The sequence below is a fragment of the Eschscholzia californica genome, unplaced genomic scaffold, assembly GCF_041429995.1.
Source record: "Eschscholzia californica isolate CP2 unplaced genomic scaffold, dmEscCali1.0.p SCAF_1, whole genome shotgun sequence".
NCBI classification, from domain to species: Eukaryota; Viridiplantae; Streptophyta; class Magnoliopsida; order Ranunculales; family Papaveraceae; genus Eschscholzia; species Eschscholzia californica.
Window position 1 is genome coordinate 23,562,344 of NW_028238198.1, and position 71,371 is coordinate 23,633,714.

At 35.8% G+C, this 71,371-nt stretch overlaps 5 protein-coding genes, 1 long non-coding RNA gene and 1 other non-coding gene across 9 annotated transcripts in view; 3 read left to right on the forward strand and 4 right to left on the reverse strand.

The window, feature by feature from the left end:
* The first annotated feature begins 12,585 nt into the window (after positions 1-12,585).
* On the forward strand, positions 12,586-12,658 carry TRNAK-UUU (transfer RNA lysine (anticodon UUU)). Its single transcript has one exon. It is a non-coding gene; the product is annotated as a tRNA-Lys (tRNA).
* A 4,153-nt stretch (positions 12,659-16,811) lies between these two features.
* Positions 16,812-23,409, reverse strand: LOC147565264 (UDP-N-acetylmuramoyl-L-alanyl-D-glutamate-2, 6-diaminopimelate ligase). Its single transcript, XM_086651742.1, has 5 exons — positions 23,034-23,409; positions 22,872-22,924; positions 17,542-17,709; positions 17,362-17,439; positions 16,812-17,251 (listed from the first exon to the last, which is right to left on the reverse strand). The coding sequence occupies exons 1-5, from the start codon at positions 23,085-23,087 to the stop codon at positions 17,083-17,085; spliced, it is 522 nt and encodes a 173-aa protein (XP_086507868.1). The 5' UTR covers positions 23,088-23,409; the 3' UTR covers positions 16,812-17,082.
* A 4,008-nt stretch (positions 23,410-27,417) lies between these two features.
* Positions 27,418-30,305, reverse strand: HCF164 (Thioredoxin superfamily protein). The gene is made up of 5 exons (XM_086651743.1): positions 30,010-30,305; positions 28,820-29,029; positions 28,302-28,405; positions 27,790-28,138; positions 27,418-27,629 (listed from the first exon to the last, which is right to left on the reverse strand). The coding sequence occupies exons 1-4, from the start codon at positions 30,193-30,195 to the stop codon at positions 27,856-27,858; spliced, it is 783 nt and encodes a 260-aa protein (XP_086507869.1). The 5' UTR covers positions 30,196-30,305; the 3' UTR covers positions 27,418-27,629; positions 27,790-27,855.
* Positions 30,306-35,870: 5,565 nt separating this feature from the next.
* LOC147565266 ((S)-coclaurine N-methyltransferase-like) lies at positions 35,871-39,075 on the reverse strand. The gene is made up of 8 exons (XM_086651744.1): positions 38,691-39,075; positions 38,352-38,460; positions 37,404-37,628; positions 36,968-37,067; positions 36,767-36,877; positions 36,569-36,658; positions 36,361-36,419; positions 35,871-36,239 (listed from the first exon to the last, which is right to left on the reverse strand). Exons 1-8 carry the CDS (start codon positions 38,860-38,862, stop codon positions 36,044-36,046), a joined length of 1,062 nt encoding a protein of 353 aa, XP_086507870.1. The 5' UTR covers positions 38,863-39,075; the 3' UTR covers positions 35,871-36,043.
* Positions 39,076-41,488: 2,413 nt separating this feature from the next.
* Positions 41,489-44,523, reverse strand: LOC147565267 ((S)-coclaurine N-methyltransferase-like). 3 transcript variants are annotated; one of them, XR_015230144.1, is made up of 9 exons: positions 44,045-44,359; positions 43,706-43,814; positions 43,104-43,328; positions 42,792-42,891; positions 42,592-42,702; positions 42,396-42,485; positions 42,162-42,220; positions 41,601-41,873; positions 41,489-41,548 (listed from the first exon to the last, which is right to left on the reverse strand). XR_015230144.1 is itself a non-coding variant. In XM_086651746.1 (8 exons), exons 1-8 carry the CDS (start codon positions 44,214-44,216, stop codon positions 41,678-41,680), a joined length of 1,062 nt encoding a protein of 353 aa, XP_086507872.1. In that variant the 5' UTR covers positions 44,217-44,523; the 3' UTR covers positions 41,489-41,677. The 3 variants fall into 3 exon arrangements, 1 of the variants encoding a protein (XP_086507872.1); XR_015230145.1 differs by having other exon boundaries at positions 41,489-41,537; positions 41,594-41,873; XM_086651746.1 differs by having other exon boundaries at positions 41,489-41,873; positions 44,045-44,523.
* A 20,625-nt stretch (positions 44,524-65,148) lies between these two features.
* On the forward strand, positions 65,149-66,346 carry LOC147565268 (oxygen-evolving enhancer protein 1, chloroplastic). The gene is made up of 2 exons (XM_086651747.1): positions 65,149-65,427; positions 65,516-66,346. The coding sequence occupies exons 1-2, from the start codon at positions 65,197-65,199 to the stop codon at positions 66,272-66,274; spliced, it is 990 nt and encodes a 329-aa protein (XP_086507873.1). The 5' UTR covers positions 65,149-65,196; the 3' UTR covers positions 66,275-66,346.
* A 4,017-nt stretch (positions 66,347-70,363) lies between these two features.
* The window catches only part of LOC147565269 (uncharacterized), a 2,558-nt gene continuing 1,550 nt past the window's right edge, over positions 70,364-71,371 (forward strand). The window contains exon 1 of the long non-coding RNA XR_015230134.1: positions 70,364-70,790. This is a non-coding gene — a long non-coding RNA (uncharacterized LOC147565269). The remainder of the gene's footprint in view (positions 70,791-71,371) is intronic.

A 71,371-nucleotide genomic window follows, 5' to 3' on the forward strand; every position in this document is an offset into this window, starting at 1 on the left:
GAGTCCTTTTCTAATTTAACGATCCAGATTCGTCCAACTCTAATTATAGCTTTTGGATTTTATCTCTCATACATTAAGTTTGTTAATTGCCACATAATTTCGATTATTTCCACATTGATTGATTTTCCATACTTGAAGAGAGAAATTATTAGGGTTTGTAAATAGCAACATTCCTTTTTTATTTTGAAAAAATTGTTCACTATAAATCTCTATGGATTCCGCCCAGCATAATGGAGTAAAAATTAAGGATCAATACTCTAAATTAATTAATGAGGTATGAGTCTTTAATTTGAGCTCCAGCTCATACGGTAAATCGGGAGCTCGAGCACAACAATAATGGATTTTCATAGATTAAGTCCCACGGTTGCACTTTTCGTTAATGCAAGGAAGTGTAGAATTCATATTCTTTTACAGACATAAAATACCTTTGATATTAAGACATATATAAGTTATCACTTCCACGTTTTTTTTCTCTCTCTAAAATTCTTATATCTAAAACTCAAAAGAATTTCAACACTTTTAGTACAACTGTGGACCTCCGAATACAAAATGCAGAAATTTTACAATGGCGAATTCTTTTGCATATTTCAAACAAATATTAATTAATTTAGAACAAGAAAAAAATCCTTATTAGTATGAGGCATAAAAAGATTCATTTTGGTTGGATGTGAGCGAAAAAATTCAATACTTTTCATTCATGAATTTTTGCATCGGTCAACCTTTCGATTTGTCTTCTAATACAAGAGATTAAATTCAAATGTAACAACAAATTCCATTGATAAGTTAAAGTGGTACTGTAGTCTAATTTAAATATGGGAATAACTCGGAGAATTGCAGGTTATTTCATATCCCGGGTTGGATTTGACCTTTCAATAGAAGTCGAGCGTCAAAAAAAGTGAATGAGAGAAAAAAGTTGGTGAAGGAAAAAAATTCAATTTGTAAGAGAAGGTAAAAGACGGTGATTATGTTGAAGGCAAAGAAAGAAGAACAAGGGGAATGAATTGAACGGTTTGGCTAAAGAAGACGTGATGAAAGAGAAAACCTATGAGATTTAACTTTGTATGGTGTATTTGTAATTATTGATATTGCATCGATAAACCTTTCGATTTGTCTTCTAATAGAAGAGATTAAATTCAAATGTGACAACAAATTCCATTGATAAGTTAAAGTGGTACCATAGTCTGATTTAAATATGAGAAATCATTTAACTCAGAGAATTGCAGATTATTTCATATCCCGTATTAGATTTGACCTTTCAATATAAGTCGAGCGTCAAAAGAAGTGAATGAGAGAAAAATATTGGTGAAGGAAAAAAAACCCCAATTTGTAATAGTAGGTACAAGACTGTGATTATGTTGAAGACAAAGAAAGAAGAAGGTGGGTAGTTGATTGAACGATTTGGCTGAACAAGACGTGATGAAAGAGAAAACATAGGAGATTTAACTTTGTATGGTGTATTTGTAATTATTAATATTGCATCGATCAACCTTTCGATTTGTCTTCTAATAGAAGAGATTAAATTCAAATGTGACAACAAATTTCATTGATAAGTCAAAGTGGTACCACAGTCTGATTTAAATATGGTGTATTTGTAATTATTAATATAAGATGGGATTAATTAGTTATTGGTGTTAACCACTCCTTACTTCAAGGAAAATACAACTGTATTCTTGAGAGGGACAAACTAATTATGGAGATCAACTGACTCAGGGAATCATGCCTCTTAATTAATTTATATGATTCATCTTTTCACCTTTTAATTACGTTTAACAACATTCCTAATTGCTATGAAAATATTTCCTCTTCTCATGAGTAACATTTTTCTACCATCTACATAGATATCTCCACTTTTCTATTCCTCATCAAATCTCCTAATTTATCCCTCCGACCTAAACAACTACAAATAATTTCATCTTCTTATAGTTTTCTTTTCTAACGATCACCTTATCTCTGTAAACTATACCCTACTAGAAAGTTTTATCTTCTGTTTCATATTTTTCTCTTTCCAACAATCTTTTTTATCTCTTTAGTTTTTACACTATCGCTACTGAAACATAGGTTCATCTTCCTTCTTTAAAGATGCCATATTGATAATTTGGTGGAATAATTGACGAAGTGGTTGTTAATTTGTTGTTATATTGTTGATTTGAAGAAGAAAGCAGAACTATTATTTTACACACTTTGTGTTTTGCAAATTTTTTATTCGTAATTGTTATGATTTTCATTAATTTTCCTTTCTTTTTATATGTTTAGTTACTTGAGCAGTGGAAGCAAGTTGTGAATATGGGAGTGAATTTAGAAAATTTGTTGAGTTTCACGTGTGGAATTTTTTCTTTTAAGTTTTCCCTCTTCTCCTTGTAAATTTTTCTAATTTACCGTACACCTCAATTCCGTTCAATACTTTCTTAGCCTTTTGGATACTACTTTTTAGGGTTCATACGAGTAAAACATTTCAAGACATAACATTATACAACTTTCGTCGTGCCAGGAGGCACGGGGTATACCCTAGTATAAGAGAAAATGCCATTTGAAAAACAGAAAAATAAAAATATCATTGTTGGCAATATTGTTTTTGCAATGAAGTCTTCATAACACATGTTGTTGAGATAAGTGTGTAACACGTGATATACGCGACAGATCCAGATGAAGAGATCCGACAATCAAGATGAGTCTAAAATATTAGAAGATATAAAAGATATGGAAGATATACGTTCTTATATTTAGGATATCTCTTCTTACTATAGACAAAGATTAAAAAAAATTATCTAATAGACAACTAAGGGTAACATATCATTATGATTTATGACAACATGATAGCGACAACAATCACTTTCAGAGTACAATCTTTGCAAAACTTTATCCATCTCTCGGTCTCGATATTTGTAACTCCTATTAATAATGTCATTTTTACAACGAAGACACAAATTTACGTGAATGATGATGACCATCATCACAAATGGAACACGTAATCATAGTTGTGATGTCCGCATACTGCAGCGTGGAACTAAAACGAGATGCAAAAGATTTGCAATATCAACTATACAACTCCATTGTACATCAAAATTGAAGCAAACAATAGAAAAATAGTAATCAAAAAAGTAAAATGGAAAAGAAATAACCCTTATGTAAGACCAAACTTCTAACTACACAATCAGCTAGTAGTTTTTTTTTTTACTAAGTTGATTTAATTTATCTATTTTTGTTAAGAATAGATATATTAAACAACTAAGAATTCAGGGTAGCATTACAATACATAGACAAAAGAAAATACGGAATACAAGTCCATTCTTTAGATCTTTCCTTTCTGCGTGCCCATTTTGCTAATTTATCCGCTTGAGAATTCGTTGTTCTTTTGATATGACTGAATTTCACTTGCTGAAGCTCATTCTTTAAGTTTCTTATTCCACGAATATGCATCAAAGATTGCCATTGCACTTGATGACAGGGGTTATTCAGGTGTTTTATCAGGTTGATATTGTCGCTTTCAATAATGACCTGCATGTGATTATTATCTTTCGCCCAAATAAGACTGTTGAGAATGGCTAAAAGCCTCACTTTCCTCACTGTTTCTTGCTCTAGCAATTTTCACATTAGCAAAGACAAATTTCGCTTGAGAATCATGAACAATAAAACTGGTACCTATAATCTTTTTCACATTTACAAAAGATGCATCAACATTAATTTTCATGAAAGGATGGAGAGGAGGTTGCCACTTGGCTATAGTCGCAATGGAGGGTTTTACCTGGGCATTACTTACCTTTGGAAATGTTTTAATGAGATCTAAAATGGTATTAACATTGTATAGGGTTTGTTGAAAGCAGTGATCACACCTGGTTTTCCATATATGCCATAAAATTGTGCCGAAATGAATATTATCTACGGTACAACTAATTTGATCTGAGTTTTGCCAAGACAGAATCCATTCAGAAAGAGAAGGAATATTTTTCGAGATGATGTTAAAGTGAAACCATATGTTTTTCGCTAGGGGGCAATACAAAAGAGCAGTTGATTTAATTGAAAGAGCAAAGAGATTACAAAGGAGAATCCCGAAGAGGACACAAGAAAAAAAACAAAAGGCGGAAATACAAAGAAGAATACGCTCAAGAGACCCAAACATACCAATCCCTAACTATTACATCATAGCGATGAAAGAGTCCCAGGATAAAGAAACCTAGGATCGACCTCAAACAAAAGAATTATTTTCTTTTTGAATTGTAGTTTTTTATTACTTTAGTTGAGACTTCTAACAGTACCACCATAATTACTAAACCGCTTCTATCATTGTACCTCCACTACCACTACCACCACCATTAAATTGATTTTGAAATTATTTTAGTTGACACTTCTACCACCACCACCACCACGATTATTAAACCTCTACCATTGTACTTCCATTACCACCATCATTACTTAAGTTCAACACCACAAGCACCATCAATACTAAACCTCCACCACCAAAAATAAGGTTGAAATTTGTTTGGGCTATTTTCTCAGATGATCATTTTCTAATACTTTCTTTTTTATTTGAAAAAAGAAAACTGAACAAGCTACTGACTCGTCGAGTTCCTCGCTAAACCACTTGATCGGGAGATAGACAAAGGACTCTGTCGAGGGCTCTCCCGAACCCAAACCGATTTCCGATTAACTCAATCAGATCGTTTGATTCAGATTACAAGTTACGAACAGAAGTTTCATTTTTAAACCTCACATTATGGGCAAAGAAAATGAGGAAAGTTTTCGATACACAATTTTTTTTCTTGTGAAACGCGCGTAGGCCACATTCTTGAAACTCAATTCGGGCCTCCAGTATCCCAGGACCAGTCATGTACTCTCTCGACGATAGATACTAAGAGAGAGTATGGGAGAGGATAATATAGGAGAAAAATGGTACTGGTGGTGGCGGTCGGAGGTGGGAGTCGGAAGTGGTGGCCGGAGTTGAAGAAGAAGAAAAAGAAATATTTTATTTCCCTTTAAAATTTGTTTCTCCGAAAAATCTTCAAAATTTCACATTTTTCCTTTTAAAAATTTTCACCCCGGATAATATTTTTATTTCCCCAATCAGCAGCAAATAAAAAAGCATTAATTTTAAAATAGATGTAGTAACCAGACTTCTCAAACCACCTTGTGAATGGACTGATATCCATTAGGCCAGGATAATATCACCTAGATATATCTTCATAGGATTGATTCTCTTTACCAAAATCAGAAATCATAATTACACAATATATGACATTAACAAAAAAGATAATCTCTTTTCATAAGATGAACAACAAATACAGAAAGATCTGGTGATGACATGATATTGTTTCAAAATTCTGATTTCATTCTCTCCTATATTGGGAAAAGTAAATAACAAATAATGATGAGATAATATATTCACGATTCCAGAACGTAAGGTTGAAATTTCCATGCGATTGAATCGTGGGTGTCCCTGACATTTTGTCTATTAAGTGCCCTACCATCAGCGCAAGTAAGAGGGCACTAACTTCACTCTCCAAAGCTGAATCTGCTTCTGTTCGCTCGACGTTCTTTGTGATCTTCTCTCCATTGCTATTCTTTGCGATGACCGCAATGGATGCTCCATATGTGCTGAACACGCGGCAAAAGTTTATCTTGATTTGATGTTTTGATGGTGGGATCCAGTCGAGAGAGGGTCGTTCCTGATCTGGTACGTCCGATCTATTTAGAATCTTGTTGCTTCTAACCTTGCTTGCGTTGTATTGGCTCTCATATTTGGTTGCAGATTGAATAACCACAGTACATACGAGGTAAAGACCAAACCTTTTTTTTTCATTTATATCATTCAGTAGATATCTAACCAGATTTGTTGGCTCTTGGAACGGAGGTATCATCTCAATGTTGGACGCTATGATAAGAAGGTCGTGGAATCTTAGACAAACACGGAAAAGATGAGAAGTTGTCAGGGAGTTGAAGACATAGCCTGCACGTTGGATCGAGGTCCTTATCTCCTCTTCTGCTATTTCCTATAATAGGTAAACCATCATTAATGAACTTCCAAATGAATAGATGTATCTTGGGTTTCAGGATCTTGATTTTCACCGGGCCTGATTATTTGGGAGTCCTAAGCGAACGTATCGACGGATCCCTTACACTTTAAGTTGATAAATTGATTCATCAACCAACACTTCACTTGGGTCATTAGTCTTTGCTTGTTTTTTCTTAACGTATATATTCATAGCTCGCGATTGTGATTTAACCAAGTTTTAATCTGATTTTTCTTTTTTCTTTCTTCGCAGCAGCATAAATACTTTTTGGAGTCATAACAATCTAATTAGATAATAAAAAAATATATATATATACTAATCAACATAAATATTTTAACTTACTAGAAGTAGCAATAAGAATCTAAACTTAAACAAAAAATATAAAGCAAAGAAAAATTAAAGGAATAAGAAGCTTACCTCTATGTAATTGTGTAATAAATCTTTGTAAAGAATGAAATAGATGGAAGAGAAATATGTATTTTAGTTTGATTTTTGTTCTTTCATTTCGGTGTCTTTTAGGCTTTCATGAGTAATTAACTAAGTTAAAATGTTATAATTTTGTCTTTGTTTTTTAAACTTCTTATTAAGTAGGGTGTGTTTAACCCTTTAACTTTAATTTGTTTCACTAAACCACATATGAGTATGTTTACATTTGTTACTTTAGTGTCCCTTTTAAAAGAAAAAGATATTTGAAAACAGTTGTAACTCACAAGAATTGAACTCTTAACTTTAGTTCTCTAATCAACTGCTCTACCAACTCTATTGTCCAGACAAATTTGGTACGTGTTTGCATTAAAAAATACATATAATAATACCTTCTATATATACAAATGTTACATAAATAGGAGGCCCCCTAAATTTGGGGGTCCTTGGTGGCCGCCTGGGTCGCCTAGGCCCCGGGCCGGGCCGGGCCGGACTCCCTGTAATAAGATTTAGATGAAACTGTCCCTTTTGCGTGAGGAGTCCAAATCATAGAGTCTTGTTGTGGTGTGTCGGCCAAATGTATCTCGAGTATAACCTTGGCTGATCATCCTCAAAAAGTCTTTGGTTAAACCCTCACTCCATCTATTAATTACAGGTTATTCTATGGAACAAAAATTAATGCACAGGACTCTTAAAAATTTATTCTCTGAAATAATCATGCTGACTTCATTTGATTCGTGCATAGATATGGAGATATAACATTCATGATTTGAGCGCACAAAATCCAAAGAAACCCAAGAAATCATTGTAAAACAACAAGAACACTTCTCACTCATTGAACAATATTCACTATTCTTTCCTTCATCATGTTTCAAATGGTTGATACAAATTCACACGGTCATTTAAATTACACAAGATGCATAAACAGTTGTCCAACTTCCTGGTCGTAGACATGAAAAAGCCAGTTAAAATTGTTCGTCGAGTGATAGCAATTTAGATCGTAATTTAACGACGTGGGTCGAACAGTTTACTCGATATATATTTTCGTAGAAAGAAATCATTGAACTAATTTATGATGAACCATTTACGTGTTTGGATGGTATTGAATCTAATTGTGTCCAACCTACAAAATTCAACTATACACCTTACTTATGTCTAGTGTTGGGTGACCCTTCGATAAATCGAAGATTTTTCTAGCTCAAACAAGAATACATGCATAAGACCATCGAAGAAGGTATGGTAACTATTTGCAACTTTATTTCCAATGAAACTGCATATAGTAACCATAACTTCTTCGATGGCACTACGCATGTAATCTTGATTGTGGTAGAAAAATCTTCCATTTATCGGCGCATCACCCAACACTAAACATAAGCAGGATATATCATTATATTCCTCAGGTTGGATACTGTTAGATTTTAGACAGTCCAGACACAAAACTGATTCGTTAGAAATTGGTTCAATAATGTCTTTCTCCGAAAATATATTTTCGAGTAGACCATTCAACCCATATCGCTCAATTACCATCCACAGTGCTACCAATCAGTGAATGATTTCAACGGGTTTTTTCATGTGTAGGACCAAGAAATTAAACAATTGTATATGCATCTTGTGTAGTTGATGGAGATTGTATGAACATGTATTAGTCATTTGAAATATGATTAAGGAAAGAATAAAGAAGACTGATTTCAATGACCTTTACTCTGTATAAGAAATTGTGAGAAGTTTTCTTGTTATTTTATAGTGATTTTTCGTGTGTCTTTAGATTTTTTGCGCTCATTCATTGATGTTACATTCTCATCAAATGATCCATGACTCCAAATGAAATCAGCGTAATTATTTATGATGATTTCAGAGAATAAAACTATTTGAGTCCTCTACAGCAGTATCATTAATTGTTGTACCATGGACATAACAATACGAAATTGCTAAGATACTGTTTTGATTTGCGTAGAATCATGTCGTGTCATTACTAATTAATGGAGTATTTAGTTTTGGTCTAAGTGTGTTGAGATAATACATCTCATAAAATTTGAAACAAAATCGTTGTTCCATCTTTGGGAAAAAGATTGTCATTTTTAACGTCATATATTGCAAAATTATGTCTTTCCATTTCGGCGAAGATGATCAATGGTATTAAGATATACATAAGTTATTACTGTAAACAAGTTAGGTGTAAAAGTCTAGTTACTTCTAATGCCAAAAAAGAAATTAGTATAAATATTCTCTTAATGATATCAGGCTTCGTCAAAAAATCTTACTCTGAATTGCAAAACTTTATGATTACCGCACTGACGACATTTGTCTCGTATTTACTACCCAAAGATATGTGTTGCCAGCCAGTAACTTATCGCACATACATGGAAACATCCTAGCCGTCCTTAAAGATACTTTAGTGCGTATTTGTTAATCAATCTGCATGATTGCTTGTTATGTCGACACATCACATAAACGGATCAACCAGATGATCCTCATTATTATGAAAAAAGGGATTTGTTATGACCGAAATCAAATAATCCAAGGAAAGTAATAGGAAATAAAGAACAATCATGCGAGAGATTTACGTGATTCGGTTGGTGAGACCTACTCCACGACGACAACGGCACGATGATTTCCACTATGATAAGCAAACAAGTTACACAAGAGATCATGAGAATTCGACACAGATAACTCCTAGGATTTTAGTTTATATAGCCACTAAAACCCTAATCCCACCGACACACCGCCTCACTGACTCTCTCTTTCTAGATCCGAATTACACATGAATAGCTAACATTAATAACCGGCATAAGCTCAGCTCCGCATTCCAACTCTGTCTCAGAGTCCAGCTCTGTCTCGGATACCAGCCCTGTCTCAGTAATCAGCTTTGTTAACGAGTCCAAAATTCCTGTCGAGACCTTGTAACCAGGTTGGCGGGTGGTGAACCGGTTTAGATATCAAAATCATATTCAAGACACTTTCAACACTTATCCCACGAATACCTCTTACTAACTACCGTTACGGAGTAAATTCCCCCTCAACTAGTTGGTCGCCATCAATCCTCTAACACTATAAATAAGGGGAATGTCTACAAAACAGACCATCCAACATTCGACAACAACACTCTAGCATTCTAGCCTACTTCATCTTCTATCTTGTTACTTATTTTTTGATAACCATCTCGCAAGAGCTTCTCACTCTCCCAGAGTCTCTGACCTATCGTTTCAGAAGTTGGGAGACAAAAGCTTGACAATCTGATATCTAGCAGTAAAGAGCTAAGCGCACCAACACCATCTATTTACGATCACCATCTTATCACATCATAATTCTACGCCCAGAAACTTACTGCTTCGTCTGTTTACGACCACACGTCCACACCTTATTGCAAGACTCACTTACGACTAGGAGGTTATCGCCACGATACTATTAGACCCACTTTACCCTTATTACTCTCGAATATACAGTAATTACATCATTTATGTAGGGACCTGTTCTGACAACTCTATGAGTCGAAGCACCTAAGTACTCTGACGACGGTTATCTCTTTATTGCTTATCTTTACTTTCTTTATCTTATTTGACCGAGTGTTTGACTTGACAGTCGGAGTGGCACCATACCGGTGTCCCAGAGGCTTCACGATCTTTTTGTCTCTTTTTGTTTGCAGGTTCTTTCGACACGTAGTCGATGCCCGCAGCATTCGACTTAACCCGACAAGACTTCTGACCGTCCACCCGTCGACTGTTGGACTTTTCGAACGGTAGACATTTTACCATTTACACACGTCAATTCAAAAAATAAAATTAACTTCTTGTAACAATACATATTATTGTTCTTGTGATGACGATGGATCTGAACAAACCTCTCTTGTTCTTCTTATCTCTCTTTTAATTTGAAACCCTAATATTGATGATGATAATGATGTTGATGATGATGATGATGGTGATGATGATGATGATGAATCTGGTGTTGATGTAGACGAATTGCTCGAAGCGATCAAACTCAAAGTCAAACAACAAAATTAGATGTATCTTTGAAAAATTAGTAGTTTCCTTAAATTTTTAGAAAGTTTCTAATTTTTTTTAGGTAGCTTATATTTTCAGGTGGCTTTTATATGTTTGGTAGTTTCTATATTTTTGGTAGAATCTATTTTCTTATAAAGTTATCATTAATTCTAGTTTGATTAGGTTTTGGGAACTCTACTACTATATAAAGGGGACTCAGTAGTTTTTTTAAGACATCAAGTTTTAATGAAATTCAGTATTTTAGTTTAATCTTCTTAGCTTTGATTATATAGTCTAAGACAAAATTTTAAAAGCATTTTCATAGTTTTCCGTTGCATCAGATGTTGACGATGAATTTGATGTTGATGATGATGTGCTCTCTTAAATCTAAAACACTAATTTAAGATGATAATGAAATTTTTCAGATTGGAAGAAAAATTTTGATTTTTTTGTTATCAATTTGCAAATTGAGTTTGCAAAATGTGAACCCAACATTACATTTTGTAAAGCGTGGAAATCTAGTTTACAATTTACATTTCGTACATTACAATAAGTAATAATTTCAAACCCTGTTTGCCGAAAAACATAAAACGACGCTATTCTGAGTTTTTTGTTTTTGAAAATATAGTATTAAAATTTTTGAAAGCTAATGAAAATTTTTTCGAAGGTCTCGTTTGGCAACACTAAAATAAGTTACTTTGTTGCTTATATAAGTAGATAAGCAACTTAAGTTATGATTTGACTTTCTTTTAAAGTTCATATTTTTAGCTTTTGATTTTAAAGTTAAGCAACTTTTCTTTAGCATATGCACGAATCTTACTTTTATCAAAAAAAATTCTTTGTTTATTTTCGCTCCACCACCACACATCAAACCTCTGCCACCATTGTATCTCAACCACCACCACACCTCAACCGCCACCACTACCACCACTATATCTTAAGCACCACCACCACTATCTCTCAACCACCACCACCACCATTTGTATCTCAACCACCATTACCACCGCCGTACCTCCACTACCGCCACCGTTATACATTCACCACTATTATCCCATACCTCCATCGCACATCCACCACCATCTCATACCTCCACCACCACCATATCCATACCACCGTACCTCTACCATCACCACCATTATACCTCCACCACCACCGTACCTCCACCATCACCACCATTATACCTCCACCACCACCACCATTATACCTCCACCACCACCATATCCATACCACCGTATTTCCACCATCACCACCACACCTCAATCACATCATAACCATCACCACTTCCATCACCATATCTCAAAGGTTCCACCACCACCACTAGCACCAATATCACCACCACCTCTTCAAATAGAATAATCATGAAAATCATAAATAAATTTAATCGCAATCAGGTATCTTTATGGCAAAAAGAAAATAGAAAAGTAAATCACATTACCAAACTAAATTTTGAGTTTTTTACTTATAAGTAATATTTTCGCCAAACATACTTCAGGTAATTTTTATTTTTTTGAAGCAAAAAAACTTCAACTATAAGCAAAAGAGCTTCTACTTTTGGTTGCCAAATGACATCTAAATATATAAATTTCATAAAGACCCGACATTTCAAGAAAAAGTTATATAGATTAAAGTTTAAAAAAAATAAAAGAATTAATTACACAAAATGATACTTTAGTCTTTGCATGATTTTTTCACTTGAATATTAATTATGAAATGTTTTGTGTTTTTCTACTCGTTTTCCGTAATATTTTGATCTTTTTAATTATTCTCATTAACTTAGCATTATCCATGGTGTGGGGGGGGGGGGGGGGTGTTCCCAATTGGACATTAACCTTTTTAGCAACTATTTTTGAGGTTTTAACATTATTGATAAACATGTAACACTTGGTTGTCCCAGTGGTTCAAAGTGTTAGACACTCAAAGTGGTTCAAAGAGGTTTCAGACCTCTTTCTTTTATTATAAGTTTAACTTAAGCGGTTATCGTGTTTATCACATCTTCACGATGTATCTATGCCTTTTAATGATTAACGTAGGTCGTAGTCGATTTTTAAAAGAAAAACATTATTGATAAACTTTAGTCCCCATTTTCGGAAAAAACAAAAAAACAGTTGAATTTTAGAATATTGGTTATGCCTTTAATAAACCATCTAAATTTAATCTCTGGTGTCAATATTCATCCAGCCGTCTTAGCTCAGCTGGTAGAGCGCACGGCTTTTAACCGTGTGGTCGTGGGTTCGATTCCCACAGACGGCGAGCTTGGACTTTTTTTCTTATTGAGTTTCTTTTCTTTGATAAAACACCTCCTTCCCCATCTTTACCAACCATTTCAACGAAGCAAATGTTTTTTCAACCGCTCCTGAACTGTTTTTATGAGCAAAAACAATTCTGACTTGAGCTACCTATGCCACATTTGCAATTTATAAAATTACACTTTGTGAGGGGTTCTCATTTGTCGCTTTCTTTCCTTTTTTTATTTTTTCTGAAAATTGACTACGATCTACGATAGTCAGTACATTGGTATTGATACATCAAAGCTGTGAATCTGTGATAAGCACGGAACTGCCGAATTCAAATTCTTACAAAGAACGAGCCTATAACTCAACTAAACTATGGCCTATAAATCCAACAACATTATTTATACTTTAACAACCCAAATTCAATAAGCCAATGAAACCACCTCTTCTGGGAATCGAACCTAGGAGCTCTAGGATTTTGGAGTTTATGTCAACACATTGGACCACTTAGGCAACCAATTGTTGACCATTCGTCGCTTCTTGAGAATAGGTTTGTTCTGGGTTTGCACATTTTCTAATTTCCGATTTGGATTCGAACTATGCAAGTTGAAAAGTGAATGGTGGTTGTTGTTTTATCTTTTGGGGAGTCCTAAGGATCCCTTGTAAGTGTTAATGGTGCCTCCCTCGAAACAAATTTGGAAGGAAAGTTACCCTTCAAGAAAGTTACCCTTCAACATAAAGATTTTGAGTAATATTATGGAAGAAATTAAGAAAAGAAAAAAACGCCCAAATTTTAGAATAAGTTGATGAAACTTTTTATGATGGTACGTATTAAGAGTTCAATGTCTTAAGGAAGTTTACCGATACGATAAGCTAGTTATTAACTACATAAACCCTTGTATTATTATAATACAAGTATTATTATCACTTTCAACTTACTTTAGAAACAAAAACAAGTAAAAAGCACCAAAGTGAAAGAATCTTTGTTATTGAGAATCTGATTTTGGGACAAATTAATATATTTAATTATGTTCCTCGATGACAACTCATTGGTAAGGAGGAAAGAGAATAGAGAAGATAGGGATGCTGTAACACTGTCACTGAGGACGACTACTTGACCTAGCTAGCTTAGATTGATCTTATCACCTGATCACATATAATTATTTAGTTGTATAACACATGGAAAGTTAGCATGCGAAAAATAACATTATTAACCTGATCCATGTGCACATAGATTTGGGACGGGCAAAAATTTGATTTGAGAATTTTTACAAACAGTTAATATTTGTACCTGTCAGACTCGTAGCACAATGGATTCAGTTTTTTTCATTTCATTTGATGATGTTATTGGCTAATACATAACTCTTGCATATCACAAGTCATTCAAGAAGACGATCTCGTCAGAGTGACGGAAAGATAATGGAAGTCGTCACCAAAGTTGTAGTTGTCAAACTGAGACGAACTAGATTTCCAAGACAAGATATTGATTTTAAATTTTCAATAAATTATTGTTTATACACTGGTAACAGTGGTAAATGTTCAAGTTTGACTTTTTTTAATGTAAATGCCATAACTACCCTTCTTATAAATATATTTTCAAAATAAAATTAATTAGAAAAATATCTCTCTCCACCTCACCTTTCTCTCCACCTCACATCTCTCTTCTCCGATGAAGGTCGTCGGTCAGAAAAATTTTCGATCCACGACCTTCAAACATTAAAACATATATATATTCTCTGTTTCGTCTTTCCCTCTCTCGCATTTCTTCTCTCCTACTATCTCTCTCTCTCTAAAGCTCCGGCGAAGGGGAGGAGCCCCTTCGCCGGATCCCCTGGTTTCAACCAAATCTGGTTTCGTCTGGAAACCAGATCTGGTCCAGACGATATCTTGTCTTGTCTGATTTCCAGACGAAACCAGACCTGGTTTCGTCGGAAAACCAGGGGCTCCTCCCCTTCGCTTAAGTGTTTAGAGAGAAAGATGAGAAGACTTTTTTATGTTTGAAGGTCCGATCCGAAAAATTTTCCGACCGGCGACCTTCGTCGGAGAAGAGAAAGGTGAAGTGGAGGGAGATGTGAGATGGAGAGAGATGTGAGATGGAGAGAGATGTGAGATGGAGAGAGATGTGAGGTAGAAAGAGATGTTTTGTAATTCATTTTATTTTGAAAATATATTTATAGGAAGGGTAATTATGACATTTACATTAAAAAAAAGGGTCAAATTTGAATTTATAAAAATTAGAGAGCTAAAATGGAAGTTGGTCACTAAGTAGGGGGCCAGAAAAGAAATAACTCAAGAGGTATTATCAATATATATTGACACATATTGTGGACTTCTCTACCAAACATTTTTTTAATATGTTTCTGAAATATTTGTGCTAAATCTCTTAAAAGTCTGCAATCTTGCAGAATTTGTACCTAAGATTGGTTAAAAGCTTATTTGATGTCCCAAACTAGACTTGTAACCCGTTAATCATATTTCTAAGTATTGTTTAGTTGATATTTGTTGTATAAGGCACTGATTTTGAACCGCTACCTCATGACTCGGCCATTCTCAAGTACGAATCTTGGACCCGTCTTTACACATGTTACCACCAAACCACAGTAGGTTTTACAAGAAGAGGGGGACGGTTTCGGACTTAGAGCCAGTATTAGAACTCTTTAAGAATTCATTTCATCTAGTACTATCATTTTAGAAAATGACCCAATTATTTTTTCATCGCTCGGCTAGATTCTCCCTTAAAAACACTGCCCAAAAAAGAATCACCGACCAAACTCCAAATGCACTATTCCCAAGTTCCACTACCTCACTATCTCAAACTCTCTCACTATATAAGGGAAGGGTTTACCACAACAAAGAAGAAAAATAATACTTGATAGTACTTCCTAGAAAGAATTCCCAAACAAACAAGGATGGGTCTAACTCTCTTGTCAAGAAATCAAACTTCCAAGACTTCCAATGTTGTTAGGGAAAACCAAGACCAGCACCACCACTCTCAAGACCAAAATCAAGATCAAGAAGAAGATAACTTAAACTCTGTCACCAGCCATCTCTATATAAAACCAACCCACTCTTCTGAAACCTTAAACAAAGATGTAGTACTCCGGCGTATCCGTCACCGGAGGCGTATGAATAGAGTCCGGGATGCATTCCGAGCGATTCTAACATCACCTTTCTCAACAACCACTACTACTACTAACACCACTGGTGCAGATAAATCCGCCACCACCTACCACCAACTTAGGTGGTTAGACGACGCTTTCTCTGCTCCTTAGATTAGTTAATCGCATTTTGTCAAATTTGTTTCTAGGTCTTTTGAAGTATTTGTAATGCAGATTGCAGCTAAATTTATTTCCGATTTTGCTCTCTTTGTTAATATGATTCCACTGGTAACAGTAGCTTTGCTATGTATTTTGTGTTAGCTTTTTCGGGCTTCCATTTTCTTCATCTCTTATTAATTTCTAGGTTTTAATTTTCGTATTACTGTAAATTGTGATCACTTGTGTTGTTTGTTATTGTAGATTTGTAATGGGTCTTTGTCTGAATATGTTTAACTAATTTGTTTGGATGACCATGTTTTTTTATACACTCTTCTCTCTTCCAAAATCAGATCTTAAAACAAATCTGCTTCTCAAATTCAGACTCATCAAAAAATAATTATTATGCTAAATTATAAAAAATAAACTTTCACTTCTATTTGTAGAATATCTATGGATAGATGTGATTGTTTATCTAAATGGGACAAATACTAAAAACGAATCAGATTCTAAAAACATTTTTCAGATTCAACCTTCAAATTTATATTTGAAGTGATAGCAACAAGCTGGTATTTGGTAGCTGATAAGTGGACATCAATTTTATATTGTATTTTATACTTCTAACTTTGCTGATTATGGGTATAAATGAATCCAAGCATATTAGGTACAATCAAGACATAATCTAGAATAAGGTCTTGCTTTGAGCCAAACTCAATGAACAAAAGAGAAGGAATCATAAATATTCTTCTCCAACAATGAAAGTCCAAGTAAACAAGAGTAATTGAATAATCTTATGAGGTGAAACAAGTGTAAAGATGGTGTATCGTGTGTACACGCACACACTTAAACAGCATTTTAGATCTCAAAGAAGACGGTACCTAAGACAAGTTCGAAGAAGAGCTTGTATATGAAAACTTCTAAAAGTAAAACATTTCATTCATTGACATCCTAAAATCTTATCGAGTCTTACAGACATTGTCGCTTCTTTAAAGATAACTTAAGCTACATCCCTTGTATAAAATCAGAAAGCCAAAGGGGAAAGGAGGTACGAGGTAGTTTACCCAATTCCCGAACATACAAGAGCAAAATTGTAAGATTCAACTAATTGAGAAATGAAGGTACTAATTTTGCATTTTAGCACAGACATCAACAAGTTCGAAGGAAAAGCCATACATCAATTATTTCGAATTTAGTTCTTACTTAACACACCGGATGTTGAAAGAAGGCGTAGTGCCTGATTGGAGTTCTTCAAAACTGCATTTGATCTTGAAACCTGCATTTTCCGCTTCTTCAAAAAATCCAACGAGTTCTGCAAGCACTGGGCGGAGGGGATTTCCTTCAAAATCACCGTATCTGGCCTGAAAAGTCCTCACATATAACATAAATTAGTTCCATCTGAGTAACATTTTGCACATAGAGATAATTTACGTCATTTTTTTTTTGCATAGAATAATTTACTTCATCGTACCCGAGGGTTTTAGACTTTTTCCTTTTTGTAGATTTTTCTTTCACGTCCTCTTCCTCGGAGTCAGAGGGAAAGACTTGTCTGCATAGAAAAGATGTGGTGGTGAATATTCATTACTCAAGGATATCACAAACTTTAAGAAAAACAAACAGGACATGTGGAACGTTTGGAGATGAAACATACTTTTCACGAGCTACAAGCATATTGACAATGTCGGTTGGGAGTGTTCCAGGTGCTTCCTCAGCCTCGTGATTTGGCTCGGTTTCTGTCGGTTCAGTGACTTCACCTTTAGACGACGGTGTTTTTCTCTGAGCCCAGCGTCTCCGCCTTTCTTTACCTTCTCGAGCAATCCTTCAAAAGAACATGAGTTGCGTCAAGATCCAAGTAAATGTATAAAAAGGATTTACCCAAATAACACTACAGATCTCCCACTTATTATCTATAACTTAAAAAAAATCAGACAAGTAAATGTATAAAAAGGATTTACCCAAATTCAAGCACTAGATGAAAGTTGGAAGGGGCGCACTATGATATTTTAATGCAATAATCATCAGTTAATATTAATTGTCTGTTGCATTCACAGCTAAAAGTCACCCAACTAGTAGCTAAAATCCAAAGCAGCGCATTAGTTTTGCCCTATGTCATGTGGATATCCCGTTTGAATAACTATTGCCTTGAATACTCCAAAGCTAAGATTCACCTGTAGAAAAGTGCGTATTGTGAAACTCGGTATGCACATCTCGTGCATACTAGTATACACAGTCATTAGGATCTGTTTAAAAAACTATGAATCCTGACCATGTCTCAGCTTTGCGCTTTCTCCACTCATTTTTCCAACCCCTGTACGGGTGCTAGATACCAATACCTATTTGGCCACTCCTGTGTCCTTGTGACATAGATGTAGGCCAATAGCCCAATATACATTTTCACTATTGATGCAGGGGCACCCGGCGTGGAGACTTTTTCCATGACCGAACACGGTCATGGGCCAACCGGCCATAGAGAGTAGTTTTAGGAAGTCCCAATTTTAGTATAATTATTAGAGAATTTAGGTTTAGGAAATTATGTTATTTTAGTATTTCCAATAATTGGAAAGGTCCAGATTTGAGTCTAGTTATTTAGGCAGTTGCAGTATTTAATTATTTAGGAAGTCTAATTCTAGTTTATCTAGGAAAGTCCAGAATCCTATAAAAGGATATCTAGTTTGTCTATTATTCTCAGATTGAAGAGAAAACCCCCTTTCAAGTTTAATAAAGTTTAGTATTTTCGAGTTATTTCATCTTTATTTTATCGTTCTTGTTAAGTTTATTCGTCTTCTTTAATTCCGCTGCGTTTCTACATCATGTGGTATCCAGAGCCACCAAAGTTTTGGGCTAATGATTCTGGAATTTTTTTTCCAGACCAGTCAAATCAGTATCGTTCTTACTCTATTCCTCAAGAGAATTATAATCAATTAGATTATACTCATCAAGGGATAACGAATCAATGCTTATGCGCCTCTTGTTTTTCTCCAAATAGTTCGTACGATTATCATTGGAATCCTGGAGAAACCTTAAGAGAAAACCCATCACAACCTCCATCTTCTTATTATCCGACATCAACCGCACCACCACCACCACCACCACCACCTCCGTACTCTAATTATACTCAACAACCGTCTCCTTGTCAATACCAACCTTCACCACCACCACCAGTGTGTTATACACCATCACCTCCATCTTATTACTATCCAACACCAGAACCACCACCACCACCACCAACTCCGTACTCTTATTATTCACCACCCCTACCATCTTCGGCACCTCTACCTTCATACACTTATTATTCACCAACACCAACACAACCATCTTCTCTTGACGGTTTTGCGCAACCAACACTTTTGAAGAAATCTACGTCGTTGTCCGAAGAAAAAGTTATTGATGATAAGAAGAAAGAGGATGCTTCGTTGGTGGTAGATTTGATAAAAATATCCAAAGATCGAGCTATCAAATCAGTTGACACTTTGGACAAACTATTCTCTTCTAATACACCACCATCCCTTCAACTACAATCAACTATTTTGAGAGAATTGGGGTTTGATCATTCCAACAATACGTTCACTGAAGTAATACGTCAACCATCTTCCTCGCCTACTTTAGCTTTCAATCAGGAAGAAGATGTGATTAATTATTCAATTGATACAACTACTAGGACTGACGATATGAATCGATATGCTAGCGTATTAACTAAAGAAGATGAACCCAATGATATTACAGAAGGAGTTGAAGAGGATTACCACGAAGAAGTTGAAGTCGAAGAAGAAGAAGAAGAAGAAGAAGACTACGAAGAAGTTGAAAAAGATGATTCCAACTATAAAGAAGTAATAAAAGAGGATGATTTCATTGATATTAAACAAAAAGTTCACAACAATACTCTTTCACTGTTTGAGAAAGAAAAAGAAATAAATCAACTTCTCGGTCTTATTATTGATGCTTTCTATAGTAACAAAGAAATTTTCCTTAGTGAATTAATTCGTAACTCTTCGGATGCGTTGGATAAGATCAGATTTGCAAGCTTAACAGAAAAAAACAAGCTGGGTGCTCAACCTGGACCCTTCACCAAGATTGTTCTTGATAAAGTTAATAAGACTCGCTCGATCATTAATAGTCGAATCAGAATGACGAAAGCCGATTTGGTGAACAATTTGGGGACGATTGCGAAATTTGGAACGAAGGAATTCATGGAGGCATTACAAGCACGAGCATATGTTAGTTCTGAAACCCTAATAATGGTAGTTCTTGCTTGCGTCCGTTTTCGCTCCCTCGATAACTGTCGTTACTTCTCACCGATTATAAATTCTGATGCATCAAGTCCACTAACCAGTAAACAAAAATCACGAGATGCTTTATCTATGCTCAAATCTGAAAAAAATCCCACAATAATTCTAGATATATGTCGTGTCGTTTCTCTTCATCCCGTTAAGCACCTCTACCGAATTGCTTTTTCAGAGGCAATGTATAATTTACAATCGCCACAAATTTTGATATGGGACTGTAAGGAAAAGATTTGGAGAAGTGGGTTATGGAATGGGCAAAAATTTATTGACATTCCTTCTATGAGATCCCGGTGTTTATATGGGGTTAGGCCTGTCCCTAAAAATGGAGAAATTTGCTTCACTTATACATTCAATAATGGGACTCAACTCATGAGACTTGAACATGGATGGGATGGAGACTTGGTGGAGCATCTATGGGATGGAGACAAACAAGAATGGAGAGTTTTTTGGTCTCACAACACTACTGGATGTAGTCACTATGTTACATGTGAGAATTTCGGGAGTGATAAACCTGTTTGTAATTGTCTTCATGGAGAAGTTGCTAGTGTTGTGGTTGACATTGGTGTCCCACGTGAAGTTGGGCGTGTCGAGGTTCTTCACATACATACAAAGAACATGAAACTTGCTGAACATTTTGATCAGCAAAAGGACGCAGACGAAACTCATGAGCATGTTGAGTCTGCTCTTGCCGCACTATGTATGGGAAAGATGATGAATGTCAAGGTCAATTTTTTCACCGAGCAGAATTTCGTCATTGCGATCTTCTTCATCGAACTACAAGATGATGGAAGATGTCGAAATTTATTGGACGTTAATTCACTACTATCGAATTTGCGAAAATCTTCGCATCATAGGTTTCAGTTTATCGTTGGTGACTTGGTCCCTTTCTCTATCCATCGGATTTCATACACTGTTCGTGCAAAGTGGGAGTTACGAATCGCCTTGGTGGTATTCATCGTATGCGGGTCCATCAAATTAATTTCTTCGTCGAAACGGTTCGGGACGAACCTCGTGGGAGAAGGGGAAGCTAATGCAGGGGCACCCGGCGTGGAGACTTTTTCCATGACCGAACACGGTCATGGGCCAACCGGCCATAGAGAGTAGTTTTAGGAAGTCCCAATTTTAGTATAATTATTAGAGAATTTAGGTTTAGGAAATTATGTTATTTTAGTATTTCCAATAATTGGAAAGGTCCAGATTTGAGTCTGGTTATTTAGGCAGTTGCAGTATTTAATTATTTAGGAAGTCTAATTCTAGTTTATCTAGGAAAGTCCAGAATCCTATAAAAGGATATCTAGTTTGTCTATTATTCTCAGATTGAAGAGAAAACCCCCTTTCAAGTTTAATAAAGTTTAGTATTTTCGAGTTATTTCATCTTTATTTTATCGTTCTTGTTAAGTTTATTCGTCTTCTTTAATTCCGCTGCGTTTCTACATCAACTATAGCCTCCATTAGGGTCGAGGCTTTTCAGCTTAACCATTTAACTCTAAAATAAAATGCCTTCAATTGGCGGATTTGTGACATCTTGTTTTCAAATCTATGCCCCCTTGAGGTGTATGCATCAAACAAGGATTAAACTCCACAAAGCAAATGCCTGTTCCACGAAGAAAGAGGCTGAGGCGGAGTGTTCTAATGCCTCCTACAAACAAGTCTAGCGTAAGGTAAAAAATGGCTTTCGGATGAATACAAATGTGTATATTTGTAAGGTAGCTAAAACAACTTTTTCGTGAGTCCTCCCTTCACATTTTCTGTATCAAATATGACTTGAAGTCTAAAAACTTAACTACTTGATTTTGTGTGGTGTTAGCCTCTTATTCACTTGCTAATGTTTTATATCTACGGAAATAGTAAAGTATGACTTGTTGCTCTTTTTTGCACATATAATATTATTTAGAGGCTTTAATAAAAATGTTGATTAGATATTTCGAAGTCTAGGTTTCGCATCGCATTGTTCAAAAAAACAGTGCTTGGCTAAAAATTGCTTCTTCCATAATTTTTTTCTTGATCATCTTCTTGTACATGAAAACCCATTTTAAAAGATTGAGCAGCTTATTATGCCATCTTCTTTGGAGCAAAATGTACATGAATTTTCTACTTAGGACAAGCAAACATGAAACATGAATTCTTTTAACTATCATTTCTAGTTTTCTAGTTGCTGTTAATGGCTAAACTGTAAAGCATTACTTCTTCAAATGTAGGTTAGATTTTCTCATCTTCTATAGTAAATTTTAGGCTGGGATGTTAATTTCGAACTTTCTGAATATCTCAAGAATGTTTAGACTGTGTAACTGAATAGAAACTATCCCAATTAGCGACAGTGTGTACCGTTGTACCAACAAGTCTATATCGGTCACTTATTATTCCAAGTTGTCTGTTTCGAAAGATCTCCCTTTTAAACTGGCCTAGAGATCTCATTGAAACTAAAATTCATACTTCGACCCCAACCAACGAAATAAAAGAATCATGCAGACTAATGCAGTGATACAACTAAGAGAAATGTAAAATCTTTTCTTAAAACATTAACAGACATAACTATGAGGAGATGTTCCTGACTTGAATATCAACGATAAAGCTTGTTTATGTAATTGGATTGTTCTTTAATAAATTTAGGTAATAAATATAAGATAGAGTAACTATAAATCATACCCAAAATATTATCTTTAAATTCAATTTTTGATACGAAGTAGAAGCTTTTTACCTTTTTTTGTTTTCTCGCTCTGCTTTCCTGGTCTCTTCAACTTGCTCAAAACCCTAAAACCATGAGGAAAAAAAAAGTAGGAACCACTAGTCAACACCAAAGGAAAAAAAAAATCAAAACACAGGGTTTCAAATGCTTGAGAGAGAGAGAGAGGGAGGCGACCTGCTGGACTGAAAACACCTCAGGCGCATCAGAGTCATCGGAATCCCTTTCCATCGTCGTTGATTCTAAGCGGTTCTTTGGGCGTAAGGTTTAGGGTTTTCGAAGACACTTCTTTGAACACAGAAAAGGAAGAGAGTTTTTGCGTAGAATTCCGACGCCATTTACTTGACCCGAAAATTAGGTCGTTTGTCGGGTGAGTATATCTATAGGCGCCTCACATTACTGATTTATGCGCGCCCTTCCAAAGACAAAAGTTGGGAGAGCCAAAGATTCATGTATAAAGAGGACGCTTTGAGACTTTAGAGCATCTCCAATGCAAAACTCAAAAAAATCTTCATTCATCATATGTGTCAAGTTCCAATTGAGATTCTCACTCCTATGTGGCGTCAATAGAGATCTTCAATTTCTTGTTGCCTCCAATGCAAAACTCTAAACTTATCTTATTTACTTATGTGGCATAGTTATTTTTGTAAATAAATAATTAGTTATTTTAGAAAATATAGAAGACTTGATTTCTATTGGTTGAAAATCAAATATTGATGAGTTGGACAATTAGAGATATCTCAAGAGGACACTCTATTTCTAGAGTGTCCTCTTGAGATATCTCTATTCCACTCTTGACACGTCATCTTAGATATCCAAATAGAGTGTTGCATTGTAGATGATTTTTAAGAAAAAACTCTAAAAATCCTACATGGGACTCGGAGTTTCTAAGATTGAGTGTTGCACTGGAGACGGTCTTAATAATTTTTTTTTTTTTTGGAGAAATCGACTACAATCAACATTAATCATTACAAGGCATTGTACATCATAAAGATGTGTTAGGCACAATAACCGCCTAATTTAAATCATTAATGAAAAAGGCCCAAAGCCCAATAACATGAAAGAGACATAAAGCCTTGCAAATTTATTACGTTGTTTACTTTATTTATTGTTTAAATTACATGGGATAAATCTTGATGACAAACTGTTTTCACCGAGACTCAATGCAACTACCTCATAGACTTAAGAGGGGGTGTCCAACCATTGCACCAGAAACTGGCGGCCTTCGAGATTTAATAATTCAAGTTCAATAATTTATTAATTTTACTTGCACTCAGAGATGAAGGTGGGATTTCTGAATTTGGGAGCAACTATCCCATCAATACACCAAAAAGTAATAGACATCGGAGCCTTTTATAGCCCTTTCTTTACTTTCTTTTTTCTTTTTTTCTCTTTTACATGGGTGGTCTTTCTCTGAGGGCTCGAGGCCCCCTAAGATTTTGGTGGTTGAGGCTTGGATGTTGTGGTTAGTGCGATGAAGTGTCAAATTAGGATTGTTTTTACTCGATATGACAGCCCGACCATTAGTCTGAGCTTAAGTCCCACCCTAAGGGCATTTCCAACGTTGGGGGTTGGGGCTCCCAAATTCAAATTTGGGAGCCCCAACCCCCTTGGGTGTCAAACCCGAGAGCAGGGCCATGCCTGGGAATTTAAGGGCCCAGTGCGAAATTTGAATCTGGACTTTTTTGAACAAAAAAAAATACAAACAAAATTTGGACAAGCTATAATTTCTTTGTTAAGATGTATTCTTTCTTTGTACAAGATATAGTTTAAAATCTACAAGTAGATTTTCGAATGTAGCATTTTGTATCATGATTTTCACATACATACCTTCGATTTTTTTTTTTTTACGAATTTTAGACATCTATTTCTAAAAGTACTTCAAAAGATGAAAGAAATGCACCCAAATACATAACAAAATGTAAAAAAAAAGTGTAACAAAGTAAAAATAAAGAGTCATTTAGCAATGTACCATGAACCTTAATTACAAAATTAGCTAAAGGAGTAAAATTAATTTTGCGGCCAGTGGATTTCGAACACTCGCCAAACGGATGGAATTAGAAACTTCCGTCCATCCCGGCTAACATATGTTTTTGTACACCTCTTTTTCTTATACAGTAGCTTTTAGGAAATTATTACAAACGGGCCCTTGTCGGTGGGGGGCCCTGTGCGGCCGCCCTGCCGGCACGGGCCCAAGCACGGCCCTGCCCGAGAGCCCTGGGGCTGGGCTCTCGGTGGGGTTGGGGGCTCTTAGCCCTCAAATAGTATTGTTTGGGAGTCCGCCCACCGGTAGTATTGGGGTGGATCCTATTTAAAGGGGATCCACCCCAATACAACCTCATTACCTCTCTCTCAATTAATTCTAACTGTCTCTATTTTCTCTCTTTATCTCAATTATCTCTTTCTTTCTCCCTATTTTCTCTCTTCAATGAATAGTCTAAACTCTGATTATCATAATAATGAACGCTTTTTAGACTTGATAAATAATTGTGGGGATGTTGGTTTATTGAATGATGGGGTCGAAGAAACTTTTGATTTTAATGAAACTCTGAACTCATCAGTTTCCGCCTAATACTATAGTCATGTAGATGATAATGTGCTCGTTCATGCTTATTTACATATCGCCACCGATGCGATTACTCGAAATGATAAAGAGTGGGTACTTTTTGAAACAAGATTGCCGAAAACTTCAACGAGTGTAAAAACCAAAATCGTGCGACGTTCTTAAATGTCGTTGGAGCGAGATAACACTTTAATGAGTGTAAAAAACAAAAACGTGCTCCGAAGGGTCTTACATGTCGTTGGAGCGAGATTAACAAGCAATGCTCGAAGTTTTGTGGTCATTTGGCATTGTTACAAAGGAACCCAAAAAGCAAAGAAAATGATAATGACCGGGTAATTACTCTTGATATTACAATGTTTATGTTTTACAACATTATTTTTTATTTTTGACAACATTATGAACTTAAAAAATTTTATTTTGCAGTTCAAGTCCGCATATGAATTGTTTAAACAAAACAATGGCGGCAAAAGTTTTAAGTTCGAACATTTTATAAAATTTTGAAAGACCGTCCCCAATGGTCATCAAACTTATCTCAATCTTCGTCAAACAAAATAAAACCTTCTTTGAACCAAGACGAAGGATCTCCCTCTACAATCCAATAAAGACCACTTGGAAGAAAAGCAAACAAGGAGGCTAGGGATAAAGTCAAAAGTGGTGACAGTTCTACAACGTCTGAGTTTTGGAAAGCGAAAAGTGTGAATCATGAGGCTAGAGATAAACTTCTGCAAGAGTCCATAAATGTGCAAAACAAAAATATAGGCGTGCAAAGAGAAAATTAGTCGTTCAAAACAAAAATATTGACGTGCAAAGAGAAAATTTAGCGTTCAACGCCAAAAAGAATAAAATTCGCGGATCCAAACTGGGGTAGAATCAATGAACAAAGATAGTTCAAACATGTGTCTCGAACAACTTGTTCATAGGAAACTGATGGCAGACTGGATGAATGGAATTTAGATTATTTTTAAAATATTTTAAAGTTTTATTTTAGTTGTTTTAATTATGTTTGAATTTTAATTATTTATTGAATCTTTAATTAATTTTAATGAATTTTAATTACAACAATTCAAAATTTGGATTTGGGAGTCCGACGTTGGAGTTGAAAAAGATCGGGGTCTCCCAAAATTGGGAGCCCGATCCCCTACACTGGACTTGCCCTAACCACGAAATAAGGATGGGAATTACGCAGACACTGGCCCCTCGGGCGGGGAGGTTGGACTGGTACTTTCATCTGTAGCTATTAGGTCACTGTGAGGGGCTTTTTCAAATCTCTGATTTAAATATCTTCAATTGAATTAGAACACAACTAACCTATCTGAAACCTCAGCTATTCTGATGTATGTGCAAATCTCTCATTGAGTATCTTCCGTTTGGAAGAAGCTTTTCAACATGCTGTGGATCCAGAAGGTCTCTTCTCTGCCTTGGAACCTGGAAGTGGAATGGTATACAAAATTTTTTGCAGGTAGTGATGCGGATCCAGAAGGTCTCTTCTCTGCCTTGGAACCTGGAAGTGGAATGGTATACAAAATTTTTTGCAGGTAGTGATGCCCTAGCAAATTGGAGTCACTTTAGCTGGAGGGTATGGATGATACCCTCAAGAGAATCATTGAAGATGTGTTAAAGTAAAGAAGAATGCTAGGGCTAGGAAAGTTGCTACAAATTGGAACTTGAAATTCGCTTTTTAGTGCAGCAAATTTGGTCATATCTGGTTCTCAATTAGTGTGCACTCTGCTTGATAACAAGGATGCTGCTCTTCCATAACTCGGCACAGGTAGCCAAAGCAAGTTTTTGATCTCTGATTCTTTGCAAGGGTTCAGGCTCCCTTAGCCTGCTGATCAATGCGGAAAAAAATAGATATCACGGGACATGTAAAAACTATTTATACCAATTTTTTCCTTTTCAGGAACACTGAGTAAAGAGCATTGTGATATCGGTTCTGATCATGATTCTCCGACTCCACTTTAGTTTTCGGAAGAGTAAACGTTTCGTTTCTTGGAACCATTTGGGTATAAAACTCTTGTATTTATACATATGCAGACAGGACTTTCAACGAAAGAATCTCTCTGAAGCTGAGTATTGTGCAACAGATGACGAAATAATCTGTCATGGCTATAAAAGTATTACAAGGAGATGGAAATACATAACTGCTATCCTTCGTCACAAAAGCCAACTGAACTTCACTCAGAAATCCAGCTAACCAGTATATCATCAACCTGAAAAACCCACAAAACTTTTGTGATTAAATTCGAAAAATTGTGTGATTACAAACTCAACAACATAGAGCAGTAATTGAAGGCCTAAACTGTCTCAGTTATGCAATTCTAGCACGATATTGCTGTGAGAGAGAGAGAGAGAGAGAGAGAGAGGGAGTACCTGTACCCATACATGTATGTACCTATATACATGCATTCTACACGCGAGTGCGGAAACACTATGCGCCTAACCATGGCTTCTAGGATCGACAATTCTGTGCACCTTTCTGGACTCAGCACTGGAGAATTGTCCGACAACCCGAGCATGAGGTACTGAAGCTTCCCCTCTAGCAAGGGCATCCACATTCTCCAGCAAATACTGCCTTGGAAGCCTACCCACTACATTTCCCTCCTCATTTCCATTTTTGTCCAAGAATGCAAAATGCGGGATACCCTCAACTCCAAACTCATCTAGCTCCTGTTCCCATTTAGTGTTATCCACATTCAGCATTACGAAATTCACACGGTCCCTAGACACGTCATTACAAAGTTACCATCTGTATCATCAAAATCCGTTCATAACCTATCTAAAAAATATTTAGGAAAAGAAAACTTAGGTTTCTCAGAAATCACATCTCATGAAAACAATAATAGACTCGTAATCCTAGATCATAGAAATGTAAACCATATTACTTGTACTTCTGCTCAACGTTGTACACATCCGGAGCCAGTTCACGGCAAACTTCACACCAATCAGCATAAAACTCCACAACTGTTGGCATTCCATTGGCAAGAGCCTAAAGCACAAGGCAAAACGAAAAGCCCATCAGTTGCGTAAATTATAAAGCAAAATGATACAGAAACGATGCAAAATCCTATCATGATCGGTATATAAATTTACTTATATTACTATGGTAGGATTCGTAGGAACAAATTGGAAGTGATGGTACAATATTGGAGCTCGCTTAATGATTTCTTCATCTAGAAAATTAAGGAAAAGTGTTATAGACTCGTTCTTCTATTTGTGTCCTCGAAGATTAAGAACATCCTTTCTTGCAAAGTTTGATTTTATGAAATGATAGGAAATGCATTAGCCTTTCTAAATACTGTCTTAGAGTGCCGCCACACCAAGCAATTCATATATTATTAACTAGATACAATAAAATTGATAGCCAAAACTAATCAAGTGAGTAGAAATGAGATGAAGTAACCTGTTCATAAGATATGGCAGCTAATGAAAGGTCCTTCAAAGAGACACCAAAATCTAGTCTTCCTGAGAGGAAGAGCCCCACTGCTGCAACACTAGAAGCCACAGCTATCCTCCTATTAATACTTTTGTTTGGGAATTCAACAATTTCAGAAGAACTAGTCGCTCCACTAGTTTCATCCTTGACTGGACCAGGCTCAGCAGTGAGATTATCCTATACCAAAAACAGATACATTTAGGCAATGAACTTGAAACTATAAAAGTCAATACCAAAATTTTCCATAAGAGGATAACTTCAACAAGTTTGGAGTCAAACATGAAAACCCAGAGTAAAATAATACTATCATGACTAAGAGAATTCATCTTTAAGGAAGTATTAAGTAGCAGGATAGCGTGTTCATCACTCAAAATAATAAAATGGGTAAAATATCCCTCTTGTGGAGGAATACATACATATAATTCATCAAATCTATAAAGAGTTTTTCTCCAATATCACATTACTTCACGTTTTATCCCTTCCACACAACTAACAAACAAAGAGATGGTTAAGATATTAAATGTTATTACTTGCTTACATACATCTCAGTATATCCTATTTCATCCATTGGGGTAAGTAATATCATTCTCGGGTTCAAATACGTAAGCCTCGAGCATCAAGTGACTGCTTCGCCTCGAGGCATACACCTTGATCGTTTTTTAAAATATTGAACCGGAACTCACAAGGATCACCATGAACCTCTCTAAATATTCGAGAATACTTGTACTTTTGGATTGCTAGCTAGGCTCAACTATATTTAGATATAGTAGTCTCATAAACCTCATTCTAACCTAAAAAATGAAGCTGCCCCAGAACAAGAAAACTTGGGGTTAAGATCCCTGACCTACAATTCTACAAATGAAAAGTATTTACAGCTAAAACGCTATGAAATCCTTTCAATTTGACCAAAAAGGGAATGGATTTATTAGATTATTACAGTGAAAAATACACATGTTTTTCAGAAGAAATGAATCCTAGAAGTAGTTCATGATTAATCTTGGAAGAAATTAAACCCTAATTTTGCACAATCAGAACGAATAAATTAATAAGAGATGCTAAATTGGGGTTTCAATGTTTGATGGGGTTTGGACAATTGGACACTTTGGGGAACTGAATTAGCAAAAGAAAATGAGAAAAAAAAGGAGAATTAAACAAACCGGTGGTGGAGAATCGATTGGATTAGGGTTAGGGTTCTTCTGACAAGCTAACCGTTGAAGACGAAGAGGAGTTGTGGTCTGAAATCGAAGGAGACAAGTCGGATGGAATTGAAGAGACTGAGAAAGCTGAGAAGATGGAAGGAATCTGCGAAGGCCGATGGAATTGACGATCGTTTCCGTCGCCATTTTTGTTTAAGAAAAATTAGAATTAAACAATATCTCGAATGAGTCGACACTCAGCTGGCCCAAGTGATTTTTTTTTTTTTTTTTGATGAAATATATTAGAATAAAACAACAAGCTAATCTAACATGAGATCCATAATTTAAAGAAGAAATAAAAGATGGTACTACATTCCATATTTTTTCTTGAATATTATTTCTACCCCATTTAGCTAGAGCGTCGGCTTTGGAGTTGCATTCTCTGGGAGCATAAGTGAAGATTATATCTATGAACTGATTCTTGAGATCTAGAGACTTTGAGATGATTTGTCTAGACTGCCAATGTAAACCGTCGCTTTGACCATTAATGTACTTGATGATATTTTGATTGTCGCTTTCGATGTGAACATGTTGTATTCGTAGTTGGATGACCCATAAAATGTTGTAGTGTATAGCTAGACTTTCACATTCTTCAGCATTTTGTCCCCTGACTGTGTTTGCTGCCGCTATGATAAAATTTGCTTCTTCATCATGGATAATACAACCTATACCTGCTGGTTTTGTAAGTTGCGTAAGTGATGCGTCAAGATTGATTTTAAGATATGGTGTCGATGGAGGTCTCCATTGTTGTTGACGTTGTTCATCCCTGCATTTGTTAGTTATTATGGAACCAATTTTGAGTGGCTTGGTTGACGTGTTGTTGATGCGATTGATCATCTGCATAGGAGTTTGTTTTTGAGCGGTAAAACAATTTTCGCACATAGCTTTCCATATAAACCATAGGATTTTGACATATAAATGAAACCATATCGCTCTGGCGTAGTTGCAGTGTAACATCACATGGTCTAAAGTTTCATTATCATTACAGTTTATACAAGTATAGATGTTACCGATATACCTCCCAATTTTGTCCTTTACTGGTATGCTATTCGTACAACATTTCCAAAGGAATAGTTTTATACGTGGTATGGTATTCAGATTCCATATGAAAAACCAGTCGTTAGAGTCATGCATAGGTCCATTGCTACCTGTTCTTAAATAATTATACATTGATTTAATCGAGAAATTACCAGCTTTTGTGAGTGTCCATTTTGCTGTGTCATCCTGATCAGTCTGCAAATTAATACTCAAAATCGCACTGCAAATATCACTATCAAAACAATTATTAAGCAAGTCAGTATTTCAGATATTATTAGTAATGAGCTAGGCAACCCAGTTGAGGCTAGAGTTACTTTGATTTGTGATAGGTGGGGGATGGTTCGGGATCCAAAAATCGTGCCAGATACTAATATGAGTGCCTTTGTTAATATCCCAGAAGACTAGACCATCCATTTGACTAAACTGTTTACTTATAGCTTTCCAAGGCCAGGAGTGGTTAGCTTTAGGTGGAGAGGGTTTATGTGATTTAGGAAAATATTTAGCTTTGAAGACTTGAACCCAGATGGCATGAGGATTATTGAGCAGCCGCCAGTTAAGTTTGTTGAGGAAAGCTTGATTATCAAGGAGAGGAAGTCGAAGCCCTAGTCCTCTTAATTTGCGTGGCTTGCAAATGGCGGACCAGTTGATGGCATGGAATGTTTTGGATTTTCCCCACCAGAAAGTCTTTTGTAGGGACTCGATGCTGTTACAAATACCTTTGGGAATGGCAAAGCACTGCATTTGGTATCGGGGAACGGCTGCTGCAATAGTTGAAATAACTATCGAGCGACCAGCTTGGGAAAGAAGGTTGGTTTGCCACTTGGAGAGTTTGTTTTTAATTTGGGTGAGAAGGGATTTGAAAGCTTGATTTTTGTTTCTGTCGATGAAAAGATTAGTACCAAGGTATTTGTCTCCGGACGAAGATTGATGGACTTTGAGGTTACGAATGATCATTCTTTTGAATTTGGGATGCGAGTTTTTGGAGAAAAAGATGTTGGATTTAGTATAGTTTATCATTTGACCGGAGGCCTCACTGAATTCTTTCAGAATTTGTTTGAGGTTGTGCACATTCTCGAGAGTATTCTGGCCAAAAATGATGCAATCATCCGCAAATAAAAGGTGTTTAATGATAAGATTAGAGTTGGGAATAAGAAAACCGACGAAAGTGTTCTGGTTGTTGTTGTTCTCCAGCAAACGACTAAGACCTTCCATGGCAATAGAGAACAAGAACGGAGAGAGGGGATCACCTTGCCTAATTCCTCGGCTAACCTCGAAAGCAGATCCAGGTCGGCCATTTATAAGCACTGCCATGGTGCTGGAGTTTAGACCGCATCGAATGGGGCCCAAGTGATTGATAATGTTAAAGAAATTTTTTTTTTTTAGAATCAAACTTAATTTAAAGGCCAAAAGGCTAATGAGAATTACATCATGAAGTTGAAAATCATAAGAAAATTAAAACTGACAAACAAGTCAATTTATGCCCACTTGGGGTGCCTCTGAGTTGCCTGATCTAACTGGTGAGCTACTTTTCTAGTACAATCACCACTAACTATATTGAATTATTGGGTAGTTTTATAACCGTTGCTTCTTTCACCTTCTTCTCTTCTCGTCGTCAAACTGTGACTGATTCCGGTACATCAGTGGAGAGAGTTGTAAGTTGTTGAAGAAACTCACAATGGTTGTCCATGATCAAACACTCGATCCTGACTAAAAACAAAACAACAAATGGATCCTAAAGATCAACAAAAACAAGCCTTAAAGACCAACAAAGAAAATAACCTATAATTTGAAATTAAGACTATATTATACCAATAATATTGAAATCTTGAGTGTTCTTTTCTCTTAAGAAAGTAAATACATCGTCAATCTTCTTGATAGTTTGTTGTCAGATCTTTATATTCTCCATAGTATTAAACAAGGAGACGTCGATCTTCAACAATGGACGAATTGTGGTGCCAAATCCCGAATCAAACAAATGAACCTCAATCAAACCCTATAAACTATATCTTTTAAAGTATCCCCATATGAACAAATTGACAAATCGAGAGAGTAAGGGAGATTAAAAGATAGTATGATCAAATTAAAATTGAGAGATGACTAGATAAAGATCTGTTTGTTATTTTTTTTATTTTCTTTGTAGATAGAATTGTTGAAGCCCTAGAAAAGAGAATTCCATTACTCAAAAGATAACAACTTGAACTTCTTCTCTATCAAATCCAGATTCTGATTGAAAAACTATACTATAAAAGCTCTACAGAGAAAGTTATAGATGTATATTAGGATAAGAAAAGAAAACAACATACTCAGAGATGGAAAGAAAGAGAAGAGATTCCGACGAAGTGATACCCTTCGTCGGAGCAACACTATGAAAACGGAAGGTTTTCTCATAATGAAGGAAGTGGTTATAGTTTAGAGAGAGAGAGAGTATAATATCACTAAAGTCTCTCTCCTAGTTTCGACCCCAGGTTATTGAATTTGGATTATTAAAGATATAAATAAGTAATAGGTTGTTTCGGATGATTTGTCAAAGAAAGGAAACATCTCCAATGCAATACTAGATACTTAGAAATAGGGGCAGTTTGAAGACCACTCCAACTATTATCCGAACTGGTTTAAATAATAAAAAGTCAAAAACCGAAAAAACCAAACTAAACTATTTATTATTATCTTTCATACATAATATGTATACAAATATATGATTGGACATGATAGATGGGGACATTCAATTTTTATCGTCTTTTTATTTTCCTCGAATACCGATAAACTATGTCGTATAATTACGTTCGTGTAGACTTAATGGTTTGTGAGAAAATACTGATTTTCAGTAAGTTCTAAGTATAATAGTAACAGGTTTTTAAGTCAAAAACTCGAAATGTGGTTCTTGATAAGATATTAACCTTTGGTTCGATTATCTAACCGAACCAAATCGTTCATGCATAGTTTGGTTCGGTAGGTAACCAAACCATGAACGGATTGGTTCGGATTGAGATTTACAATAACAGAACCCTTAAGCGTAAAAAATGGATTACCAAATCGATGTTCACCCTTACTTAGAAACACTGCCAAGTAATTTTTAGGACACTCTAGGTGAGCACTTAGGGGCATAAAGAAAAATCTTTGGGACATAAAGATTTAGTCAGTTTACATTGACTTAGGGGGCATATTTATTTTGAAGCCCCAAAAATTTATTTGGTGAGAATTTGTCCCTTAATCTTCATGTCTCAATGTCTCTTTATCTCCTTCTTTTTTCCCCTCTCTCTCTCTCCTCCTGCTCTCACTTACTTTATCTCTTACACTCGCATTGACTCTATCACTCTGTCGCTTTCCCCCTCTCTCTCACTCACTCTCTCTCACGATCTAAGCTCTCTCAGGGTCTTTCTCACACTCTCTTATCTCACCAATCCCTTATTGTACCACTTTCTTACTGCCCCGTCAAGCTCTCACCCCTTATCTCTCTCTAACACACGCAGTTCTGGCAAAGGGAAGTGTGTCCCTTTGCCGGAACCAGACCTTAGGAGGGTTTCGCCGTGGTTGGTCAATCGAGAAATGTTTCGTTGCCGGGCAGCTGGTTGATGGCTCGTGGTTGGACGGGCACGAACCATTTCGTGGCCGACTGGACACGAAAATCCTCCTCGAGGTCTAGGGTTCGTGGAAAGAGCGAGAGAGAGATCTACAGTGTGAGAGGGAGAGGGGGAGAGAGAGAAAAAAGAAATCGTGAGAAACAACAAAAGAGAGATGGTGAGAGAGAGTTTTGAAGTGGTTGGTGGTTGGAAATGATGGTAGTGGTAGTCTGAAATGCTGGTGGTGGCGGAAGTGGAGAGAAAGAAGATGAAGATTAGGGGCAATTTTCAATTTGGTAATAGATGGAGTATCCTCTTGAGATATCGATGTTATCCTTTTCTGTTTTTTGAATGATATATTTTTGTTCTCTAACTCATTGTTTTTTATGGAGTATTTTAAATTAAAAAACTTAAAAATTTACGTCTTTTTTCTCTCCCGATATTTGATATGGTTTCTCTCTGTTCTCGATTTATATCGTGGGCATCTCTGGTTTCAATTTCTAGTCATCATTTGTCTACGGCTTTGACTCAATGCTTCTATGTGGGACACCCATGGGTGGAGTTCATCCAAGCCATGATAGTATATCTCAAAGATATTAGATAAATGAAGCTGAATATGGTGTATCTGGTGTATCCGATGCTCCATTGTTTCTCTTCCATTCCTTCTCTCGCGTGATGTCAAGGGATAATTCAATTGTTATACGTGCCAAATATGATGATTTAGTAAGAACAGTTCATGAACATACTGGGAAATGACTGAACTTTTGTTCCTGATGAAGATATTTGATTTATAGAAGGAAAATGCTCCAGCCTGAGCAAACTTTTCCAGATTGTTCCATTGAGAGTGATGAAGGTCTTCAGATGTTTAGACGGATAACTCAATCAATAGAAATCAAACTGTCGTTGAAGCTGGGAAGGGGGTGAAGACGTTAAATAAAGAGTAGAAACCAATTATTATAGTTTTGGTTTTTCAGAAAATTGGAAATTTCGAGGGGGGAGAAAAATTTTGTGACATATTCTTAATTCTATAATTTTAGAATGAGATAAAAGAAATCTCACCTAAGTAAATAGGGTTTAGCTTTCAACAAAAAAAATAGAAAAACACAAAACAACATGTCTGGCCAATTATGAATCCGTTTTTCAAAAGTAATGATGCTTCTTTCTCTCATCATGCCATTTCCTACCCTCCTACTTTCCCACAACAAAAAGGCAATAGAAGAGATCTTTAACAACAACTAATTTTATTTTGATCAAAATACGTAGAGCAATCTAACAAAAAATAAATTTAAAACATAAAAACAGTCATATTGTGGACAACATTATCTCCTCGAGATTTGCGACCGCCCTCTCCTGGAACCCACTCGCTTTATTTTAATACGAGGATCAATTAAGAGAAATTATTTTTTCTTGAGGAGGATATGAGAAACCATCCATTCTTCACCATTGTTATATCCAAACATCTCAATTCCACACATGCAGAAAATTCTCCAAAAATTAACCAACCTCACTGCTTCTTCCTCTGTTTTGGTTATAGACTTCATTATACCTTTCACTTCATCAATGTTTGCATCAATATTTTTCAACCATTCTCCACTGCAAAATCACATCACCACCACATTCTTACACATATACATGAATTTATATATGCCACTCTAGATATAACATTAATAACAAAGCTATAAAATAACGTAAAAGTATTTTTGAAAAATCTTACTGAGCGCGAGAGTAATGTTTTCCGTTCAAAGATGAATGTTCAACAACTGAGACATCATCCTGCAATCATAGAAGATTTTTTTTTTGTATTTAATACTATTTTTTCTTGTAAATTCACAAAAATTTAAGTGTTTGTAAATGATGAATAATTGATATAATATGCAATAAGCCATAAAATAAAAATATAACCCCAATCTAACTAAAGTCACCTGGAAGTATAAAAGCAATGAGGCAGAAGACAGTGTCAAAGTTCCACCAGGGAAGACGTACTCAGTGAACCAATCTTCTTCGTCAATTGGCTGAAATAGATTATTCACGCAAAAATAGCAGCAATGACTAAAATGTTAGTTACGAACGATTAAAAACAGTTGAGCCCAATATGTGTGTGTGTGTTTATATGTATTTACCTCATAAGGGTAAGCCAAGGTTTTGTGGCAAACATGTTCAATGAAAAGAAGTCCATCATCTTTCATCCATTTTGAAATCTTTCTAAGAAGTAATTCGTAGTTCTTCATGTGCTGTTAAAATAATTATGGAATCGATTAAAACAATTAGAAAAAAGAACAAATAATCAATTTATGCATTTTAAGATAAGCTATGTTCCTTACTTCAATCAATTCAATGGCAAAAATACGATCGAATGTCTCTTCCATTTCGTGTGCTGTCACATCTCCTATTATAATCCTAACATTTGTTAAGTTCAATTCCCTGCAACAATACCATGAAATTAAGTAAACTTCAAAATTTCCCTAATGTAAATTTCAAAAATCCATTTCTATTTGCATAAATTTGTATTTAAATTGGTTTACTTTCTGAAGTAAAATCAACTCCTAGAATAATATTTTTTTATTTGCAACCAAAAAATATGATAATAATATTTTTGTAGAGAATCATTTAAAAGATAAATAACATTTTTCCGCAGTCATTTTCAAATAAAAAGATATTTTTGGAACTTATTTCGAAGACAAATATATGGTGTACGTGATAATATAAATATTAAAATTTAAATAATGAAAAATTAATAATAGAAAAAGAAATACTTACTTGCATTTGTTATCAATGAAGTCTTTCTGCCATTGACAACTTGTAATTCCAGTGACCTTACAATTTTTATACTTATTAGCAATGAAGAGAGTGACAGCTCCAACTCCACAACCAAGATCAAGTATGCTTTGACCATCTTCTATTTTAGCCTTTTGGGTGTATAAATCTAACATTGCCCCCTCAGCTTCATCCAATGTCGTTGATTCATCCTTGTAGTATGAACAACTGTGTCCAAAATTTGTTCACAATGTTTATTCAACTTTAGTATTTGAAATATTTAGATTAAACTTTATTGGAGAAAAATATATAGGGATTGAGGGAAGTGGAACCCCCTCTCGACTTGGTATTAGGTGGTGTTTTTTTGTTTCTAAATTCTAATCTGAAATCTAATTCGAGATATAGAACTCTCGTTGGATTTTGTAATATTTCTTTTTGTTTATAGTCTGACTAGCATCCTATTAAATAATGGTTGATTTTGGCCATTATTCAAACAGTGGTGATACTATGCGGGGCCACTTTCCCCGCCGAATTCTGGCCGGCTGAAGTGGCCGGTCCAGATTTAGAGAGAGAGTTTTTCACTTTTTCTTTCTAAATCTGGCCCTGCCATGTCATCCGATCGGGATTCAGCAGAGAAAGTGACCGGACATAGCATCATTTTTGTTATTCAAATATGAAGCCCATTATATAGAATCAAATTGAAAAGACCATTATGCCCTTAGAGTAAAGTCAGACTACCCAACCGAAATCCATACGAGAATGGGATATTAAAGATCTAAAGTCTGTACTTTAATATTGAAAATTTTCAGATTGGAATCAAAGTTAGATCCAATTTACGCACATAGAATCAATTAACCTGGTTTTTCATTTATGAGCCATAAATGGGATTTGGAACAGAAAATACTAATTACTTATTAACTGAGAAATGAAAAAATCCAAATAGTATAGTACCTTTCTTTGAGGTGTGTTCCTAGCTGGATTTTATGGAAGTCAAATGGTGCTTCATACAGCCTTAAATCAAAGCTTTCATATTCCTTTGAAATTTTCATTTTCTTTAGAGCTGAAATACAAATAATTCATCCATATATCGAAATTACACACATTTTCAAGAGAGATCTAAAGAGAGATAATTAAACAATTAAAAATTCCAGACAGACTATAGGCAGAAATCCAATATGGTTTCCCATGATTGAAGTAAAACTGGATACGAATCACTGGGAAACAATATCCGATTTCTAAGTGGAATCTGACCGAAATTTCTCGTTTTCTAACATTACTCTTGTAACTTACAGTGAATAACATCAAGAAGTTGAGCAAGTTGTTGTTCATGGTTGGGTTTATAACCCCATTTGAGTCTTTTTTCCAATTGGGATCTTATGTGCTTCCTAATATCTTCATCAGGAACCAACCCTAGTTCCATGCACTTCAAGAGCTCTTCCTTCTCCACTTTCAAATCCACCATCTCTATTTGCTCAAACTACACAAGCTAGAGACCCTAAAATAAATCTAAAGAGAGAGAGAGAGATATGGAAGAAGATGCACTTGGATAGTAGGACTCTGTGTTCAAAGTTTCATGCATATATATAATATTATGGGTTGAAGAGTAGGTATGAATTTTTTATTCAAAGTTTTTAAATCATAAAATAGATCAAATGCCATCATGCATCAAAACGGCAAAACTTGATGATGTGAAAAATAGATCTAAACGGTCAATTCTTTAGGGGCGTCTCTTTGGGTAAACAATAATATTTTCCGGAGTTGCAAATTTTTGAGTTGAATTCTTTTGGCTACGGCTTCAGAGAAACAAAAAGAAAACAAAAGTAGATCGGGTGGATCCCCCCTTCCGCCAAAGAAAGCAAAAAAACACTTTTAAGTGGAAATACCTTGCGTATGTTTTTTTGTGGAGAGATAGATAGAGAGGATGGAGACGGAGAGAGATGCAGTGTTGATGGCGGTAGCTAGTCATGATCCGAAGCTTGGGCGAGGGAGTGTCATCGGTGCGACGACACCGGACCTCCTTCAAACAACAAGAAATAATCAAGGAATCGATGGAGGGGTCCGTCAAAAGGCCAATGTAATATAAATGTTAGAAAGTCTAAATACAGCAAAATATATTTTTTTTAGCTTAGTTGGTAAAGACTTTCTTTTACAAGCTACATGAATGAGTTTAATATCTATTTTTCCTGAAATAATGTAATAATTCGATTAACAAGTTGTTTTGTCGAAATTATCTTGAAGCTCACGTACATCGTTAGATATATTTTTTATTTTTTTGTTAAGATAGATATTTTTGTTTATTATTTTACATATAAAAATATGATATATTACATTTTATGTTATCAAAGGTTCCCGAGCAACATTTCACACTCTACCCGTTTTACTCAGTCACGTAACGGGTCGTGATGGTGGTGGTGGGTGATAGTGAAAAAGATGAAGATGGAGGGGGAGACATAGAGATGAGGATCAAAATCACAAAATGGGGTCATTGAAATGAAAAAGAAAAAGTAGGGGGCCATATGTAAATTTAATGGCTGTCCACCTTATTTTTTTATTTTTATTTTTTGTGGAGAGACCGTCCACCTAATTTGGTTTTACCAACAAAATCACAGCACGTGACTAATGAAGAAACAAATAGCCGCGCGTGGATCCTATTGTATTCTCTTGACTTGAGGGCTGAATCAAGGGGCACGGATTTCTCGTGTTTTATATAAAATAGAGAAAATCACAAACTGATGAATAAACAAATAGATAAATGTTTTTTTAGCCCGAAAATATGGTCCTAACTCCTACCACGGTCGCAGGTTTTCGTGTTTTCCTCTTTACACATCCAGATCCATGATTATCGGCCGCACCAACTTTTGTGATCTGGTATACCATCATTTTTATGTTAAATAGTATTCCTGAAAAAGTAAAGAAGTCAAGTTCCTACGAGTCTGTTATTTCATCAAAAAAGAAAAGTTCATACGAGTCTGCATAAGAAAGAATGTTTTTCTTTTGTTTTTGTAATACATGCTATTGAAGTTTAATCTAGTTCGTTCTGCTGGATTTGTTTACGGATGGATTGACATTTGTAACATATTTTTGACGACGAATGTTCTTTATCTTTTGATATTGTTTTGTTCTTTTGAAATTAATCCTGATCCAAATCTTTGAGATCTCTGAAAAATTTGCTCATTTGTTTAAATCAGAGAATTCTTGATACATTTTGAATATAGTAATGATCGATTCAAAACAATAGTTTGTTTGCTCAATAGAAATTGTTCGTTATTCGAGATAAATAATTGGATCAATTAGACAAACATGGATACCTTTGAAATATTGGAAAGGGAAAATGAAAACAAATAATTAATTAATGAATGACGAGTTCGTTAGAACATAATTATGTGTCATCAATTTACATTAGTTATCATCAATTTTTGCTAAAACTAATTAAGTTAATTCATTTTTCACGATTAACCAAAAAAATGTGAAGAACTCAATAGTTATGGGAAGTTGATTAGTGATTTGGTACCCAAAAGAATTAGTCAGGTGCAACTAATGTTAATTTTGATGGTGTGTTTGCAATGAATAAATTTTACAGTGAACGATTTGAGATATTTGAGAACAAGTGTGAAACAATGAATTTTCTCAATATGTCATCTGAGATCTTGTTAGGTTATTCCCTTAATCTTTAAAAGAGAAAATAAAGATATGGTTGTATGTCTTACAACTTCTCATTTGTGAATTATTGTTGTTGATAACTTCGTTTCCCCTGAGTTCAAATCGTAGATCTGCCACTGGATGGAGTATACTACCCCTAGAGTTACCATTATTCCAAATCATAGCGAGATATGCTATCTAAGAATGTTTTACGAGGACATGTTCTAGTACCACTGATATTTTCAAAAAATATATATTCTTATATATTTGAGCTTTTCTCCAACTCTTGTTCTGACATTAGGTGTATTCACGGTTGTTTTTTTCCATAATTACAATTTCTTATTCATTTATAGATAGCATTTGAACGTAAGAATATACTAATAATCAGTTACTCGATTATCACAATAAGATCAGATAAAAAATAGAGAATAGAAAACAACATGTGAGTCTGAAAATAGGCCTAAATGGCCAATTTATACGTGAATCCATTTTTCCAAAGATAAATGATGCTACTTACTGTAGTCATGCCATTTCCTACTCAACACAAATGCAATGATATACAAATAGACGAGGTGTTTAGCAACAACACTTGTGAAACCCACTCACTTTATTATAATAAGAGGATCAATTAAGAGAAATTATTTTTTCTTGAGGAGGATATGTGAAACCATCCATTCTTCACCATTGTTATATCCAAACAACTCACTTCCACACATGCAGAAAATTCTCCAAAAATTAACCAACCTTACTGCTTCTTCCTCTGTTTTGGTTATAGACCTCATTATACCTTTCACTTCATCAATGTTTGCATCAATGTTTTTCAACCATTCTCCACTGCAAAATCACATAACCACCACATTATAGCGCGCGCGCACGCGCACACACACACACACACATATATAATGTTTTTTTTCTCTTGGACTTTTACTGACAGTCTCACTCAGAAGCTCACGTTTCATCAACTAATTTTTAGAAACCTATTTAAGATTAGCAGTAAAGATTGTGTCATCAATAATCGAGTAAGATCACTCTGAATGATGGTAATGTTATGCATACGTCTCATATATGACATAATTAACAAAGTTATAGACTATAATAAAAGAGAATTTTTGAAAATCTTACTGGGAGCGAGAGTAATGTTTTCCATTCAAAGATGAATGTTCAACGACTGAGACATCATCCTGCAATTATAGAAGAAACTTTTTCAAATTTTTTCTTGTAAATTCACAAAAACCAAAATCAATTATGTTTGTAAATTATGAATGATAGTATGAGACCATAATATATAAATAATTGATATAATACGCAATGCACCTATAAGATACTCAAACATAACCGCGATCTGACTAATTTCACCTGGAAGTATAAAAGCAATGAGGCAGAAGACAATGTCAAAGTTCCACCGGGGAAGATGTACTCAGTGAACCAATCTTCTTCGTCAATTGGCTGAAATAGGTCATCCACACAAAAACAGCATCAATGACTAATGTGTTTAGTTCATGAACGATTAAAAATAGTTAACTCCAATATATATACATCTATAGAAATTTACCTCGTAAGGGTAAGCCAATATTTTGTGGCAAACATGTTCAATGAAAAGAAGTCCATCATCTTTCATCCATTTTGAAATTTTTCTAAGAAGTAATTCGTAGTTCTTCATGTGCTGTTAAAAGAAATATCAAATCGATAGAACAATTAGAAAAAGAACAAGTAATAAATTTATGCCATTTTAAGATAAGTTATATTCCTTACTTCAATCAATTCAATGGCAAAAATACGATCGAATGTCTCTTCCATTTCGTATGCTGTCACATCTCCAATTATAACCCTAACATTTGTTAAGTTCATTTCCCTGCAACAAGACAGTGAAATTAAATAAAATTGAAAACTTTATTAATCTAATTTGAAAGATCAATTTATATTTGCGTCAATATGTATTTTAGTTTACTTTTTGAGGTAAAAAAAATTCCTTCTACAATAATATCCTTGTAGAGAATCATTTTTCATAAGACGAATATATTAAAATGAAAATTTAATAGTAGTAATTAAAAAAAAAATACTTACTTGCATTTGTTCTCAATGAAATCTTTCTGCCATTGACAACTTGTAATTCCAGTAACCTTACAATTTTTATACTTATTAGCAACAAAGAGAGTGACTGCTCCAACTCCACAACCAAGATCAAGTATGCTTTGACCATCTTCTATTTTAGCCTTTTCGGTGTATAAATCTAACATTGCCTCCTCAGCTTCGTCCAATGTTGTTGTTTCATCCTTGTAGTATGCACAACTGTGTCCAAAATTTGTTCACAATAATTATTCAATTTTAGTATATAGTTAAATTTTACGATCAAAGTCTATGGTTCCCCTCGGATTTGGGGGAAGTGGAGTCTTAGGAGGTGTTTTCTTTGTCTTGAAATTATAATCCCGAATTAAATTCGAAATACGAATAGACTCGAATTAGATTATACAATGTTTATTTCTGTCTAACTCGTCTGTCTCAGACTCTAAGTCATATATATATATAGCGGCTTATCTAAGCTATCTTAAATAAGTCTCAATGTGAAGCCCATTATCAGAACTGATTTGAACAGACCATTATGCCCCTTATCACTTATAATTGATGGACCTATCTAATGTGAAGTGAGAAATGGAAAGGCCAGTTACCTTTCTTTGAGGTGTGTTCCTAGCTGGATTTTGTGGAAGTCAAATGGTGATTCATACAGCCTTAAATCAAAGCTTTCATATTCCTTTGAAATTTTCATCTTCTTCAGAGCTGAAAACACAGACAATTCATCCATCTAAATTACACAAAACTTTAAAAATACTAGGTATACAAAAATAAATTCGTGACAGACTCTAGCCAAAAATTCGATGTGGCTTCCCATGACTAGGGCAGAAGTAGATACGAATCATTAGAAACTCCAATCATGGAAAACTTCATCGGAATTCTGCCTAGAATCTGTATGAGACTTCTTGTTTCCTAGCACTACTCTTATAACTTACAGTGAACAACGTCGAGAAGTTGAGCAAGTTGTTGTTCATGGTTGGGTTTATAACCCCATTTGAGTCTTTTTTCCAATTGGGATCTTATGTGTTTCCTAATATCTTCATCAGGAACCAACCCTAGTTCCATGCTCTTCAAGAGCTCTTCCTTCTCCACTTTCAAATTCACCATTTCTATTTGCTCAAAATTACACAAGCTAGAGAGAAATTGAAAAAGATACACTTCAATAGGAGTACTCTGTTTTAACACTTCCAAGTTTAATATTTATAATATTATGGGTTGAAGAGAAAATAGATCTAATGTCTTATGCCATCATGTTTCTAAACCACAAAACGTGATAATATAACGGGTTAATTCTGTTTTGGTCCCTGCACGTGACTAATTAACTATTTTGGCCCCCGTTAGTTATCACACAAATGACTAAATTTGCCTTCTCTCTGCCATCATGTGGATATAATTTCCACATAGTTTTTTCAATAGAGAGAGAAAGAAAGAATGAAGAAGGATATATATATATATATGGTAACGGTTGTGATAGTGGTTGTGATAGTGGTGAAACAAGGGCAAGTTTGAGGGGGTGCGACTAGTAAGGTCGCACCAGACCCCTCTCAAACTACAATCTCTCCCGATCCCGTCCTCCTTAAACCTCTTAGTTGGTAAATATCTTGTTCCTCAAACAAATTATGAGTTCATTACTTCTTCTTCAAGTTTTTGTTTATTTCCTCAACTCATTATTATCTTAACTATGAGCGACAACAACTATTAGTAATGAATAGTTTAGTTTTATGCTTAAAGATTAGTTATGAAATTCAATAACTATTATGAATTATTTTCATGGAAGAAATGTAGTTAACTGCAGACTATTATTGTCTGTAAACATTTGGGAGCAAAAGAGATTCATCTGAGATCTTTTTTTTGTGTGTTAAATGCATTGCATGTAAGGTTTTTTTTTTTTTTTTTTTTGTTGAACTAATGAAAATGTTCAAAATCTGTTTTTGTAGCGAACCTCCAAATTCTCGGTCACGTAACTGTGGAGGTTGAAGATGGGGGTCTTGAGAAAGAAAAATAAGAAGATAAGGGGTTATGTGTGAAATTGATGTTGGTTCACCTTATTTGGATTATGCAACAAAAGCATACCACAGTGACTAATGAAAGAAGCAGACGAGCGTGGGTCCTAACATGTCCTCGTGACCAGGTTAGGTTTACTAGTGAGGGCGGAATCAAGGGGCACGGATTTCGCGTGTTTAGGTTGTTCTGTAAGCGCCCCTATTTGTTGCTGTTGGCACCCTTCCGAAAGAAAATCTCATGGGTACTTTTTATGTAATTGGCGCCAAGAGCTATTATCCGGGGCAGTTTTAACAATCCCCTAGTGTTTATAGTTCAAGGTGTACCACACTTTTTCTTTTTTCTTTTTTGTTGAAAGTACCACACTTTTTCTTGGTGTCATTTCCATATAATATTTGTTTTTTTTTTTTTGTTGGAAATCAAACTTCATTTAAAGGCCAAAAGACTAATGAGAATTACATCATGAAGTTTAAAATAAACAAAGACACAACCAAAATCGGGTAAACAAGACAAGTTATGCCCACTCGGGGTGCCTCTAGAGCTGTCTGAACTGACTGGTGGGCTGCTTCTGGTGCAGTCGCCGCTAACCATCTAAGGATAGTTTTATAACTGATGCTTCTCTCACCTTCTTCTCTTCTCGCCGTCAACCGTCGGCGTGCAGATCTCCGGTTTGCGCCTCTGAATCCGTTACATCGGTAGAGAGAGTTGGAACTTGAAGAAGAAACTCCCAATAGTGGTTATTGATCCAAGCACTCGACCTGAATAAAATGAAAAACAAAAGGGTCCTAAAGACCAACAAAAGAGGCCCTAAAGACCAACAAAGAAACCTAACCTTTATTGTACTAAGTAAAAAAGAAAACTAGTAATTGTCTCTTCTCCCTTGCTCCACATCACTAACTGGATCGATCTTAGGTTCCGATCTAACGTCTATGATGTCTAACTTCACTTCGCTGAGGCGACAGGATCAGATTCCCCCAAATTCACTTCTTTCTCCACTTTCTCTTCCACGATTAACTCGAATTCACTAGAGAAATTCTTTGTCGGGATCAAACAGGAACTGCTAAGATTATCAATTTAATATGGTTCCAATCTCAAAAACACAAATACACCATGGTTGTGTTACATTAGGAAGTTATCATGTGGGTCTTCTTTCAAGTTAGTTTTTTTTACTGTTTCTCCTTGTTCTTCATGGAACCCATATCACTTAATAACCAAAAAACGAAACCGATACTCGAACAAAGACCAAACAAGTACTGGGAATTTGAAGAACAATCCAATAGTTGGATTGAAGTAAATTTACCATTTGATCATTTTTCCTGTATCAATGGAAACTGTACTAAAGTAACAACAATTATGGATCATAAGAAGAAGAAACAAGAATTTGCAGGAACAGATGGATCATTATCATCATCCATTGCTCGTGAACAAGGAAAGAAATTGAAAATCAAGTCCAACAAGAAACAATTAGTTTCGGAGGAGCTACATATGAGAAAGAGAATTTCTATCGCTAGTATCTTACTGGAGAGAGAAGGATACCTATTAAAACTACTAACAGAAAGGAAAAAACGTTCCGGCGAAGGGAGGACCCTTCGCCGGAGAGCCACAGATCTAGAATGGAGAGAACCAGGCGATTTTTAGAGAGAGAGAGAGCGATTTCTGAAAAAAAAACACAATAATACTATGATGTAAAACAAAAGTATATTGTGTTGGAAATTAGTAATTTGTAATTTTGTATGTAACTCTTTGTATTGGGAGAAATATTTAGATGGAGTCTTTTCTAAAGTAGAAATATCTAGAGAAGAATAGTCTAGAGAAGTTTGACTAAAAGATTAGTCTAAAAATTATATTAACTCTTTGTAAGTCCCAATGTGGAATTCTCTACTCTTTACTAGTATGCTCTATCTTTAGTATAAATAGAGGTAAGATGTGGGTAGGAAGCATAGGAAGTACAAGAGAAGCAAATTACAGATTGAATTGAAGAACTTATAAAGTAAATTGTAAGAGTTGAAGGAGCTCTTTACGGGCATCTCCAAATTTTAATATAGTTAAATATAATATTATATGTCTAAATTTATTATAAATCTTATCTAGATATTTTCTCCCAAATATCGTCCCCTACATGTGGTATCAGAGCCGAAGGTTCAATGTTGAGTCCTCCACAATTATTCATCCAAGGTTAATTGGAAATTGAAAAATGGGTGTTGGTGTATCTCCATATTAGAAAGGAAGAAAGAAGAAGAAAAGTGCAACGGAAAAAAGGCGATGAATTCCTCACTACTGGCAAATAAAAAACTTAATGTACGGTACCCACAAAGAATAAAAAAGAAACAAAGAGAGAGCAAAGAAAAATGTGACTACCCAAAGAAAGGGTTTGTCCACCTGGTGGTGTGAATGAGAGAATCTCTTAAGAAAGGGAGACAAAAAAAAAAATTAGCAAAAAATATCAACAAAAAGAAGACCCAAAAAGTAGGGTTGAGTTATAGCAATTAAATTCAGAACCTCCGAATCCAAGTGATCAAGTTCAATAGGTTGTGAAGAGCCTCTGAATCTAAAATTGATCAAGCTCGTATGAACAAAAAAAAAAGAGTTGCATGAAAATACGACCAAAGTTGTCGTTTGAGCACACCAGTTGGGAAACGAAAAGTGCGATATTAATTTTTTTTTATGAAGATTATGGAGAAAAATAGTGATTCTTATTTCCTTCAAGGATGTCCTAAGTAAGATATTACAAAAGTCTCATTGCTCATTTAAAAATATGCTTCCAGCTATAGCGAGCAAATGCGAACAATATTGAGTTAATATTTTTGGTCTGAATTGAAATCAGAAGGAGAAAAACATCATCCAAAGAAGATTAATGCAGAAAATGAATTTTCAAAAATTCAAAGACTCGATAAAAATTACAAATTAAGAAGGGGTGTTGGAAATTAGTAATTTCCTATGTAAGTCTTTGTATTGGGAGAAATATTTAGATGGAGTCTTTTTTAAAGTAGAAATATCTAGAGAAGAATAGTCTAGAGAAGTTTGACTAAAAGATTAGTCTAAAAATTATATTAACTCTTTGTAAGTCCGAATATGGAATTCTCTAGTCTTTACTACTATGCTCTATCTTTAGTATAAATAGAGGTAAGATGTGGGTAGGAAGCATAGGAAGTACAAGAGAAGCAAATTAGAGATTGAATTGAAGAACTTATAAAGTAAGTTGTAAGAGTTGAAGGAGCTCTGTACGGGCATCTCCAAATTTTAATATAGTTAGATATAATATTATGTGTCTAAATTTATGATCTTATCTAGATATTTTCTCCCAAATGTCGTCCCCTACATATTGTTGCATCTACTATACAAAAGAAAAACTCCAAAAGCAAAATATTATGTTTTTGAAAACTTTGGTTAATTAAAACGACTAGGTTATCTATTTACTTTTTTTTAGTTCAGTATATTTAGATCTTCATGTTTGTATCATGTCCTTGGCTTTGTAACTACAAGTAATATTATGCATGAGCAACAAGTAATAAGTAAGATAAAGTTCAACAAAAAAAAAAGTAAGATTGTGTCACTATTAGAATTATTCAATGGAGTATTTATTTTGATAAAATGACATTGTATAATTTCTCGTGTTTTATATAAGAGAAAGAAAAAATACAACACGTGACGGATGATGAAACAAGTGAAGGGGTGGAGTAGAATCTAAGTTGTGAGGAGAGTTTTTTGAGGAGAGAGAAGCTCCACGGTGACGTAAGCCCTTCTCTCCTTTTCACTCTCAAACCAGACGGACCAATCTCCAAAACCCTAATCTCAACCCAATCCCTACTCAGATATCATCTTGGAAATCTTCATCGATCTTCTTTTGATCTTCGGCAAGGGATAATCATAACCCCCACCCCTTTGATTAGCTCTACCCCCAATCAACTCCGGCACAACTTCTCGAATCTTCATTATACTTTGCATGCAGCAATACTAAACTCCAGAAGGAATCGACAACATTGGTGGAGCATCAGATCGAGGTATTATTCAAGGCAGGTTCGCAGCTCTCCCGAGACTTCCCCTTTCACGCCAAAAGATTGCATTAATGGTAAATCTGCTCTAAAATCCTTTTGTTTCCAGTGTATTTACTGCTCTCTCTCTTAATTCCGTTTTAGTTCTTGTTGTTGGGGTTTTTTCGTTTCGTTTTTTGGCTTTCGCCTCCTTTCTCTCTCTGATTTCTACGTTTGAGTCTTCTCTCTCCGGCATGTCAATCGTCTTGTCCGACGAGTAGACTAGTCGGGTGGTTGGCACCAACCAATCCCTGAGCTTGCATGGCGATCATAGTCTGGTGCTTATTTTTATTGACTCTTCCTCGACCTCATTATTTAAGCCACAGTAAGTTCTACATCCTATCCACCCTCATTTGCTACCTTTCCTATTCCTGTTCATCTCCTTCCAAAATTCTTCCCTTCCAGCTTCCAAACTCATCTCCAATGGCAACCCACTTCGCTATTTCTCCCAAAGGACACTTATCTCTTCGATACCAGAAGCCCTCTACTAACCACGAACTCCAATCCATTACCCAGGGCTTTGTAGCAAGGTGGTGCTGTCCTGAGGAAGTCTCACTTGCTCAAATCAAGAGAATGCTATACCCCCTCACTGTTTTCTTCAGGGACTGCTACTACTCTCCAGTGGATGGCCCTGTTAACACATTCCTCATCAAACCTAAGAGCATCTTCATCCTCAATGCCCTCAATTTTGGTCGGCCATGGATAATGAGGGGGATGCTACTGGCCCTAAAACAGGTGGACTTTCCACTCACTGAAGGGGTAGATGATTTATTCTACGAACCTATGTGGTGTACTCTGTACAAATTACCTCTGACTATCCAAAACAAGGAGGATCTCGACACCATATTTGAACGTATGGGTAAAATCATAGAAATCAAACAAAGAAGTCTGGGTTTTATAAACAACAAAGTCATCAAGGTCCATTTCCTTTACGATGTTCGCACTCCTCTTCTGGCAGTCATCAACCTACTTTTTGTGGATAAGGAATGCAACATAAATATCAGCTATCAAAAGTTCCCGGGTGCAATTTGCCAATCTTTTCGGATTATTGAACATCCCCTAGGTCATTGCCCTAATCAAGACCCAGGGGTCCCCTCTGATGAAGATGATGATTCGAGTTACGAACCAATGGAGGATATAAAAGAGGTTCCCCTACTCATCATCCAGAAGAACCAGTCCTTAGAGCCCCACCACCATCCCCAGTGCAACCCCACAACCCTTCTAACCTTCGGATCACCACCACAGGCAAGAGAGTTCGAACCAGCTCCTCCCATTTGTCTATCAGTTCCTCTGACGAGTCCCTTGATTCTCCTCATCTTCGGGCAAGGTTGGTGGACAACTATGAAGCTCGTCAACTCCTGGAAGAGTCAAATATTCTGTCCCGAAGCCTAGACATTCTTGTCTCTCAGGGTGCGGAGGGTGCCTCTATACCACCTGCCTAGTCTACCATGTGTTTTGACTTTTCTTGGGTATTTCTGTTGTTGTTTTCTCTTTGTAATTTGCTTGTTAGGTGGTTAGCTTGGTTGTTGCTTAGTTTTTTTTTTTAGGAACCCTGGTACACACGCAAGAGAGGTGGTCACCCTAGGGTTGATAGTGTGGTGGCTCTGTCCCCACCTTTTGTCTTCTCTTGCTTAGTGTACCAGGGTAGGTCTTGTTCTTGGCTTGTCTTGCCTTTGCAGTCTGTTTCGTTTAACTCTTGGTGCTGCTAGTTTTCTGTTGGGCTGTGTTGTTTGGTCTGCTTTTAGTATTTTTATGTTGTTTTGGTAATTTTGGTTTGGGTGGTAGTGCTTTTAGTTATTTCTTTTCCCTTTTTTTTTTGTGTGGTTGTGCCTTTAGATTGTAGTTTAGCCCGTGGGCCCTAGGGTGTGGAGCGCTTCTTTAGCTTTTCCGGCCCTGGCCAGATGGACCACCATCAGACAGACCCGTCTAGAGACCTGCCCCGACCTTTATGGCCGACCCGGATCTCTAATTCTATAGACACCCCCCCCCTCATGACACCATTTCTATTCTGGCCTGGAATGTCCGTGGGTGTGGGAACTTTCTCAACCGTAAACACCTCTAGACCCTGGTCAAGGAACATGCACCTGATATGATTTTTCTTTCCGAGACGAAATGCATGAACATAAATATAGATAGGCTCCTCAACCTTCATAAGAGCTACAAAAGGGTCACCATTGAACCTATCAACAAAGGAGGTGGTCTGGCTCTTTTCTGGAACCCGGACATTGACCTGAAAGTGATTCATGTTGACCATAATATGATCCACACGAATTTAACTCTAGCCGGGTCTAGTGAGGCCATGTTGTTGACCTGTTTTTATGGGTGCCCCTAAAATAAAGAGAAGATTAAGCCCTGGGAGACTCTTCAGTCTTTATCCCCGAACCCTAATATCCCGTGGTTGGTTATAGGAGACCTGAACACGATTATGCATCCGTCGGACAAAAGTGGTCCTCCCAAACCTCTCCCAAAATATGCCAAACAGATTGTCTCTTTCATCCATACTTTGGGGCTTCATGACTTAGGTTTTAGTGGTTCGCCTTTCACTTGGTCCAATCGCCAATTTCATGGCCACTTGGTACAAGAGCGCCTGGACAAAGCCTTATCCAATTTGCCTTGGCTTTCCTCCTTTCCTCATTCCAGAATCAGGCACCTTCAGGGGGTGGGATCGGATCATCTTCCTATCTTGCTTTCTACCAATCACCCATCTCTTTTAGATGCCAAACCATTTAAATTCATTAGAACCTGGATGTCTCATCCCGATTGCAGAAACTTTATCCTTGAAAACTGGCTCCCGTCCTCCTATCTCATCCAACATAAACTCAATCATCTGGCGATTAAGTTGTCCCAATGGAACAAAAAGGTCTTTGGACATGTTGAGCAAAAAATCAAAAATCTTACCGCTTCGATCCAATCCACGCAAAATCCTGACACTCTGCTTAATCTCACTTCCCAGTTGGAAGAGGTTTATAATCTTCAAGAAAGTATCTGGAAGGAAAAAATCCAGGGTTGCTTATGTTCAACTGGGTGACAGGAATATTAAATTCTTTCATGCCAAGGCAATTACCAGAAATCGGAAAAACCACATCTCGTCGATCAAAAGAGATGATGATTCTTGGTGCTCTGACACCTCTGAAATCACCCAAATTTTCTCCAACAACTTACGTAATATCTCCTCTTCCACTTCCCCGGCCTCCCCGGGCATCATAAAAAACCTGTTCAAAACCCAGATTTCTGATGCTCAAAATATTATCCTCCTCGCTGCTCCCAACGAAGATGAAATTCGTAAGGCTACTTTCTCCCTTAAACCAGAGGCAGCCCCCGGGCCGGACGGCTATCCCCCGTTCTTTTACCAATCTAACTGGGATACGGTGAAATCGGACATTATGCAGATGGTGAGTACCTTTTTTCAATCATTCCTTCTTCCACCCTCCACTAATAAAACTTATATTTGTCTTATTCCCAAATCCAAGTCCCCACAATCCACCTCAGATTTCAAACCTATTAGCCTTCTTAACACCACGTACAAAATTATCACCAAAATTCTGGCTAATCATCTTAAAACCACTCTGTCGGATATCATTTCGCCTTTCCAAGCAGCTTATGTCCCGGGTCGTCAAATTACTGACAATATCATTATTAGCCAGGAAATATCTCACTCCTTCAAAAATAAGCGTGGCTCAAAAAGTTTTTTTGGTCTGAAACTAGATATGTCAAAAGCTTTTGACCGGGTTGAGTGGCCTTACCTTGTAAACATCATGGTTAATCTGGGTTATGACTGTCATTGGATTAAGTTGATTCATACCTGTATTTCTTCTTCTTCGATGGTTGTGCTTATTAATGGTAGGCCAGGTCCTTCCTTTAATGTGTCCAGAGGTTTAAGACAAGGAGATCCTCTATCTCCTTTCCTTTTCTCTTTGGCCATGGAAGGTCTGAGTCGTTTGCTTGATTCCCCTGATAGTCCTCACGAGTTCACAGGCTTCTCCATTCCTCGTTCTTCTTTCTCCATAAACCACTTGCTGTTTGTTGATGACTGTATCATCTTCGGTCGAAACACGCTTGATAACATCACCAATCTCATCAACATTCTCACTTTGTTTGGGTCTGAATCGGGCCAAATCATAAACTATAACAAATCCACCATTTTCTTCTCCAAAAACACTCACCCCAAGTTCAAACGTTTAATCACCAAATCCTTCAAAGTGCACCAAGCTTCTTCCCTTGACAAGTATTTGGGCACGAAACTTTTCATTGGAGCCCAGAAAAAACAAGCATTTGAGTCGCTGATAGACCAAATTCAGAATAAACTTTCCAAGTGGCAGTCTAATCTTCTCTCTCAAGCTGGCCGTACAGTAGTCATCTCGACTATTACCGCGGCGGTTCCCCGATACCAGATGCAATGCTTTGCCCTTCCGAAGGGCATTAACAACCGCATCGAGACCATCCAACGGTTCTTCTGGTGGGGAAAAAACAAATCCATTCACACCATCAACTGGGTTTCTATTTGTCGTCCGCGTAAGTTAGGAGGACTGGGTCTTCGAAACCCTCTCCTTGATAATGAAGCTTTTCTGTGTAAACTGAGTTGGCGTCTTCTTAAATTCCCTGATGCCCCATGGGCTCAACTACTCAAAGCCAAATACTTCCCGAAATCAGCTAAACCCACTCACCCTAAACAAAACCATTCATGGGTCTGGAAATCTCTGGCTGTTCCTCTTGGCAAAACAAACAACCTTATCTTTTGGGATGTTAATGATGGGCCTAGAAGGTTACCCTAAATAGGTCACCACCCGCAAGTATACGGGCGTCAAGTAATAATTCCGGTAAGACCGGTTCGTTCCTCAGAGACTAAGTGAAACATATTCTAAGACTTGGAAGTAAGACGGTTTTGAAAATGGTTTTGGTTTTGGTTTTAAAATAAAATAAATAAAATATTAAAATAAAATTACGGAAATGAAAATGAACTCAAATGGGGAGAGGAGTCTAGGGTTTAGGATTCCACCACATAAAATCACTTTTAGAAACAAATACTTAAAATGGTTAATTCTCTTTTTTATAACTCAGAATTTCGGATAATGAACTATCCTAATTCCGGGAGATGTTTTCGTTAAAACCGAATAAAACATAACAATGTAATCATTTTATTTTAAATAAATAAATCTCTAAACTACTATTTATCAATTAATAAGTATGAACCGTCAAATGATTTAACATAAGCACGATGCATCAAATCGAAAAGTATAAATAGTGAAAAGAAAATCTATTTATCAAACTAAAACGAATTAAACTATGAAGCATTAATCAAGAGTTAATCAATAAAAATTATATCTCTAAAAGGTCAAAAATGGGTTTCATCGTAAAACCCTAGATGGAGAGTCTTAGCTAATCATGATCGAGATTTAAATAAATATGAATAATAAAAGAGAATGGAAGAAAACTTATCTTTTTCGCTATTTCCAAACCAAACAGGGCCTTAGGGAAATGATTTCCTTCTGTTTTTCCCAAAATTCCGCCAAACAGACCCTTAGGGAAAACTATTTTCTCGTCTTCCCGGAAACGATTTCCAGGTGAGAAAATAATTTTCCTTCCCTGGTTTTTCTTCTCCTTCTCTGTTTTCTCTTTCTTTTTCTTTCAATCTTCTCTCTTTTTCTCTCTAATGAACACAGAAACTCTCTCTTAATCTTTATAACCGAATATGATGAAGAAAGAAGAAAAAATAATAATGGAGTTTTATAACTTTAATTAAATCTCTTTCTCTCTCTACAATTCAAGAGCTTCTCTCTTACTAACTCTTTCAATCTCTCCTTCTCTCTCTCACAAAGAGAAGAATCAAAAGAAAAAGAAACCTAACAGTAAACTCTCAAACTCTTTCTCACTCTAGCTCTCGGTTATACTTTAATGGCCGAATGGAGAGATGATTCTCCTCTTTCTCTCTGTCTTTCTCTGTCTCTCTCTCTCTCTGATTTTGCTATAGGTCGAGCTCGAGAGGATCAATCCCCCAAAACCGAGTTGATTCATGCTTGGTTCTCCTCCTGTTTCTTATAGCCGAAGGAATCCGTCTCTCTCTCTAGCTCTCGAAAATATATCCGGCCGAGAGCTCGTTTCAATCTTCTTTCCTTTTCTGTTAGAAAGAGAAAATAAATCTCTCTCTCCCTCGGTTCTTCTTTCCCTAAACAATTCCCACTTTCCTCTCTTAAGCTTTCTCTCTCTACTGTAATGGATTGTTTCCAAAACAATAAGAGAAGATAAGAGAGAAAGAGAGAAACACGTGAGCTGGTGCGTTGGAATGTTGGCTGTCGATGGGGAGACTAATATGCTCCTTCACGGCTAGATGAAAATTGGTGTGACGCGAACCCTTCAGATTAAGACACGCGTGCCTTGATCTTTTCGGCCGTTAGATCTGGTTGGACGAGCTAAGAAGAATAGTTGTCCCGAACAGTGACCGAAACTGTACCGAAATTTTCACTTCGTTGTCACCTTGCGCCACGTGTATCTGGAACGTCCTTTGCATCATTTTAGTCCATTGACTTTGACTCCAAACTTTGACTTGGACTAACTCTCTCCACCGGACTCCGATTTAACTTCCGCTTTCGTCGTTGGATTCGTTTTGAACTCTACTTTCCAGCCGAGCACTAAAATTTCCCGAACACCATCATCTCTAAATGACCAAAATGCCCTCAACACGTCTTTCTCTCGATTTTATCCAGTTTTCACACTAAACTCCGTAAAAGATACCTGGGAAAGAGAAATACATAATTCATCAGAGTAACCGCTCGAAATAGACTAACTAACCCTGGTTAAGAGATTCAGATGGGACATCTTTTGGGATGTTAACAAGGGCACTAATATTAATATTTGGGATGACTTCTGGATCCCTAACCATAAACCGCCGATTCATAATTTTAATAACTGTCCCTTCTATACGGTGGATCGTTTAATCTCGAACAATACCTGGAACACGGATCTGCTTCATATTTACTTTAACGATGAGGTTGGCAAAGCTATCCTAAGTATCAACATACACCCGTCGGCGGGTGACTCTATGATATGGGCACTGACCAAATCAGGCAATTTCACTATTAAATCTATGTATAGGTATTTGAGGAACGATAATCTTGGCTATGATATTATTAACTGGCATTTTATTTGGAATATTCAAACCATCCCGAGGATTAAACTATTCCTCTGGAAGTGCTGCACTAACAATCTCCCTGTTAGAGACAAAATTGGCACATACATTGGCAACAATTATCAATGCGTTTTCTGCGAGGATCGTGAAACTTCGTCACATGTTCTCCTTCATTGCAATTTTGCTCGAGCTATTTGGCTACACTTTAATATCAGAACCAACAGCTTTTCCACGGTGATGGAGTGGATTATGTACTGGCATACTCTGTATGAAACGCATATGGCCTTTTTGGCCAAAATAATGTGGTTTATTTGGAAAGCTAGATGTGAGAAGTGCTTTGGAAAGAAAGAACTCTTGCCCATGCAGATCATTAGGATGATTCAAAGTTACACAACATGCATCCATGATGAAAAGACTCCCAAACGCATTGCCCCTTCTCCAACATGGCAGCCTCCGCCTCAATCATTCCTCAAAATTAACGTCGATGCCTCCTTCAGTAATTACTCTGCCCCAGCCGGTATTAGTTGCATTATTCACGATGAGCACGGAGACTTTATAATAGGTAAGGCGGACACTGTTAGGGGCCAAACTGCGGAGGAATGCGAATGTTTTGCTATCTTGAGAGCAGTTCAATGGGCGTCTGAGCTCAAAATTTCTCATCTCATGATTGAAAGTGATAACAGCAGCTTGATTAATCACCTACAGGATAAGAGAAATGATATCAATTGGCAATCATTAAATCACATGGAAGACATTAGAGCTCTGCGCACTAGCTTTGATCAAATACAAGTTCACTTCGGCCCGAGATCGATCAATACTCTAGCGGATGCCTTGGCAAAGTGGGGGAGGAAATATGAGGTCAAACGTATGTGGCACTCGAAGGAGAGGATGATGTCAGAACTGAAGCTGTAGTTTGTTTTTGTTTTGCTTGTTTTTGCTTGGTTGGTTTTTCCCTTCAACAAAAAAAAAGTGAAGGGGTGGAGTTCTTCTATATTCCGTGTAGCAAAGTACAATATGTTTTGTTTTTCTCTTCTCTAGATATTTCAAACTTTCGTAAGTGTCAATGTAACTATAAGTCTATAAAAATACAACAACAAATAAGTAGTGGTTTGTTCGAGGGGTGAGGGGTGTTGTTGGAGCGACGGCTATGGCCCCACTCAAACCGCAAAAATATGTTAAGAACTTTGGGGCCTTAAATATCAAAATCGATTAGTGATTTTTCTGTCTAAATATTATCATCAGTTAAGATGTAACTTAGTTATTAAACATTTTGCATCACAACTATGAGATCATAAGTTCAATACATATTCTTACCAAACTTTAGTTATTTTTTCCAACTAGTGGGAATTGGTATCACTATCAAACAATATGGATAACCAATTAGATTATGTTTTGTTTGTATGCTTTAAAACTAGTGATTATAAAAGTCAAAGTACAATAGCTTTGCAATGCCTTACAATACTTTGCAACATCTTGCAATCCTTTTGTAAACAATATTGAATTTTTAACTAAACATAATACAAATGTTTGAGTTTTTGACAAAAAAATATAAAATTTGAATAAAATGAAAAGAAAAAAAAATTTAACTTGTCTTTTTAACTAATTTTCTTTTTAAAATAAAATCTTCGGCCTAATTTCCTTTTATCTATATGACTATTACATCCACCAAAATAATTTGCCACAAGCCCACAATGACCATTGATGTTACATCCAAAATAATTTCGGGTTATGTCAGTTTCGCCTATTAAATTCGTCGACGGACGTAACTGACCTTAACATTTTTCCCATGACTAGAATACCATTTTCTCTTACAAGACTAGACCCTGATTGGTTATGCTTAAAATAAGTTGTCAGCTTCTAACTTATTTAAGTGCTTATTGGAAGCTTTGTGCTTTTGGTTCCAAAAAGCTGCAATTTATTTTAAGCAAAAAATAACCTATTTTCTCCAACAAAACATAAGTCACATGATTTGAAGCGAAAATAAAAGATCATTTGGATGGAGTTTTAACGGTAGTATGTATTGCCAGGGACGAAACCAAGAATCATAACCGAGGGGGACTAGATGTATATAGAAATCTAGAGAACATCAGTTTTTTATAGTTTTCTTACTTGGAATACATAAGTTATTGCTACAAATTGTTTGCATTAATTCATCTCTATAATAAAACGACATTATGAGATTTGATACTTTTACAAGGATGATCGCCCCATTGCACCAATTACTCTAAATGTCAATCATTATAGGGTTAATTCCATTTTGGCCCCTTAAAGAGGACCAACTCACCAAAATGGTCCCTTAAAGACGACCAACTTCCATTTTGGCCTCTTTTTAATCTTCTTCGTCAGTCGTATTTAACTGATGAGTTATCTTTTCTTTTTTTACCCCTCTCTTCAAACCTCTTTCCTTCCCTGTCCTTTGTCATTTCTTCTTGTCGGTTGCCGGAGTATGGCGGTCATCGACCGACAACCATCATTTGAAAACCTTTAATTTTTTTTTACTTGTTGCTTTTTTTGTCCTCTCTACTCTCAAAAGATAAAACTTGAATGTGAGAGTTTGGTATTTGCCCTCTCTCTAGATTTGTTTCCTCTATAAAGCCCATCTTCACTAATTGAGATTTCACATGAAGAAAGATCAACCAAACCCTAATTCGAGAAAGAGAGAAATTAGACGAAAGGGCATTATACCGAAGGAGTTGAGTTGATCGATTCCGTTCTTGATGTTGTTCGTAAAGTAGGCGAGAATTCTTACTGTGTTCAAGGTTTGATTTTAGTTTCTCTTGGTAGATTCATTTTGTTGGCGAATGACCCGATTTTCTGTGCAAGTGAGTAGATACGTGATCTGATTATGATTAAAGATCCTTCTAAATATTGTTTTCTTAGATCGACATGCCTCTGATTCTTCTTTTCTAATGCTTCATGGAGGGAACTTATGATGCTGCTCTAAATTTGGAGGAGAATTGGAATCAAAGGAAATGTGATGGAATGATTAATGTTGATATACATATGAATGTTTTCCTCATATTTCTCAACTTCTTGGAATGATTGTTGACATTTACAAATCCAAATTACCTTCTCGACATTGAAGAAAAGCTTCTGGTTTTCTTTTGAGTTGTTTATCTCTCTTGATGATCATCTTTGGCAAGTGTAATTTAGTTTGATGATCATCTTGGAGATACTTTAAATCTGATTCTTTCGAGATCAATTCACAGCTTAAGGAGAAGAGTCTATTGGTAGTGGTGACCACGAAATAACTGCAACCTGGGGGTTTCACGAAATCTGCAACCCTAGATTGGGGTTTCAAGCTTCAAACCCCAAGTTGGATGAGAGAGAGATGAGGAGAGGCGACAAGAAAAGCAGTAAGTAAAAAAATGTAAAAGAAAAGGTTAAAAGTTTTCAAATAATGGTCATCTTTAGATGGGTAAAAAAGGAAAAGATAACTCAACAGTTAAAGTTAACTGACAGAAAATATTAAAAGGGGTCCAAAATAGAAGTTGAAATTAACAATAGATTGTATTAATTTAACAATAAATTGTAAGAATTTTTACAATTTCAAGTAGTTAATTAAATTACCCGTAATTAATGAATTTTTACAGTATGAATTCGAGCCTGAATTCATATTTGGGGATGACTTATAAATGGAGAGTGGACTCTTAATCAATCCTTAGAGATGAGTGACCTCTTGATATAAACTTAACCAACCCACACACCCCCTATTCCTTAATCAGTTTTAGTGGCTTCCCTATATAAGCTTACCTAGTTAAGGTCAGGAGGGACCATGGGCCTCCTGAAACTCAACATAGAAACGTCCATGTGTATTGCCATATTGAGAATTTTGAGTCTTTTGTATAATTTCTTTTCAAAAAGCTAAGTTATGATTTATGAAAAGAAAAATTGTCATGATCAATAAACATTCATCGCAAGTTCACAACCACTTCACCACAACCGACCCACCACCTTTGCCACCACAACAACTTCGTCATCTCCAACTTCACCACTTCATTTTATTTTTTTATTTTTTACTTTTGAAAATCAAACTTCACCACTTTAAGGGCAACTAAGTAACTTTTTTTTTTTGCAAAGAAGTAAATAAATTAGTTTGTAATTAGGAAACCTTCAACTTCAATTAAGTTAAAATTTGAATTTAGTTTAAAGTCATATTTTTGACTTTCTGACTTTGCTTAAGTTACTTAAGTTGAATATAAACTCAAATTTTACTTGATCAAATTTTTTCGTTCTACCACTACATAAAAGTCTCCAACCCTTACGTCTATCAAAACCACCACAACCGCATCTCAACCTCCACCACCACCACCACCATCATTCATCAGGGACAACCATGCTTTAACCACCATGCTGGCACGCCACACCCTGACCAAAACCACCATCACACCTCAACCACCAAATTTCAACCACCACTCCTCAACCATCACCAAGTTTCAAAACCATTATTATTTATACAAAATTACCATCACAATCATCATCTTCACCAGAACCTCCAACCATGGGCGGACCTATGTGAGGGCAAGAAGGGGCAATTGCCTCGGGTCATTTTTGAAAATTTTTAACTAAAGAAAGGATAATTTTGTCATTTTGAATTTTTTTTTTTACAAAGTCTGTTAGGGTTTACAACCCACCAGCCAAGAGGAGAGAGACCGAGAGTATTTGCAGGGAAAGAAAAGATTGGGAGGGAGGAGGAAGAGATAGGGAGATTTTGTTATCTTATTTCTCCTAAAATTCTTCAATATTTCTAGTTTTGATTCAGCCATTTAGGTAGTAGTATCTTAAATTTGTTTTGATTTCTTATGGTAGGTTGTTTTAGGGTTTCAATCTTTTTCTCTTTTTAAAGTTTTGATTGTTTGAGATTAGTTTAACCTTTGAAGAATCTTGAACCTATGCAAAATTCTAGATTCATAATTGTTATAGCCTATAGTTTCTCACCCTAAATTGTTTTAGGGTTTTTTTGTTTCCCTCTCTAAATTGTTCAACAATGGGATTTGACAAATTTGTTTTAGTTTCTTCTTTGTAGATTGTTTTAGGGTTTCAGTGTTTTTCTCTTTTTAAAGTTTTGATTGTTTTAGATTAGTTTAACCTTTGAAGAATCTTGAACATATGCAAATTCTAGATTCATAATTGTTATAGTCTATAGTTTCTCTCCTAAATTGTTTTAGGGTTTTTTGTTTTTCTCTCTCTAATTTGTTCAACAATGAGATTTTTTTTTTTTTTTTTTTTTTTGTTGAGGATTCAACAATGAGATTTGATAAAGAAAACTTATAAAGTCTATATTCATAATTGTTTCTCCCAATATTATTTTGGGATTTTTGTTTCTTTTTCTAAATTATTATATTTTGATCTTGGAATAAGAATACTTATGCAAAACCTAGAGAGTAGAGAGTTCATAATATATTAGATTTTGTTTCATAAAAAAGAAAATTGATTTTGACTCAAAATAGAATTTCATTTAAGTTAGTCTCTCCAAACCTTAAACCTAGGTAATGTATATACTAGTTAGTCAAATAAACATTTTGATTCCAATTGAAAGTATGCTACTATTTATATAGTATACTTCATAGAAAAAAAATAGTCTGTTAAGTTCAAGTGAAGAGCTCGCCTCCCTTGATTTGAAATCCTGGTTCCGCCTCTGCCTCCAACCATGTCTACCACCACCTCCACCACTACCACCACCACTATACCACCAATCTAATCATCACCAAAATCATAATTTAATTAAATCAAATGCATTCATGAGAAAAGAAAATTAAGAATTAGAAAAATATTGCAAAACTAATTAGTTTTCGATTTATAAGTGACTATTTTGTCAAATGTACTTTTGATAATATTTTTACTTTAGTAAAGCGAAATTACTTGTATTAGAAGTATATTACTTTTACTTGTCAAAAGACATCGAAAGAATGTCAAATTTCAACTTAAGTGCAGTTGGAAATTTTTTGTTATCAAGTCGGTTTTTTGTACCTTTCTACTTAAATAATTACAAAAAGGTAACTTATCTTTGTGTTGCCAAACAACATTTTACATTTACAATCCTATCATCAAGTCTCAACTAGCTAGAAGGTAAGCCAAAAGCTTTCACCACTTATTTCGAACCATATCACGTTGTAGAGAGAATAGGGGAGATGACACATCGGTTAACACTGCCAGAAGGATCAAATATTCATCGGTTAACACTACTAAAATGGTCAAATATTCATTTTGTATTCCACGTTTCGTAATGAACAACGCACTTCTACCAGTAACCTTGGTAGATGCAACTCTTCATAACTGTGGAGAAGGAAAATACTCACTAGCTAAATTCGAAGCACTTGTTGAGGACAAGGATATTGTTTTACAAGAGGGGAAATTATAAGCGATCAAAATGTAAAAAAAAAGGATGTAATGGGTAGTAAAATAGGTCGTCAAAAAAATTTTATGAGAAATATAGATTTTGGTTTGTTAGACTTGACTTAGGGGACAACTTTGTTTTGAATCCAAAAATTGAGATGTTTGTTTTTTAATTAACTCATAATCTTCATCCTCAATCGTAGTTTTGACCACCGCCACCACTTATCCCTCGGTCTCTCCCTCCCCCCTCTCTCCCTTTCTCTCTCTTTCTCTCTCTATTCAAGCGAAGAAAAGCCTTCACCGAAACAACTGATCAAAGTCTTGTTTGGGGGATTCTCCTACACCAAATTGCAATCTCGTGTGGGGAATCCCCTAAACTAGGTAGCAACCCTGGTTTGACAAAATCCCCAAACCGGCGTACTCATATTTGGTTTGGAGCTTCCTTAAATGAGATCGATTGTTCTAGCGAAGAGTCTCCTTCGTCAGAAAAGAAAGGAGAGGGAAGGAAAGATGAGAGAGAGAAAGAAGGAGGAGGAAGAGAAGGAGAGAGAAATGGTGGTTGTGGTGGTCAGAAATGGAAGATGAAGATTAAGATGTAAAAAACAAACAAGTCAATATTTGGATTCAAAATAAAATTGGTCTTTAAGTCAAATCTAATTGACCGAAGTCTCTGTTATCTGGAGAATATTTTGGTGCCCTGAACCTGCAACCATTACAATATTATGATATAATAAAATACTAGATTTGTTTCCTATGTTTGATTAAGAATTGGATTTCTCTTTCTATATTTGATTTAGAAATAGAATTTAATTGTTAAAGGAAACTTGAATAGCATCCTAAATTTAGTGGTATTACATTTTGGGAAATGCTAAATGTACAAAGAATTTTTGACAAGATTCTTGAACGGTCCCGATCAAAGTCAAACTTTGATCAACTTTTGTCTTTTAGTGAAAATGAGTCATTATAAGTCAAGAATTTTGTCAAGGACTTTGTACATGTAGCACTCCCGATTTTGGTTGTAGGATGATGCGGACCAACCTTTTGGGTTGTTTGTGATGTTATCCTCTTTAGCATGCGTAGGCATCATGGTTTTAAAAGACTTCACCGGGGAAAGGTGCTTAACCTCTTAAGAGGAGCACTACACTCCGTCTCACCACTAATGTGGGATTGGTTTACAACACCCCCCTCCCCACGAGATCACATCACAGTAGAGCGAATCATGTTGATAACGTGTTATAGGATGATGCAGACCAACCTTTTGAGCTGGTAGTGATACGGTTCGCTTTGGCACACTTGGGCCTCACGGTTTTAAAATGCTTCACTAGGAAAGGATGCTTAACTTCTTAAGAGGAACACCGCACTTCGTCTCACCACCGATGTGGGATTGATTTACAACAATTTAGTAGTATTACATTTAGTAGTTATCTCTGGTTCACGAATACCTATGCAAGTCTATCAACAAAAGAAATAATTGTTTAAAAAATATAAAGAATTTCACCCCACAAATACTATTTATCCAAAACAAACAAGTTTTTTTTTTTGTTAAGAGACCAAAACAAACAAGTTAGTCCATCAACCATAAAAAAGCATGATGGTGTGCCTGTAGATTAAACCAGGGAAAGTTTAAACTCACTCGCAATTTTTGTTATATTCACTCACATCTCCTTCCACTTGAACTAAAATATTTTTGAGTGTATATAATAAAAAATGGTGAGTGCAGTTAAAAAATTTCCAACAAATAAATTATATCACATTCCTTAACTTTTCGGCCCAAAGAAGGTTGGGGGACCCTAGAGTTTTCAGAACTTGGTTGTTTCATGACAAAAATTTGTAGTGTATCTCACATGCCGGGAACAGAATACAACTAAGCAATCGGTGCGGCTGCACCTGACCACCCCCCCCCCCCCCCCCCCCCCCCCCCCCGATCATGAGTCTAATATGTTGTGTGATAGCTCCCATATAACTTGAGGGGAAGTTTTATAAGGCCTCCCCAATTTTGTTAAAAGACCTCCCCATGAATTATTTTACTTGTTAAATTATCACTACGGGGAGGCCTTTTAACAAAAATGAGGGGGCCCTATAAAATCTCCCTAACTTGAGGTAGTGTCCAAAATCTGGACTATAGATGTGTAATCAACCCTTACGGGTGAGCATGCAGAGTCTCGCCACAAAATCCCTTGCCCGTTAGACATAGGTGTAGATGTCAAAAAGGGAAAATAATATCGATAATTATTAAAATTTTGCGGCTTAGGTATTGATTTATAAGGTAAAACTTAAAACCTATTGAAAAGTTAACTTATTGTGATGATACATAGATAGATAATAGCTTCTCATTATCCTATACTAAGAGAATGCCCAACATTAGAACTGGATAACAAAACAAAGGACATCACAAAATTGCCACATGGCAACTAATATCATGGTTGCATTAGTTGAAACCACCCACATCAGATTTCCTTATCCAACCCTTATCCTCCTCTCACCACCAAATAATACTACTTCTCAGTATCTCTCTCTCTTCTTCTCAACAACAACCACAGGTGTGTGTAACAGAGAGAGTTAAAGGAACCCTAGCAAAACAAGAAGCAAGGCAATCATGGCTGCTTCTCTTCAAGCTGCTGCTACTCTTATGCAGCCCAACAAGCTCAGCCTATCGTCGCGAAAGTTGAAATCATCTCAATGCATTTCCAAGTCTTTTGGGTTTGATCCAGCCAATGCTAGACTCTCTTGTTCTATCCAAACTGATCTTAAAGATCTAGCACAAAAATGCATAGAAACAACCAAGATAGCTGGATTTGCTCTAGCTACTTCTGCCCTAGTCGTTTCGGTATGATTTTTTTTACTAACTTATGATTTTCTTGTTGTTTGATTTGTTAGGAAGTTAAGTTTCTTATGGACTTATAATCAATAAACAGGGAGCTAGTGCTGAAGGTGCTCCGAAAAGGCTAACTTTCGATGACCTCCAAAGTAAGACATACATGGAAATTAAAGGAACTGGAACAGCAAACCAGTGCCCAACCATTGAAGGTGGAGTTGGTTCTTTCTCATTCAAGGCTGGTAAATACACCATGAAGAAATTCTGTCTAGAACCCACTTCTTTCACTGTCAAAGCTGAAGGAGTTAGCAAGAACTCAACTCCTGAATTCCAAAAAACTAAACTCATGACCCGTTTAACTTACACACTTGACGAAATCGAAGGTCCATTCGAGGTTTCATCAGATGGAACTGTTAAGTTTGAAGAGAAAGATGGGATTGATTACGCAGCTGTAACTGTCCAGCTTCCAGGAGGGGAACGTGTGCCTTTCCTTTTCACCGTTAAACAACTTGTTGCTTCTGGTAAACCAGATAGTTTTGGAGGACCATTTTTGGTCCCATCTTACAGAGGTTCATCTTTCTTGGACCCAAAGGGGAGAGGTGGTTCGACCGGTTATGATAATGCGGTTGCTCTTCCAGCCGGAGGAAGAGGTGACGAAGAGGAGTTGAGTAAGGAGAACATAAAGAACACTGCTGCTTTGACCGGAAATATTACACTTAGTGTTACTGATAGTAAACCAGACAGTGGTGAGTTGATTGGTGTGTTTGAGAGTATTCAACCTTCTGATACTGATTTGGGAGCTAAAGTTCCTAAGGATGTTAAAATCCAAGGAGTATGGTATGCTCAATTGGATTCTTAAGCATAATTATTGTTGATTCTGTATATTTTGATTTGGATAGACAATTGAACTGAAATCTTCGTCTTCTTTTCATCGATCGAGTAGTATATAATCAGCGTAACTATAATTATATATATATATATATCTATATAATAAGAGAGATGGAAGGTATTTTATTTTCTTACATTTTTATGGATGTAAGTTCTAGATGGCTTCTTTTTTACTTTGTTAATCTTTGGAGTAATTTCCAATTGAGAGTTTTTTGATGCATGTCTAAGCAACAAATTCATTGACATTTGAAAAACCTTTTGGTTAACCTTTGAAGTAGCTTTGACAAATCAAGCATCTAGGGCATAATACAGGGGGTATTTAGTGCAGTTTGGGAGGAAATTATTTATGGATTGATTCAAATAGATAGCTAGAAGGAGCCTGTCAAGACCAACTCTATATGCTACTTGGTTTTAGTAACTTACAAATCCCATAACATTTTACTACCGATTTTCGTCCAAGATTCACACATCATTCCTTGCCAGTGCAATGGGAATGGAGAAAACAATCACATTTACCTTATTGAGAACTCTCTCGTATTCAAGATTGTTATTATACTCAAATTTCATTTATATGCTATTACCGAAAGGTGTCGCATAGAAGATTTCTGAAAGGCCTCCTAATTTTTCTTAAACAAAAGGAAGCATTGATACATTTGAGGTATAACCACATTCTCATGACAAAAGAAAGAATATGTATAATTTAAGTAATTAATCCGCCGGGGATTCAAAATAGCAAAATAAGTTAGTAACAAAAGGCCGAATACACATAGTCAAAAGTATTTGGCCGGATCACACACACCGATCTCATCGAAATTGAATTTTAACTACAAGTCTACAAGGAGAGGCAGGGCCAGGATTTTGGGTAAAGACGGGTTGAGATATGAAATAAAATTTATTTTGTTAACTTACTCCGAAAGTTGACGATAATTTTATTTGTATTAAAAAATATCTAACTATTTTTAAATAATTATGTATAAATACGTATAAACATTGTCATGTAAATAAGAAAAAAAATTGAATATAAATCAAAGATTATTTTATGCTAAAATTGGAAGCATAAGACATGAAAACAAATTTTTTTGACGCTACCAGTGACTTCAAGGAAGGTTTACTAACGTCTTGCCACAAGAGACACCAATACCTTGTTGTAGAAAACCATCATAACAAGGTACTTGTTTTTTGGTGCGGCTCGGGTCAGCCCACTAATGGCTCCGCTCTAACTACAAGCATTGAAAGGTTATTGTAAGATTTTTCTAAATTCGATTGTATTTAAACAGGGGCGGCCCAAGTAGTTGGGGGGCCTAAAGCGAACAAATTTTTGAGGCCCTTTCAACATTAGCTATAAAAAAGTTAATTTTTGTTGTACATATAAATTGGTATGAAAAACATCACTAAAAATCACAAACATGAACTATAATACTATATAAGAAGACCAAATTTTCTTATAGAGATGAACTAAATATGTTTCAAAACATTCTTCTTGTTTTTTGAGACGCAAAATTACTAATTACGCATTCCAAATCCAATTCTTACCTTTTGGGATGCACAATTACTAATTATGCGTTCCTAGTACTATACGAGAATTTGTGCCTACAATAGAAAAGTTAAATTCAAATCAAACTCATATCATCTATTTTTTTTTTTTGTTGAACTACTCATATCATCTATTTGACTAGTACAGTTTTATAAATTACCCAATGTAATAAAAAGGTGTACAATTAAAAATCCAATAAAACACTTACAAACTTACCGATTAAATTATGTCTACTTACAAACTTACCTATTAAATAATGTCTACAAATATTTATTTCTTGCGTTGGAGATCCCAAGATGAGAGAATCAAAGAATATAAGTTTTTTTTTTTATTGAAACTTCATTTTAAAATTAATAAAATCAATATTATTCAACAATAGGATAGAAGTTGATTCTTTTAAAAGAAAAATGTATCAAATATGATAAATAAATAAAAATTAGAAAAGAAAAGAATATAATTTTGCCATCATAAATATAAGAGAAAACAAAGTAAAAGAGAAAAAAACCATTGTCTGCTTGTAGAGTTTAGAGAGATATTTGTAAAAAAAGAAAAGAAAAAAGAATAGAGGGATAAAAAAGAATAGAGACGGAGAAGTAAATATTTATTAATTTACCAATTTAGAAAGAAAGATGGAAAAATGTAAAAGGTTTGAAAGTCTTTTGGCCTGTAGATAGAATAAAAGTAATAATTAGAATTTAAATGTTTTCGTGGGCCCCAAATTTTAATTGGTTGTCTCCTTTGTAGCTTGCAGCGAAAACAAGTACCGTGTTTGGGCCACGTTTAAACTAGGTTTGAGTATTTGGATGGGCTTTTTAATCATTTCTTTTCTATTTCTCAGGGATGCCTTTAATCAACTCGTTTTTTGGGGCCCTTCGGAAAGTGAGGCCCAAAGCAGCCGCTTTGGCTGCTTTGGGCCTGGGCCGCCCCTGTATTAGCGGCTGCTTTGGGCCTGGGCCGCCCCTGTATTTAAATCAATCGTAAATGAAACCAAAGAGTTGGTTATTGTAAGATTTTTCTTCAGGTCATGTCATGGTGGCTGCCTTCAGAAAGTCCTTCATGGGCTTACAAGAAAAGATGAGTTTAACTTAATCTAATCCTAAGGACTCACTTTGACTTCTGAAGACAAGTATACCCTAGAGTTAATAGTTATCTTTTATTTGACAACAAACTCTTAATCAAAAGGTTTTGACAACAAACTCTTAATCAAAAGGTTATGTGGCTGATTTTTGTTTATCAAACTGTTTGACAAGTTAAGTTTGTTGCACCTTTTAAGTATTCCTCCATCATCTCAATTAGGTACATAAACATTATGAGATGAAAAAGTAGAAGAAGGATACTTTCACAAAAAAAAAGCAGGAGGATTGAGTAAGGAATTAAACATGAAGGTAATTACAATAGAGATATCGATTTATATCTAGAGAGAGAAGTCCAAGCATAAAAAGTGTGAGCTCCTAATTTGTAATACGAGTTTTGTGAGTACTCATTATTAGTTTATTTTTATTATTTTATACCATAGGGTAATTCTCTATCTCCTAGTTTCGGACACTAGAAACTATTACATTACTCTCCCAACAACTCAATCACACGAAGTATGAACTTTTTACACAGATGTGCCCCGCTACCAGGTCCACCAATATGGTTAATTCTCATAACCACATTATTCTTAATATGCCAACAATCTCATTTACAAAAAAATAAAATAAAAAATCACAATGTCAACTAAAATTGTCAATAGAAGTCCATTAATGCCTATATACAATCTCATTGAAGTGCCAATGAGAATCAATGAAAGTCCACAAATTCTTTCTTGTCAATGAAAATCTATATTGACATACAACCTATGAATGCTCACAAATATTTGGATTGACTTCCCCAATTTCTATTTTATACACGATTTCTTACTTGTTACCTAATCAAATCAAATGGGGTCAAATCCGAAGTGCTCCACAACACGGGCCTAACATAAATTAAATAATGTTATTAGGTAAATTTAGCCTAATCAAGTCGGTCAAAGGGTGCGTTTATAAACAACCCTCCTTTTTACTCTTGGGTCTCCCTCGCACTCTTAGCGCCTCAATGATTGCGGCAGCCAAAGAGCATTCGTATTGGACTTGAATAATACGGACTCAGACAAGTCTAAGTGTCGTCATACCATCCAAAACCACGGGCCTCAAATTGCTCTGTTGGAGCCCCAAAGAGAGTGTCTAGACATGGGTGGCTAAGAGTAAAAAGACGGGATGCTGCACTATTGGTCAAATAAGATTAAGGGTTTTTTGAACTTACCCCTCAACACTAATTACTAATTGAGTTTACATCCTTCAATAATTGGTAACTGAACTTACACCCTTGAATTCAGAATTTTCGCCAAAATTATTAAGGACGTGTTTGACATGTGATAATAAAATCGTAATTTAAATAATCTACGCACAAAATAAATATTTATTAATTATATTCGCGACCAAATCAAACAATAAATTAAAGTGAACTAACTAATAGGAACCATATCGAAGAATAATTGTTTTTGATAGTCAAAACTATTTCATGTACGGCAAACACAACCTTTGTGTTTTTGTCAAAAGTTGTAAATCGACCGGGGTAAAATCAATTACCCATCATTGAGGGGGTAAACTCGTAAAGCCTCAAGCCCCAAAGCAACCGCGTATATAAGAACCTGCTGGGTTCGTTCCAAACTCCACAAGGTAAAATTGCAAGCTAGGGTTTTTGATCTACAATTTTGCAGAAAGAGGGGAGGAGATAGAAAGTAGAAAGAGAAGATGTTTCTAGGATCAGTTCCTCCGAAACCAGACAAAGCAACAGCTCTAAAGGAGTTGAAATCATATGTCACCATGTTTGGAGTTTGGGTAGCCGTCGTCAGAGTCACTCCATACATCCTCCATTACCTCTGTGAAGAAAAACAAGAACTCAAGCTTGATCTATAAATTCACTTTACTAGGTAAAAACCCTAAAACCAGTTTCCCTTGACTATCTTCATTCATGCTTATCTATTTTTTCCCCTATGTTTGTTATTCTCTCTCTTCAATAGACCAAAGCTATTAGTATCATTATCTATTATTTGGGTAGTTTCAAGTACTTAAGAACATTATGAACTATCAATTAATCATTAATGTTAAGAGTTGGCTTGTTTTGGTTGTCATTGAAATTGACTTGCCCCATTAACATTATGAAATTTTAAAAACCCTTGTTAACATGTTTTGTAAAAGATTATTAGGTTTACTAGAGCGTGTTAGTAGCGGACAAAGAAGACCCGTACGGAGATGAGAGTGAGGGTTGAGATGGATGTCGGAGATGGTGAAATCGAGTTGGAGGCTTGTTAAGTTACCCATTACTAGTGACTTGGACTGAGACACTGAGTAGTCGGGCTATACTTGAAATTACTCGGATTAGATATAGCGTAATTAATTGATAACAATAATGAGTACATATGTGTGTGAAATTTGTATTACCAGAAAAATAATTGGAAAGAACCATGTTAAGTAGAATAAATCTAGATGATATCGTACGTGGGTCAATGTT

Bases quoted from the DNA above. Each gene is read 5' to 3' on its own strand.
- LOC147565264 (XM_086651742.1), bottom strand. From the start codon at position 23,087: ATGGAAAGGGATTCCGATGACTCTGATGCGCCTGAGGTGTTTTCAGTC. The intron at 22,925-23,033 runs GTCGCCTCCCTC...TCATGGTTTTAG, and splicing joins AGGTGTTTTCAGTCCAGCAG to GGTTTTGAGCAAGTTGAAGA. The intron at 17,440-17,541 runs GTATGTTTCATC...TTTTCTATGCAG, and splicing joins ATGCTTGTAGCTCGTGAAAA to ACAAGTCTTTCCCTCTGACT.
- LOC147565268 (XM_086651747.1), top strand. From the start codon at position 65,197: ATGGCTGCTTCTCTTCAAGCTGCTGCTACTCTTATGCAGCCCAACAAG. The intron at 65,428-65,515 runs GTATGATTTTTT...ATCAATAAACAG, and splicing joins CTTCTGCCCTAGTCGTTTCG to GGAGCTAGTGCTGAAGGTGC.
- HCF164 (XM_086651743.1), bottom strand. From the start codon at position 30,195: ATGGCGACGGAAACGATCGTCAATTCCATCGGCCTTCGCAGATTCCTT. The intron at 29,030-30,009 runs GTTTGTTTAATT...TTTTTGGTATAG, and splicing joins CAATCGATTCTCCACCACCG to GATAATCTCACTGCTGAGCC. The intron at 28,406-28,819 runs GTTACTTCATCT...CTTGTGCTTTAG, and splicing joins CTGCCATATCTTATGAACAG to GCTCTTGCCAATGGAATGCC.
- LOC147565267 (XM_086651746.1), bottom strand. From the start codon at position 44,216: ATGGTGAATTTGAAAGTGGAGAAGGAAGAGCTCTTGAAGAGCATGGAA. The intron at 43,329-43,705 runs GTAACTGGCCTT...TTTTGGACACAG, and splicing joins GGAACACACCTCAAAGAAAG to TTGTGCATACTACAAGGATG. The intron at 41,874-42,161 runs GTAAGATTTTCA...GTGATTTTGCAG, and splicing joins AAACATTACTCTCGCTCCCA to TGGAGAATGGTTGAAAAACA.
- LOC147565266 (XM_086651744.1), bottom strand. From the start codon at position 38,862: ATGGTGGATTTGAAAGTGGAGAAGGAAGAGCTCTTGAAGTGCATGGAA. The intron at 38,461-38,690 runs GTAAGTTACAAG...TTTGTATTTCAG, and splicing joins ACTTCTTGATGTTATTCACT to CTCTAAAGAAAATGAAAATT. The intron at 36,240-36,360 runs GTAAGATTTTTC...GTGATTTTGCAG, and splicing joins AAACATTACTCTCGCGCTCA to TGGAGAATGGTTGAAAAATA.